The sequence below is a fragment of the Melanerpes formicivorus genome, unplaced genomic scaffold, assembly GCF_026170545.1.
Source record: "Melanerpes formicivorus ecotype bairdi unplaced genomic scaffold, bMelFor1.0.p_v2 SCAF_1, whole genome shotgun sequence".
NCBI lineage: Eukaryota > Metazoa > Chordata > Aves > Piciformes > Picidae > Melanerpes > Melanerpes formicivorus.
In genome coordinates this window covers 27,535,120-27,607,208 of record NW_027142353.1, presented here as the reverse complement: position 1 = coordinate 27,607,208, position 72,089 = coordinate 27,535,120, and the positions used below count along the sequence as shown (strand labels likewise).

The window sequence follows — 72,089 nt, the reverse complement described above, 5'->3', positions numbered from 1 at the left end:
TGTTTCTGTAATTTGCAGATTGATTCACAATATTAATAATGAAACAGTTTTGACATTTTGGCAATTGCTCAATTTAGCCATTTTTTAACCTGTTAGAGCTTCAACGCCTACCTGTTTTTCATAATGGGGTTATTAGAAAAGATTTAGACATAGTTTTAAAATTTTAATGTATTTAACCTCTTAAGGCAACCCCTGTTTAAATCTGCTTCCTATATTTAAACTGAACAAAACAACAAGAACAAAGAAAAAAAATGAAAATTATAAGAAAACAGAAACAATTTTTTTTCTTACATTGTGGAAGACATCTTTTGCCAAACTCCTCAGAGAGTGTACAGAACAATAGTCAGCATAATGCATATTTATCTTTATGTTATTATATACATACATGTGTACAATCCAAAAGATTCTTATAAATAACCAGTTCTGATCAAATTGTCAACCATTTGCTGCACATATCTCTATACCATGTATTAAAATCTTGTATCTCAAAATGTCATGCAGTATAAATAAAGTTACTGTTGCTACTGTGTATAACTGCAATGTAAAGCTCCAAATTTTAAAATGTCAATAGGGGTGATGTTTTCATTAAAGACTGCAACAGACTGCCCGTTGACTCTGTTGACAGAGCACCATCTATAAAGATGTGCATCTGTAGGATGAAATGGTGAAAAGAAGGGAGGTTTAATTGTCTTTTTTTTTCCCGTGTTGACTGTTTAGTTTCTCTTCACTGAAGTTCAAAGTAGATAGCAGTCTGTGTAAATAGGCATTTATTCTTAAGACTCATATTTAATAAAAAAAAGAAAAAAAAGCTGCTTCTACAGTATATTTAACAGAAAGTAGAATTATCAGACAGAAGTATTGGAAGTAATGATACCTGAGAATTTTCCCTGACCAATCGATTGTTAAGAAAATGAAGAAATCCAGTTATTGTGCTAGTGACAAAACAATATGCAGTTACTTGCGAAGGGACAGTCCCATTATTAGAAAGAAATACACATTAATTATAAAAAAATATGTTAATTGCAATGCTGTATTCTTCATATCTCTGCCCCAAAAAATCTTCGCACACACCTACATTCTTTTTATGGACTGTACAAAGAAGGATAATAGATGCCTATAAAAGTAACTAGTGAAATTCTGCATTAGGATAATCTGTCACCCATTTCCATTTTTTCTGAAGAAAGCAAGCATAATCAAAAGCCTAAATGACAAAGAGTTGACAGTAAGATTCTGTGGTAAATGATTCCAGAGTCGCTGGCCTGCGGAGATGCTGAAGAAGTCCCCAGCAGACCTGATTAATTCCAGTTTCTCCAGCTGCCAGGGGAGCAGAGGCTAAGCAGTTTCACAGAGAGGAGCCTATTACCACTACTAGGCTGAAATAGATCTAATCAACTCACAGCCGCTCAAAAGAAAACTTTACAGGTTTAGCTCACTAAGGCAGTGCTTTAAAATGATGACTACAAAGGATCATGGGAGTCTGAAAGCATTTAGTCTTTATTGCAGCTCAAGGAAATTTTCTGCTGTGGTTAGGCCATGCTAATTTACTGAACATGACAATGCCTCCCAGATTGTATGACATCATTTCAATAATGGCCCTGGTCCTCTTAGTTAAATATTTCTACTACTTATTTAATTTTAAATACTTCGTTTATTGAAATACTGTCTATCTTGGGATTAATTAGGTTTGCTGTTCCAAATCTATGGACTAGCCTTCTTTATCATTCGCATTCAATGAAGATGCTGCATAATTTGCTGTGGCACAGATGGAAAAATTATGTCTGTATTTATTTTATTTTTTTGTTTGTTTTCTGAGAATGAACTCTAGATGTACTCTGTACCTCAGATCTTGATTTTGTGCCAGTTGCACACTGTTTCAAAATTTTTAAAGGGCCTCACAATTATATAGATTCTAATTAAGAAAAAAATTTCCAATAGAGTGAATATTACTTATTCTGACTGACAACAATTATACATTAAAAAAAAAAAAAAAAAAAAAAAGAAAAAACTTCAAAACATTTTACTTCTTTTGTTCATTTGTTCATTCTTTTATTTGTTTGTTTGTTTTTTTTAAGTCCTCCATTCCCCAGGGAGACTGTCAAAGCCAGGAAAACACATGTAGTTTGTAAGATTAAGAAACTAATTCCATCAACCCTTTCTCAGTATTCAATGGAAAAACCTTTCTTAAGAGATAAAATCTACTCTTTTTTTTTTTTTTAACAATAAATATTTGGAAACTAGGAGCATAAGTAGTTACAGGATACGATACAATTAAAGATGTAGTGCAATACACACAGTTTGCAAGGCAGTCCTTTAATGATAACTAATACATTATTATTATTATGCCTGCCATCCAAGTGATTTAAATTAGAAGCACACAGCATAATGGTATTTGGGAAAACCAAGTTATCTGTGACCCTAGTATGCAGGAAAGGACATGAACAAGCAGAAGTGAATCAGGTTGTAGTCTGGCATCCAGGACTGGGAGCTGAGAGATTGCTGAATGCTTCCACTGGGCTAAGTACACCCCAGTCATGGGGTTACCAGATGCTCTGTGCGTGGTTGCTTTTGTGAAATAAACTTGGCATTTTCAATTCCTGGCACAGGGGGGAAATGCTGTATGCTGGAAGTAGCAGCATTCACATGTATTTTAACAAGGGTTTAAAAGGCAATGGAGACTGAACTCTCTCTACCCCAGGAACACAATGGGTGAGATTTAAGATCTCACAATGGCAAGTCTCCCGGGGCGGGGGAAGGGGGTGGGGAAGAAGGGGAGGAAGAAAAAAAGAAAAAGTGAAAATAGACTGAAACTTTTTGGTCTTAACAACACTTATTCCATACAAGAAACCATATCCAATCTATCATTTAATGGGTATGAAAATCGGACATATCTTTTTCATTCCAAGCATGGAACTTCAGGGAGTTAACAGAGGAGCAAAAGGAACAGATTACAACCACCCAGTGATCTACTGCACAATAGACACATGAAGAGTTGTGTAAAAATAAAGAGAGAGAAGGATTTAATGCATGCAGAGTTTCTTACTTATCTTTTAAAACTGGTTTAATAGACTGTAAGAGATGTGCTATAAATTAGGGTAGGACACTGGTTAGCAAAAACAGTGTAAGTAATTTCTGGAATAGGGAGGAGAAAAAAGTCCCCCCCCCAAAAAAAAAAAACCCTTTATTACTCTTTCTTCTTCCCATGATGTTTCTATGAGAAGGTAAAGTATGTTCTACCACACACTTTGGATACTGAATTGTGGCAGAAATTCAAGACAAGACAATGACCTGTTTTGTCAGAGTCCAGGAAAGCTGAAGTGAGAAATAGTGGAGTACTGAAAATACCAAAAGGAGAGCAGCATATCTGTAATTTGGAGATAGGAAAATAATTTTGTTACGTAGGAGTGAGAACTGAAAGACTTTTAATGTCTTCAACCAGGTCGATCAACCTATGTGGGTTTCTGGAATTAACCTAAACCAACAACAGGGGAGGCAAGGCAAGAAGAGACTTGGCATTTACACCAAACAAGAACTTCCATCATTCAACAACATCCCTGATGAAGGCAAAGACAGTGAGATGAAAATATTACCCAACTAGGGCAGCCCACTGATCCTTGGAGTTACTGAAGTTGCAAGAATATTAAAGCAGTGGGCATAAGAGTTGGTATGAACAGTGAAGCTTCTCTATTCTCTCTGTTCTACTTGTATCAAGAAATAACTGACAGTGGAAACACTACTAGCTATCATTTCTGCACTGTGTGAATCCTTGCCTGTGGTTGATTCCTTTTTTTAAATTTCCTATTTTACTAATTTGAACTACTCTTGTATTTTGTGCAATGCTTCTCTGAGCTCTCTGAGAAATATTTCTGTTGATGCTACTGTTTTAAGAGATTATTTTGAGAAGTCGTATTTTTGCTTGTCTTAGTGGCCTCTCAAAAACACACATTGCTGAATTAGGCTGCTGACATAATATTTCTCCTGGCTGGGAGTCCTGGTGCTTCTCTGCTCACTCAAGAATTGTACTCCTCGTGCTGCTCTTACTTGCATAGTCTCAGTTAAAGATGACTGTGTTTTGGACCTCAGCAGTCCAAAGATTTCCGTTTATTTCTAGCAATGCAGCTGTCATGCCTCTGCTTCCTGAGTTTTAAGGTCTGAGTCAAAGTTCATTAATGTCAACAAAAAGTTTCCTTGTTTCCTATTCCTTTTAATGACCTTTGGATCAGGCCCCAGAAAGAGTGATCACCAAAGAAGTTGTTGATGATGTGAAGGAATTAAGTCTGGCCAAGGGAAGCCACCGCAGAGAATTATTTGCTTGAGAGCAATTCCTGTTGTCTCCTTTTTTACTAAAGCATGTGAACTGAAAGGAAGAGTAAAAAAAAAATTCAATATGCTACAGCTTTGGCTGATAACTAGTCAAGGTGCTGGAAAGGCTAGTGGGTCCTCAGGGTTGATGGGTCACCAAGAGGGCCATCAGGACAGGACATTCCAGCCAGGAACAGACACACCCTTGGCTGTGCCAAGTCTGAGCAGGCCCTGACTTTGGAGGACAAACCCCAGCAGAAGGGCCCCGTGGAGCCCCAGTGTGGAAGTTTGCATTTGGCTACACAGCTTTTTGTCCATTTCTGGTATATGCTGCAGAGCAACACCTAGTTTATTATGCGTGTTGTGATGTTGCTAATGTGTATCCAGTGTCTCAAATCAATGTCATACATAGCACAATAGCTTGTGAAGCAATAGAGCTGTCAATGAAGGAAGTGGTAATGGACCACAATGGGAATTTTAACGCACAACAGGATCCATTACTGGAATGGTAATGGCCAGGATGAAGGTGGAACAACAAATATCAAATACAAATAGATGTCTGTGCGTTTGTTTGTATAGACGTATTACGTATATAATACTTAAAATACTTTTGTCCATATGTTTAGATACACACAAACAAAATCATAATATATTGTGTGTGTTGGTTTGAAAGGTACATGCTAATTTACCTTAGTCAGTGAATTCTTGGAGTTGGGTGTTTTTTTTCCTGACAATGTTATGATATCATCTGTGAATATGTAAATGAGCTGTGAAGATTTTGATGGGCTTCTGTGATATTGATCTGGAGGTATGAGAACAGGGAAAATGCTAAAGGAGGGCAATGTAGAACAACAGTATTGTGAAAATAAAAACATGGCAAAGAAAATATCAAGAAGAACGTACTCTATATAAAACATGGATGGCTGATTCAAAGGTTCTGTTTCCTAATGCATATAGTATATATTAGCAAATGCCTTGCTTCTATTTTCTTTTAATGCCCCTTATGGAGGCATCCTATTGCGTATAATACAACAATATCTCTATCCCTCTGTCTTTCAATGTTCTTACACTGATGCCTGTGACTGTAGAATCAGAATACTCATATTTAATAGAAAATTGCACTTTTCCCACAGAATCACTCTTAACACCACAGAAAATAAAGGTTTCTATCATACTCACAAATTCTTTTTTATTTTATCCTTGTTTACTTCTTTTCTGTATGGTAGATTTTTATATACTGATTTCACACTATTTACTACATATGTTAAACATGTTTTCAAGCTGATGTTATGAGCACATTCTTTTGATACTAATTGCACATAATAAACACATTAGATCAAGCAACACTATATAGCCTTATTACCTTTCGTTTGATTTTGACACAACTCATTACCTAAGAACAGCATAACAAATAAAGAGTTCAATGCTTAAGACATCATTCAAAAAATCCAGGTGCTGTGTAAAGTGTTACCAGATAATGTAAAGATTCTCCTTTCCTATGTAAAGCCCCAGAGATGGAAGTGATAACGTGTGAAGGGATTCTGCACAAGCACTGAATCTCCATACAAGTTTTGCAGTCTTTCTAGAAGTTGCAGGGAAAAGGCCAAAACAGATACTAGAATTAAATCTCAGGTCTATTTTAAGAGGCACCCTCCACTAGTTAATGCTGTCTCACCAATGAAGCTTGAGCTAATATGCCAATTTGTGTCATTAGAGATCATAAGCAATTTTCACAGGACTGTGGGTGTTAATTTCTTTCTCCTGGTTAAGTCCCTCCTTGGGTAATTGTAGTCTGCCTGCTTAAGTTCCCCTGCAGCTTCACCTCTTTAATGTGCTCTTCTCTTTTTCTTATCCTCCAGCATGTTCTTCTGAAAGCTGCCAACTACCATGTGGCCTCAAAATTTATCACATTCTACCACCACCATGCACCAATAGTTTAAACACAAGAATTGTGCATTACTGTAAATAGTGTCCCTTTTCTGATTCTCCTCATTCACCAGGAAAACACTATTAGACCATGCAAATGTTATAAGGAAGGGAGTGGTAAAATTCAGAACTTTACATGGAACAATAAATTACATTATGAACCGTATAAACATATCCTTAAAAACATTAATTGTTCTGGGGTTAAGCTGAGGAATATTGTCAGGTTTTGAAAGACAAAGGGAAGTTAATGAAGATCTGAGTAAAATATCTTTTGAATTGATGGTATGGCTGCATTTCTAGTTTACTCTGGTTTTAGTTTCTGTTCACAGATTTTCACATTTCCCTGACTGAAATGGCATATTGCTACAAATGCTAGTTAGGTATCTTTTTCTGTTGTTGTTGTTTTCCATTTGTGAAACTTGAGAGCAAGAAAAGTCAATTAAGAAGAAAAAAAAATCTTGGAAAGGCTACTTAATGTTGCAAAATCCATCAGAAAAAGATTGTCTAGGTAAAATACAGTTCTGGCCCCAAAGAAAACTCAGAAATCCATTCATTAACCAGTTGAATATGCCTATAATAAAGCCCAAAATTACCAAAGTCAGGAAAAAACTTCCAATATCAAAAGCCAGACAGCAGCACAGAGGTCTTCAAAGTAGCCTTTGTAGCTTTTGTAACCTTTTGAGTGTGTGTGTGATAGAGAAAGAGCTGACTTATGGCTCTGCCAAATTGCAAATCTGCTAATCACAATTCTCACACCCTCAGAAATTCATGGCACAAGGGGATAACAACTTTGGTTGTTACAGGTAATCATATCAACATAGGAAGTACATACAGGTTAGACTTATCACTCAGTCTTGCACAGAATAGATTTACTGAAGTACAGCAACATAAAGTGTATATGACATACCTTGAAGAGATTCAAAGTGGTTAACTGATCGCACAAATATTGCTGCAAATGGTGTACTTCTATCAAGGTCTCACAAAGATAAGCTGTGACCCTTTACTATTTAACATCTTATCAACTACCAGGGAGAAATCATGGACTAGTTATTGACAAAGTTTGCAGATGACATAAAGATTGGAGTAGAGGTAAATGATTATAAAAGTACGGTATTATTCCTTGGAGAGATTAGAAACCCTTTTGTTCAAACGAAATACATTTCACTGTTGTATAATTCTGTAAAGGAAGGAGATTGAGTGTGCTTTTAGGACAGGGAATTCTGTTCTGAGAATCAATGATGCTGAAAAAGACTTTGGGCTACAGTGGAGAATCACCCGACTGTAACTCTCCTAAGCAGCACTGTGGTTGGAAGGGCTAAGATATGAAATCTGAATAAATAAGTAAGGAATTTAGTGAAGCAGTGGTAACACCACTATTTGTCATTAAAGACAAAATGGTCATAAAAAAATGTATGAGGAGCTTAAGTATTCCTGAGCCAACATCTGAGCTTTCTTTAGCAGACACAGTGATGACATGTTTCTATTCACCTGAGTATCATCTGAATTTTCCTATGAGACTTCTCAGGACTAGGAGCTCTGTGAGAATTTAGGGGCCTCTATTGCCAAAAAAAGGGAGGTAACCCAGGAAATGTTTAAGGATGTAGTTAGGTCATGTAAAAAAAAAAAAAAATAGAGAGGCAAAAGCCCATTTAGAACTTAGACTGGCCACTTCTGTGAAGGACAAAAGGAGGGGCAAGGACAACCTCCATTGCTTATTGGACATGGAGGGGAATATAGTGACATAAAAAAATGAGGAAAAGGCAGAGGTACTTAATGCCTTCTTTGCCTCAATTTTCAATAGCAGGATAGGTTGCTTTCAAGAAAACTGGCCTTCTGAGCTGGCAGATGGTGTCAGGGAGCAGTATAGTTCCTCTGTGATCCAGGAGGAAGCAGTTAGAGACATGCTGAGTGATTTGGATCCCCACAAGTCCATGGGACTGGATGGGATCCATCCTAGGGTGCTGAGAGAGCTGGCAGATGAGCTGGCCAATCTGCTCTCTGTCATTTTTCAACAGTCCTGGCTCACGGGTGAGGTCCCAGATGACTATTGAAGCTGGCCAACATGATGCCCATCCACAAGAAGGGCTGGAAGGAGGAGCCAGGGAATTACAGACCTGTCAGCCTGACCACAGTGAAAGGCAAGATTATGGAACAGGTCATCCTGAGTGCAATCACCCAGCACTTACAGGATGGCCAAGGGATCAGGCTCAGCCAGCATGGAGTCAGGAAGGGCAGGTCCTGCCTCACCAACCTGATCTCCTTCTATGATCAGGTTCCCCACCTGGTGGGTGTGGGGAAGGCTGTGGATGTAGTCTACCTGGACTTCAGCAAGGCCTTTGGCACCGTCCCCCACAGCAAACTCCAGGCCAAGCTGTTAGCCCGTGGCCTGGACAGCAGCACTCTGTGCTGGGTTAGGAACTGGCTGGAGGACTGTGCCCAGAGAGTGGTGGTGAATGGTGCCACATCCAGCTGGCGGCCAGTCACTAGTGGAGTCCCCCAGGGATCAGTCCTGGGCACCATGCTCTTTAATATCTTTATTGATGATCTGGATGAGGAGATTGAGTCCATCATCAGTAAATTTGCTGATGAAACCAAGCTCTTTAATATCTTTATTGATGATCTGGATGAGGAGATTGAGTCCATCATCAGTAAATTTGCTGATGACACCAAGCTGGGGGCAGGTGTTGATCTGCTAGGGGGTAGAAGAGCTCTGCAGAAGGATCTTGACATGCTGGACAGATGGGCAGAGTCCAGCGGCATGAGATTTAACACATCCAAGTGCTGGGCTCTACACATTGACCACAAGAACCCCATGCAGTGCTACAGGCTGGGGTCAGAGTGGCTGGAGAGAGGCCAGGCAGAAAGGGACCTGGGGGTTCTGGTTAATAGTAGGCTTATCAGGAGTCAGCAGTGTGCCCAGGTGGCCAAGAAGGCCAATGGCATCCTGGCCTGGATCAGGAATAATGTAGCCAGCAGGAGCAGGGAAGTCATTCTGCCCCTGTACACAGTATCACAGTATCACAGTATCACAGTATCACCCAGGTTGGAAAGGACCTCGAGGATCATCGAGTCCAACCTGACACCGCAGACCCCATGACTAGACCATGGCACCAAGTGCCACGTCCAATCTCCCCTTGAACGCCTCCAGGGTCGATGACTCAACCACCTCCCTGGGCAACCCATTCCAATGCCGAATGACTCGCTCGGTGAAGAACTTTCTCCTCACCTCGAGTCTGAACCTCCCCTGGCGCAGCTTGAGACTGTGTCCCCTTGTTCTGGTGCTGGTTGCCTGGGAGAAGAGGCCAACTCCCTCCTGGCTACAACCACCCTTCAGGTAGTTGTAGAGGGCAATAAGGTCACCCCTGAGCCTCCTCTTCTCCAGGCTAAACAATCCCAGCTCCCTCAGCCTCTCCTCATAGGGCTTGTGTTCAAGGCCTCTCCCCAGCCTTGTTGCCCTTCTCTGGACACGCTCAAGTGTCTCAATGTCCTTCTTAAACTGAGGAGCCCAGAACTGGACACAGTACTCAAGGTGCGGCCTAACCAGAGCAGAGTACAGGGGCACTATGACCTCCCTGCTCCTGCTGGCCACACTATTCCTAATGCAGGCCAGAATGCTATTGGCCCTCCTGGCCACCTGAGCACACTGCTGGCTCATATTCAGGTGGCTGTCGATCAGCACACCCAGGTCCCTCTCTGTCTGGGAGCTCTCCAGCCACTCCGACCCCAGCCTATAGCTCTGCATGGGATTGCCATAGCCAAAGTGCAGCACTCGGCACTTGGACTTGTTGAAAGCCATCCCATTGGACTCTGCCCATCTTTCCAGTCGGTCGAGGTCCCTCTGCAGAGCCTTTCTACCCTCTAATTGACTAACATCTGCCCCTAACTTTGTGTCATCTGCAAACTTGCTGATGACTGACTCTACCCCTTCATCCAGATCATCAACGAATATGTTGAAGAGGACAGGGCCCAGCACTGATCCCTGGGGGACACCACTGGTGACTGGCCTCCAGCTGGATGCGGCACCGTTCACGACCACTCTCTGGGCCCGGCCCTCCAGCCAGTTCCTAACCCAGCACAGAGTGTAGTGGTCCAATCCACAGGCTGACAGCTTAGTCAGCAGTTTGCTGTGGGGGACGGTGTCAAAGGCCTTGCTGAAGTCTAGGTAGACCACATCCACAGGCCTCCCCACATCCACCAGGCGGGTCACCTGATCATAGAAAGAGATCAGGTTGGAGAGGCAGGATCTGCCCTTCCTGAATCCATGTTGGCTGGACCTGAGCCCTTGGCCATCCTTCAGGTGCGCAGTTATTGCTGCCAGGATAATCTGCTCCATCACTTTCCCTGGCACTGAGGTCAGGCTGACTGGCCTGTAGTTTCCAGGTTCCTCCATCCGACCCTTCTTGTGGATGGGGACCACGCTGGCCAGTTTCCAGTCATCTGGGACCTCACCAGTGAGCCAGGACTGGAGGAAAATGATGGAGAGTGGCCTAGCTAGCACATCCGCCAGCTCTCTCAGCACCCTAGGATGGATCCCATCTGGTCCCATGGACTTGTGGATATCCAAGTGGCTCAGCAGGTCCCGAACTAACTCCTCATGGATTTCCAGGGTATTACTCTGCTCCCCGACCCCAACGCCCAGCTCCGGAGACCACTCGTCCTGAACTCCTGCCTTGCTGTTAAACATTGAGGTAAAGAAGGTGTTCAGGACCTCAGCTTTATCCTCATCCTCAGTAACTGTGTTCCCCTCCAGGTCCACTAGGGAGTTCAGGTTCTTCCTGCCCTTCTTATTGTTAATATATTTATAAAAATGCTTTTTATTATCTTTGACTGAGGTGGCCAGCTTCAGTTCCAGCTGGGCCTTAGCCTCCCTAATTTTATTCCTACATAATCTAACAGCTTCCTTGAACATACCTCGAGAAGCCTTCCCCTCCTTCCAAAGGTGATACAGCCTCCTCTTCCCCCTTAAATCCTCCAGGAGCTGCTTGCTCATCCAGGCTGGTCGCCTTCCCCGCCGGCTTGCCTTCCGGCACATGGGAACCGCCAATTCCTGTGCCTTCAAGAGCTCCTGTTTGAAGTAGGTCCAACCCTCCTGAACCCCTTGGTTCATGAGGGCTGGTACCCAGGGGACTTTGCAGACAAGTTTTTTAAATAGGCTGAAGTTCGCCCTTCGGAAGTCCAAGGTGGAGGTTCTGTTGGTGCTCCTCCCAATCTCCCTGCATATTGAAAACTTCACTATCTCGTGGTCACTGCACCCTAGGCAGCCTCCCACGATCACATCTCCCACCAGCCCTTCCCTATTGCAGAACAGCAGGTCAAGCAGAGCCTGGCCCCTGGTAGGCTCGCTTAACAGCTGTGTCAGGAAGCAGTCCTCCATTTGCTCCAGGAATCTTCTGGACTGCCTCCTCCCTGCTGAATTAAGTTCCCAGCAGATATCTGGGAGGTTGAAGTCACCAACAAGGACAAGATCAGATGATCTTCAGACAGCCTCCAGTTGCTTGTAGAACAACTCATCAGCCGCCTCATCCTGGTTGGGTGGTCTGTAACAGATTCCAATCAGGATGTCAGACTTGTTAGGTTGTCCTCTGAAACACTGCACTGCACTGGTTAGGCCACACCTTGAGTACTGTGTTCAGTTCTGGGTTCCTCAGTTTAGGAAAGATATTGACTTGCTGGAACGTGTCCAGAGAAGGGCGAAGAAGCTGGTGAGGGTTTTGGAGCACAAGGCCTATGAGGAGAGGCTGAGGGAGCTGGGGTTGCTTAGCCTGGAGAAGAGGAGGCTCAGGGGAGACCTTCTTGCTGTCTAGAACTACCTGAAGGGAGGTTGTAGCCAGGTGGGGCATGATCTTTTCTCCCAGGCAACCAGCACCAGAACAAGAGGACACAGTCTCAAGCTGTGCCAGGGGAGTTTTAGGCTGGATGTTAGGAAAAAATTCTTCACAAAAAGAGTGATTGGCCATTGGAATGTACTTGCCAGGGAGGTGGTGGAGTCACTGTCCCTGAAAGTGTTTAAAAAGTGACTGGATAAGGCACTTAGTGCCATCGTTTAGTTGCTTAGATGGTGTTGGGTGATAGGTTGGACTCGATGATCTTGAAGGTCTTTTCCAACCTGGTTAATTCTGTAATTCAGTGTTACAGGTTTAAATGTGCTGTTCTGGCAAAAACTCATGTCATTCTTCTCATCCAGAACTTGTTCTCCCAGGATATTTCTTGATAATCAGTGCACAGGAAGGCAAAAGTAGAAGTGGCTTCTTGTTTTTTAAAGTACAAAGTTATCATAGTCACAAAAGTCTTGCACTATTTCCCCCTGTTTATTAAAAAGTCAGCAAACAACATTTCATCTCCCCTACTATAGCTAGATGCTTAAGTCACTTTGCAACGCTTCAGCAAGAATGATTCTATTTATTTCAGGTATTAAGTGTCTATCACTTTGATATCTAAGCACCTACCTGAATATTACACTTCAAAATATTGAAAGAACATAGAAATGTTGCGGCACAATCTGTCTGTATTTACTCTATGGCAGCTTAATCACTGATTAAATACTAGTAACGATATGAAGATTGACATATGAGCCACAGGAGAAAGAAAAGTTAGCTGCACAAAGGTGAATTGCTGTAACTAAGACTTCTGTCCCATTCAAAGCATGGTCTTCATCAAGGGAACCAACTTTTTTTCTAAGTTGCCCTCTTGAACACCACACAAATAATCATGCAAGGAGGGAGAAGTAGGGGTTTTTTTAGGAATATGTCTCCTGATAGCCAGGAAATCAGATATTCAAAATACTATTTGTGCCTAAAAATCAGACTTCTGAGTGAAAAAGGAAATGGTACTTACCCACAGTATGAAGGTCTAATTTTGACAGTCTCTTGTCTTTATATAATTGTAATGAAATGGAGTTTTGATGCACCCTTGCAAATTCTCTCAAATAATGCATATTTGTGCACTTGGACTGCATGTCTACAGAGCTGCAAATCATAAACAAAGAAAGATGTTTTCTCAAAAAAATCCACTATTTAATTCCAATCAATGGATCTGATAGAGATTTAAGTAATTCAAATGTAGAGTTAGCATCCACTGTGGAAAAGAGAAAAAGACAATATTAGCATTTGGGTTTACACTTTCTATGGATCAGAAGCTAACAAAAGTTGTTCTCACCATCATGGAATTGCTATTGCTAGGAATTTCTGGCAGGCAGAAAGGAGAGATAAGGACACAAATGAATGTGGAATTTCAGAGAAATAATGGAACAGAATTAAGTTGTTCTGAAAATTAACCAATAATTTTCAACAGATCAAGTTCTTCTGTGATATACATTTAAGAATTAAACTTAAATTAGGTCTTTAAAGTGGCCGTGTGACTTTAATTATTCAAAATGTACACAAATTTAATGAGTTTTTAAATATTAAAACTATTCTCTATTGTCACTACTGTGAGCTCTTAATTTACAGAGCAATTAAGTCAGGACCCTCATTTATCAGTACATGTGCGTTTGTTGAAAACATAGTCAGTTTTTATTAATTGATGCTATAGAAATACTGAGGTAAAATTAATGTGTGTGCTTCAGAGGTCATGCTGGCGATAGTAGGTAGCTAGCAAGGAGCAAGACGTGAGATAAATAAGTAACTGCTGCTCCCTGATTACACTAGAGATAGCTGAAATATTAAGTGGCACAATGGGCACTACGCTTAGCCAAAATGCTTGCAAACAAATGCCCCCTGAGTTTTCCCTGGCAAGCATCTGTCATGGCAGTAGCTGTGAAATAGGGAAACTTCAAAGCTTTAGTTTCTGATTATTAGCAGTGTGTGTAGTGTAATGTTCTTACATTTTATGTAAACTCAGCGTTGATGAGCTGAGAGGGTAGAATTAAAAAATACTTCAGCTTGCCTTTGTTCTTTGGGACGCGACTGACAGGAACGTTAGCAGCTAGGAGTCTCCCGAGTGTCTATCAGCTTGTGAATTACAGGAGTACGGGGCCAAATTTGCAAAAGAATCAGGTGAATAGCTACAGAATTGGAGCATTATTTTTTCTACATTTTCCCTGCCCCCAGTGGTGCATTTACAAAAGCTCTGTGACGGCACAAAAAGTCACTGGAAAGTAGGTTAGGAATAAATATGAGCACAGCCTGGGTGCATAGAGATTTTGGGAGACTGTTGGTGGGCTGCAGAGCATTAGTCCGTTTGCTGCTTGCACTGTCGGAACGTCCTGAGGCCATCCTTCTCATCTCTTCTACCATCCCAGTACTATTTCACCAGTAAATAAAAATTTAGTGGAGACATAAAAAAACCCAAACAAACAAAAAAAGCAAGATTTTTTTTTTAAAAGGAAGGAATAAATGGCCAGCCTATCCTGCTTTGGGTGGTTGCGTTTAGAGGGGAAAAAAAAATAAAAATAGGTATTTAAAACATTAACTATTAAACGATGCTGTTACTGGGAGTCTCTTCTATGGACCCAAAAGGCAGCGCAGGGTAGAATATTTGGTTTCCTTTGGAATCTCTCAGCCAAAAGCACAGACTTCAGCTGGATAATTATTTCCTCCAGGAGTGCAGCAGACCTTGCTGGTTAGTCTGTGTGAAAAGGTGGGAGAGGTGTTCCTGAAACCCTCTAGTTAGGGAACGTTTTTGTGCAAATCCTGGTAACTTATTGAAAAAAGATCTGATATTCACTTTGGCTACCAAACAATTTCAATAAATTAGAGAGATACAATTTACCTTTTAAGAGACCAGGCAGTTTGTTTTTCTTATGTCATGGTCTGTTATAAAACTTTGGGTTTAGTTACTTTTTCAGATTCTTTGTCTCACAGTGGAGTAAGGAAAATCGATTTGTTAGTCTTCAGATTTTCTGTATGCTTTTTTGAAAAACTTGTGAGACACTATGGTCATTTTTATGGAAAAGTGTACTTCTCTAAACTGACCATTTAATGTTTATTTGAGACTTTTACAATGGATGATCCTAGTGATATTTTTGCTCTTCGTTGGTTTCTTTAAGATTCTCTTCTTTTGACAACTTGATCTCTGATACTGCCTTGTATTTATTATCTGAAAATAATTGGCTTAGAGAAAAGCATCTCCATAGTGAATGCAGATGCAAAGAAATGGCTTCATTTTTATGCAACATTCTTAATTGTTCTCTTTATCTTTAGTGGTCCAGTGTCTGACCAAACCATTTGCAAGCATTATGAAATTGTGCATATAACACTACATGTGTGTGGGGGTGGGATAAAGAGGATGTACTTAGAATTCAGAGCTGGGAGAGTAGTGTGGAATTCCTCTTTCAGATTATTTAGCAACCAGCTTCTTCCAACTCCTTTCTCTTCTGTTTATTCACTCCCCAACCTGTGCACTTTTGATTTAAAACGTGGGGCCAATGGGCTGCTGTTGATATAGAGTGGTGTATGACTCTACAATCTCCACACTTAATTTGGAAGCCATGTTGCCTACTGTGACTGTTTGAGGCTACGCCTTTAAGAAAGAGACACTGTGACTGAATGTTTTATAAACGAAGGACAGGTCTAAACTAATTTCATTGGTGGATTGGTAGAGTACTGCCTGAAGTTTTGATTCCCACAGAGACTTGTCTCAGTTTTGCACTTTTTCCTCCTTCTGCAGCTTGCGGCTTCTAGGCTTTCTGCCAGACTGACCTTGGACTGATAACTGTGAGGCCTGCAAAAAACCTACTAACATTTTTGCTCTAATGTATAACTGCTTTTAATTAACAATTGTTCCTTTTCTCTCTTTCTAACCCTCTCTAGGGGAAAAAGGGGAGAGAAGGGAGTACAGGGGGTGAAACCAATTAGGGGGAGGGGAGTTTCATTCCTGTGTTACTTTGCTGTATATTTCTGTTTATATATTGTAAATACTGTAAATTGTGTATATAACCTGCATTTCCTAAACTGCTTGTGAATATAGCACATTCCTTTGCTTATCTGGCTGTGGTTTTCTTTTATTTATTTTTTTTTCCCTTCACTTACGGGTGGGGGGAGAAGGCTGAGGCCTTCCCCTCAACCCTCGACACCTACTAACAATTGTCAATACATTTGTTTTCATTGCTCCTGCAGTACTCCATAGCATTGAAACCAGTGATACAAAATTTCTGATCTGAGAATGCATTAGTCTTAGTGTTACTCTGTACCTTACTGCACCCTCTCATTTGTATATCTCACAGCTTCTCTAGCTTGATCTGTCTTGCATATATATTTTCATGCCAGGACAATAAACTCTTAGCTGTACAGCTCCTAAGTGAGGGGCGGCCAGAACTTGGACAGTCCTTACAGATGTTGTCTTCCAGTCAGATGATGGAGATCTTAATCTTTTTAAGCATACAAATGCTTAAATTATTATTTTAAATTATTCTTTAATTATTTGCTAATGTGTTGTTACAAGCCCCATTTTGCTAAGGTTTTTACAAACTGAAAGGTGGAGGAAATAAAGAAAAAAAAAATTTAAAAAACCAAACATCCTTAGACTAAATATTGTGATGTTTTCCCTGTCCTAGGAATTTTGTACTTGCTTTAAAGCATCTTTAGCCTTTTTTCCTCACCATTGGCCTCTCTGTTTTGAGATGGACATAACCACAATAAAGAGCGATGGAGGCTGATCGCCTAAAGCTCTCTGAAAATTACTCAGCTTGGATTTAGGAGAATAGACAGAACTGATGTTCTTTTAAAGCCATTTTCTCATTCAAAAACATAGATGTCTCCTTCAATACATGTGTTGCATGAACACTTGACCTTAGTTAAAGCTACATTTCCCCTTTTAACTATGTTTCAATGTCTTGGGGAATTTTGGTATCTTAATCATAACATATGAGCAAAAGTGTTCTCTTATCCTTGGCCATAAGGGTGTACATATATGTCAGGCTACTTTTAAACAGCAAGTGACATGCCTCTTCCCAGTAATTTAAAATATGGTTCTCTGCACAGATCACTTCATGCATCAGTACACAGTGCACCATGATGGCTTAATAAAACTCACACTGGGAACGAGCATCTGAACTGGGTGTGGAGCCAAATCATTCTCTGCTGTGTTTGATCCTAGTGATTCCTGCAGTCTGCCGAGACTGGAGGCAAAACAGGGCATGTGGCAAATATCACAGAAAGAGACATTGCTGTTTCAAGGATCTTACAGATGTAGAAGCACTGTTAAAGAAGTAAGACATACTCAGAATTCACCTGATGTGCTCAAGGCCATGCAATAACCTGTAGCAGATTCAGGAAGGCAGGAAAGATATGAGCCAGTTCACAGCAACCTGTGCCTTACACACTGTCTTTCCAGGTAAAGAAATCTCTCTGCCATTAAAAATAAAGTTCAGTGCACATGTCATTAGCATGTTCTATTTACTGAAGATTTTCCTCTGTGAAAATAATGTTGGTTCAAATAGAAGGAAAGATTAAATGGCTTTGGATGGATTTGGCACCTGCTTTTCACCATTAGTCTCTATTACTTTGGTCTGTGGAGTATTAACAAAGATGCACAAACACATATGCCAGACATCCAGCCTCTAGGTCTGATGGTAAATGTGGAGCTAAGGCACAGCAAAGATGTTTCTAAGGTTATCTAGATGACCCCTAAGGAATATTGCAACTTGCTGCATTCTACACTTTCCCATCTGCTCCAGGCTGGATGGTACCCTCCTCCTTGTGACATCTTTCACTGCAACCAAGTTCCTGACTAAAGAAATAAAGTGACTCCATCCATTCCCAGCAGTTAAGGTTAAAGAGATGCACTCGATTCTAAATCTCTGCTGCTAACGCTCTCTTGACCTTTGACTTGCCTTAGCACGGCGAAGTTTGATGGGCCCATGCCAAGCCGTCTTCTGTAACCCATGAGTTGGTTAATATACTCCCATTTCTCATTCAGACAGCCAACAGAGGCAAAAAAGGCAGCAGGGCAACAAATGCTGTCTCCTGCAAATGCTTGGTAATAAATTGCTCTTTCAGTAGCGCAGAAGACAGATTTTTCTTTCCTTTGCTTCTTTCCTGCTTTTGCACAGAAGTCACCAATGGGAGGCTCACTTTCCCACCTGGCCCCAGCTGACTGTGGCCATAAATTTGCCTATGCAATGCCTGTTTACGGGTCGCTGCCAGAACATGGAGACGGGTACATTTTCTAAGCACCGGGTAGATAATCATGGTAATTGATGTTTAGAGCCGCTCACTCCTAGGAGCATAGGGTCTCTTTCTCCCAGTGAGGCCCTGCTCCATGTTATCAGTCCAGCCCATAATTAAATATCACTCTTTTACAATATGTTTCAGGCTCCTTAATGAGTCTAAAGCAGAAATACTCACCTCTTTCCCCTTTGAGCTTTATTTGCTTGTTATTAAACAATGTTATTGAGCTGCCTTCTTTCTCTGTGTTGCAAACCTGCATCATTTCCGTTTTATAATTGCACAATTAGAGACAGTGCTTTGCTTTCATACATCAGCAGGACCAGAGAGAGAGAGAGAGAGAAAGGGGGGGGGGGGGGGGTGGAAATCAGGTGTTCACAGACAACTCAAATGCATCTTATTTTCATTAACTACCAGATTTTGCAAAATGGGAAGCTATTTATCATGATCTGTTTTCTACCACCAGACACCCCCACCACCCCACTCTGGTGACTTTCGCTATGACCTTGCGCTGTATTGTTAAGGGTCCAATTTGCTCATTGTTACTTGCCTGCATAATTCTATGCACCTCCCCCACCATCTTTTTTTTCCCAAGCAAAATCCAGTCATTTATATTCTGAGACTAAATGGTATTCCTCCTCCTCTACAGCCTCCCCAAAAAAACAGGGGGGGAGGGGAAAAAAAAAAAAAACCAGCAAGCCCTAGCAATCCATATAACACTCGTAATTCCTTCTAACAAATTTCCACGGATTTCCCCCCCTCTTTACACACATGCACATACTCTCCTTCACACACACACATACTCTCACACACACACCCTTAAGCTGCTCTAAGCAGTGTATTAAGTAGCTGAAGAAAATCCATTCACATTCTGCTGTGTCGCTTTCTTCTCAAGTCATGAACCCATCACAGACTTTTTCTAGCTGTAGGTTGCCACGGTGAAGATTTACAATGCCAGTTATTCATACATCTGCCTTCTCTTTTTTCCCCCCTTATTCTTAAATCCCTTGGGCGAGGGCAACCTTGATACTGAGACTCGTAAAATTCATGCAGGCTTATCATCCTTGGTGAAGGCTTCAGGCATGCATTACTGTATCCAACTGCCTGCTCACCGCCATGACAGAACTGGGCCTATAGCTTTTATTTCTAATGGGAAAAATGTATTAATGTGCAAAATAGAAAAGAAAGCTTAAATGTTTTGAGGGAAACAAAAAATTCTAACATTGCCCATTTCTCTAAATGATTTTTAAATTTGTTTTAATTACTCTACTCCCCAGAGAGGAGCATAAATTTGAAACCTCTTTCTTTTTTTTTTAAGCATGCTTTAATTTGTGTGGAACAGTGTTCTGAAAGTCCAATCACATTGCAGTGAGGAAGTACAGTACTAACACAGCCTCTGAACTCCACATCAAAGTAATGAATACAACAAATATGGAATGAATTTTAAATGTAAATTTTTAAATCTTTTCCTTATTTATTTTCTGATTTACTTCTGTGTTTCTAAACAGTTGCCACAAAATAAATATTTTCTTAGAGGGAGGTAGAGGGGAAATAAATGTATTGATTTTTCAAAATAGTTTTAAAAAAATTAATAAAAGCAGAAGAATCCTAAACAAATTAAGTGTTCAATTACAAAGCTGCAGGTTAAAGAAGAGTCTGTAAAAATTCAGATCACTTTGATTAGAATTTGGATATGATCATTATTTGCCAGAACATTAGTCACAGTTTTATATTTATCTATTCTTTGCTAAGGGTTACTCATAGTATGAGTATTGAGGACTCCTCTGTAGGGAACTCAGGTGACAAACCCAGCGGGTCAGCGGGTTTTCTATCAGAGTTTGGATTATAAATACGACAATATTATGTTAAAAAACTCTCAGGGTTTGAGGGACAAAGATTACCAGATGCATCTAAAGACCTGCACACCTCTTCTGTTTTCTGTGAATGAATGTGTGTTCTAAGTCTATTCTTTTCACTTTACTGTGAGTAAACTGGCCACAATCTTAGGAAGCTGAACTATGAGCATACTAGGAAAATTTTTCATTATGCTTTATGCCTGTACAGCTGAAGCCAACAGAGTTAGAATGGGTGAGAGTTACAGTGGAAAAAGGTATAAAGCTGGATTTCTGCCTTCAGAAGATGCCTAGGTGCCTGACTGACTTTTTCTGGAAAATTGTGACTTGTGGTTTCAGAAAGTAGTAGTTCTGGAGACACAAAATTATTCAGAGAGAAATGAAACCTCGTGTCCTTTGAGAAGTCACACCCCATTATCCTCATCCTTTTTCCCCCTTTTGCGTTTTATTGTTGCTTTAAATGTTTCAAAACTCTTTCAGCCATTATGCTGTCAAAAGTGTCTTTTCAATCTCAGATCCATATCTTCTGACATCCTAAGACAGCTACAACAGAAAAGAAGACTTGTGTTGATGTTACTCAGTCAGCATTAAGTTGTCACAAGTGCTGTCTCATTTCATCTCAGTAGTGATGCTTAGAGCCCACTCATACCACCATCTGCCTGCACAGAGGTGACATCCCCGTTTGCATGATGAAGCACTATTTACAGGGCTCCACTCTCAGGTCCACACCGCTCTGATAGCAAGGCATCCTACTCAGTGTGCCACCTATAGTCACCTGAAAGCAGCATTTCTCAGCAAAATAGGCTTGCAGATCTTCCAATGCTATAAATCAGATGCAAAGAAAAATTTCTATGTCATTGTCACCAGTGGATTGGTCTCACAAGGGGAGTGTAAAAAGTTGTGGTTGCCAAACACACTCTAAAATTGCCTCATGGTCATTGATCTTCACAGGCACAGGGACGTGCTTTTTCACTGCTTCTTTCCAATGGAAGGGAGCATTCCATGATGCACCCCAAGAGGGAGTTCACATGCCTTTCATGGCACAAACACAGATATTTGCACAAAGACATGTCCCTGGGTCCTACAGCAGACATGTTCCTGTTGGGAATCTTGGTACTTCCAGGAATGCAGTGTGAGCTCAGACTGTTAGAAGGGACGGATGCACCTGCAAGATCTGCAGCAGAGAACAGTGCTGCTTTTTCCTAGAGAGGTGACTGTTAGTTCTGGGATTCCACCATGTTTCTTGCTGATGTCCTTTCCTAGGCCAAGGGCCTCAGAGGATTATCAGGTCCAATTCTTTCAAGCACAGGCCACTGTGCAATCAATGTGTCTAGCAAAGCAAACACCTCATTTATCACTGATCATAAAATGCCTCCCAATATCCTGCACTGAGTTTTAGTCTGTAAGTAAAGAGACCCAAAATTGCAATTACTACAGAAAGACAGGAAGGAAGGGAGGAAGAAAGGAAGGGAGGAAGGAAGGAAGGAAGGAAGGAAGGAAGGAAGGAAGGAAGGAAGGAAGGAAGGAAGGAAGGAAGGAAGGAAGGAAGGAAGGAAGGAAGGAAGGAAGGAAGGAAGGAAGGAAGGAAGGAAGGAAGGAAGGAAGGAAGGAAGGAAGGAAGGAAGGAAGGAAGGAAGGAAGGAAGGAAGGGAGGAAGGAAGGGAGGAAGGGAGGGAGGAAGGGAGGGAGGAAGGGAGGGAGGAAGGGAGGGAGGAAGGGAGGGAGGAAGGGAGGGAGGAAGGGAGGGAGGAAGGGAGGGAGGAAGGGAGGAAGGAAGGGAGGAAGGAAGGGAGGAAGGAAGGGAGGAAGGAAGGGAGGAAGGAAGGAAGGAAGGAAGGAAGGAAGGAAGGAAGGAAGGAAGGAAGGAAGGAAGGAAGGAAGGAAGGAAGGAAGGAAGGAAGGAAGGAAGGAAGGAAGGAAGGAAGGAAGGAAGGAAGGAAGGAAGGAAGGAAGGAAGGAAGGAAGGAAGGAAGGAAGGAAGGAAGGAAGGAAGGAAGGAAGGAAGGAAGGAAGGAAGGAAGGAAGGAAGGAAGGGAGGGAGGGAAGGAGGGGAAGGAAGGGAAGGAAGAGAAGGAGGGAAAGAAAAAGATTTTAAGGGCATCACAAAGTCCTTAAGTTCCTGCAGTAGCATAACTGGCTGGAAGCCTGAGTTCTCAAAAGTGTAGGAGTTACCAACACTACTTGCTGCCAATTAGTCTTTGTATGTGTTGAGTTTCCACCCCCAAACCGACTTACAAAGGACTCACCTCCCAGATATTTCAACTAGAATCCAGGCTGTTTAGTTCAAGCATCAAAGAAACATGCTTTTTCTCCTTGAAAGGCTGCAGTTCAGCTGAGATGGTAAGCAGTGAGAATCACAAGTGTATCAGTGATACTTCCCACCAACACACTCATTTGCTGGTGCGTTTTACTCCAAACACCATCCAAACAGAAGCTGGTGCAGATGCTCAGTGAATTTGGCTCTTAATTATGTTTCCATAAGTACTTGCACTAAGCGTAGCACTTTTTTTCACCCAGCCAGTGGGCCTGATAGTTCCCCAGTGTTATTCCCTCTTGCAGTTGTCCAAGTCCTCTGATTGATCCATTAGACAAGATTTTTCTAATCCATTAGACACGACTGTCTAAACCACAGAAGACTTGTCAGAACGGCTTTCCATTTAGGGAGACAATTGGAGGTATTTCCCAGTACTATTCCATTCTAGTACTTCATGTGAACACTTTGTTCTGGGTTGTGGTATGCAGGTTAGATAGTCAAGCACTTTCAGTGCAGAGATTACATATATTATTGAATATTAGATTAAATTGAATGCCTTCAGAATATGGGAATTACAGGCTGCCAGGAAGAAAGAAGTGGATGCAGCCAAAAATTAGAGATCTGAGTAATTTCTTCTGAATCAATTTACACTCTCAGACATATCTCTTATTAGTCATAAACAATGTGAACTGGTGTCAATTTAATTATTTATTTAAGAAAAAAAATCCCATTTTCATCCTGCTGCGTTCCTCATGTGGTGGTACTTGTCAGCTTTTCAAGGTAAGGTTATAAAGGAGTTCTGTGAAGCGTATCACTTCCGTGGTTTTGTCACACGAGAGGTATACTAAATGGTGGAGACATGCTGATGAAGGAGGGAAAAATAGTATCTCAAGTCTGAATCACTATTGTCATGGCAAAATTTTAAGTGCCTGGTGAACCAATGAAGATACAATGCTGTTCAAGGTATCTGACTAGGAATTATTGCATCTTATTATATTAGGCAAAAGCAGAGGTGATTATGTAGAAGCTATCACTTCTCCACATTGTTTAACATTGTGCAAACATGATAAACCCCTGGTTCTAGTGAGGTGAGGTGCAGAACAAGATGTATCTTCAGCAGGTAATCTAGAAAGTTGTTCTGTGTGATGGCCAGACTAGTTTTGAAGGTACCATTGCCTGCACAGGATATACTGGGTGAGGGAGGAGTTTCTGGCCATGGGAGCTCTGCAAAGCTTGTGATTACCGATGCTTATGATGTTCAACAGCTGTTGATGTCTTTCTTTTACAAAATGGATAACAGCCAGCATTGAAAAACAAATCTAATGACTAGCTAATAGGTTTCTGTAATGTCATGTATAGAAAGGCAGATATAATTTCATCTGGCCAAAAAGGAGATCTTTTTTTTTGCAAATACTTTGTTTATTATAGAATTCTAACTTTTGGAGTGGAGTATTGTTTATAATACCAGAGTCCTTACTAGCAGTTGCAGAATTATAAACACCAAGTACCCATGAGTTTAGTCCAGATAGTAAATATCTATGAATGAATGGAGTAATGAAGAGTTGGTGAAGTCCCTTGCACACTGCAGAATCACTAGTTTGGCAGTATTTTGTTCATGTTATATCCAGAAAACTGGAGCAGCTTTATGAAAGATTGCCAGTCCCAGAAGGTTTCATACCACTTCAGCAGCAACTATCCAATTAAATAAAACTTCTAATAAAACTTCTTGTGAACCTTAAAAGAGTTTGTCAGCTTGAAGTTTAAAAAAAAAAAAAAAAAGTGAACAGTTAAGAGTTTTGAAAGTTTTTCACTTGGATTTTCACTAGATTTTTGTCAGAAAGCCCAGAGCCTTGGTCATTTGCCATATGTCAGCAACAATCAGATTTTATGGGGTCTTTATCTGCTTTTTACTTTCAGGTTTCTTTTCCTTTTTTTTTTTTTTTTTTTTTTTTTTTATCCCTTTGTTCAAATTGATTTGGTTTTGGTCCCATATTTCCTGTTTCTTTATTTCAACATCACAAATTTAATTAAAAGAACTTAAAGTACTGGTCATGATAATAAAACCAACAAAGGAGAAAGAGAGAGAGTGAGAGAAGACAGCTGATCATGGACTTGAGGTTGGATTCCATAAAGAAAATAAACCAGTATTTTTCATGGCCTTACTTCTGTAAAGAAAGTTTAGTACAGCACTAATGAGAGCTTGTAACTGCATGGGTCTTCTTCGGACAATTTAAGTGTGTTTCTGAGGTGTAAGACACTGAAGCATCAGGTCTTCAGGGAACATTTCCCCTTAGGTAGTTTTAAAAAGCAGCAGACAGCCTATGGTCATGTCACAGGTGAGCTAGATGGGAAGGACCCACCCCTGTTTTCTCTTGCAATGGTTTTCATAAGGGTTCTTAGAAAGTCAGGGTGTAAATTCAAAACAAGGGTGTAAATGTATGGCTGCTCTCATTTAGATTGCATGTTAAATCCAGATTGCAGAGAGGACAAATGTGGCTTCTGGCTATCTTTGCTCTAACTTCTGTGCCCTTAACAGATATTAATGCCTCTTTGCCTGAAAGTGTTTGCACATAGGAGTAAATTTTGTTGAGCAGATAGTATTTGATGGATAGGGGTTTGGGATGAAAAGGTGCTGTTTAGGACAGAGACTATGTACTTACCCTGTCTTTTGTAGCAGCTTTGCACATCAAATGCCTCTGAGTAGAAAATAAAGAGAATATATATCATATGCTGTTCACATACTTATTTTTACACATGCATACACCACCTGCAAAGGTATGCAGATATGAGAGAGGAATAAATACAGATGAAGATAAAAAATAAAATATATGAACATCTAGATATTTTGAATTGGTGGGTGTGCCATAGAATTAGGCACTTGGTATTTAATTTATTAAACTTTGGGTGACACTGTCTTGGAAAGCAATCATTTCAGATTGTATTTCTTTATTTGCATTACACAGCACACCTGGTAGTAAGGATATTTAAGTATTGAAGGACTTGCAGCATTAGTAATTAATAGGTCCCATTATGCTAACTCTCATGCAAGTTTAGGACATCTTAGATGCTAGATAAGAGATGAATAATTTGAAGTAATTTTCCTGTAATCATGCCAATCACTTCAGCAAAGTAGCTATTAAATGAAACAGTATTATGATGAATTATAGGACATCTAGTGAATATCTTTTCTTATCATCTACTTATAGTGCCTGATGCTGAAAAGAGGCAAACATGTGAATGCTCTTTCTCAGTAAAATATGCACACTTTTCACTGTAAATAATAGTTTGTTTAGCAAACCTTGTTTTTTTAATGAGGCCTAGAGACAGATATGTATTAGTCTCATACTCTTTGCTGCTCCAGAAGACCATCTAGCTTTACCTTTTCTTTAAAGGTAGATATTAGCAAGAATGAGTCACCACTGATGACAAGGAATTTTTCTAGTTCAAATTTGCTGAAGTGATTAAATATTATTTATCTAATTAAATGTTCAAAACAGATAATTATTGAAAGGAATAAATTTAGTAGATTTGTTGAGCAGTGTTAGCTGAAATGTAACTGCACATCATTAGACTTTTTAACATTTTATTATATCTAATAAGTCTTTCTGTGCTTAATTAAATCAACTTATTTTTTACAGCTAATTTAACATGATTTCATTTTAGTTACAGCTTTTGCATCAGATATGTAGAAAGCCAACTATATACCCAAATTAAGCTTGTTCTGCTCAGGTGCTCTGTTTTCTAGCTCCTACTTATGCCCAGAATATTTTGAGTGCTTCCTTATTCTCTACTGGAGAAAGGTTACTCATTTGTTAATTATAATCTATTTCAAATACTACAGTAAAAAAAAAAAATATATACCATATGGTCACAAAACATTTAATAATTCTGTCACATGTAACAAGCTCTGAAAATCGACTTTTTTTTTTTTTTCTTGGCATAGGACTTCGTCTGGTGTCAAAAAATGCCAAACAGGAATGCAAGATTAATTCTACCCATGGCTGTCCCAGAAATTTAATGTGATACATATCTGAGAGAAGGTAGAAGCAGACCTGGAAGGGCACATAAAGCTTCAATTATTCCCAGGGTACAGCATATCTTCATAGGTTTTGTGTGTTGCTGCAAGACTTTTGAACCTGTTTTTGTTGTTGTATTAAAAACAATTCATTGGTTTCATCCTTTTAAAACTTCTAAGAATTTTTGCTTCTTTGGTGAAACAGTATCTGCTGTTGGGGGTAGGGTATGGTGGGAGGTGAGGAATTCAATCATCCTGATTGCAGTTGTCTTGAACCAATGCTGCTCCTTTGACTTCACCTGGACCACAGTAGTATGCATGAGATCAGAGCTAAAATGAGGGTAGATCTGTATAGGCTAAAAGAAGGGTATTTTATGGATTTTGGTCAGCCTAGTTGCTAGCTTAGTAGTTCCCTATGAGCTGTTTTATTAGACACTGTCCCTCCAGAATCTATGTGATGAAAGTTCACTGACTGAGTAGATTGGAGTTTTTTGATAGATCATTGTCTATTTCAAACATCTATTTTTCCTTTCCAAATGCCTGAACATTTTTCAGAAAACCTTGGGAATGCTTTTTGAGGTAGCCTGCCCTGGAGCAAAATGAGCTTTGTAATACATAGTACCAGTTTTTAGCAATTATCAGTTTTTAACCCAAATGAAAATAAAACTGCCCACAGTTTTAAGCTCCTGTGTAACGGACTGCACAAAGATACATTTTGCCGACATGCGTGTAACACATTATTATTCCTGTGGTGGCTACCAATAACCATTTCTGCATATAGAGAAAACTGTCTAACACTTGGGTTTAAATTCCCCGGAGTAACTGTTCATGATCACAAATTTGGCTAAAGGATTTTTTTCATTACCCTCAAACATTTCCTTTCACCTCCAACCTCTAGGCAGAGCCATTGCTTTCCCCTTAGAGCGGCGAACATAAAGCCATGGGGCCATCGGGGCTGGCTGTGCCTGACCCCGAGGGCCCTTCTGTCAATCACTGCCTCTCCATCCCTTGCTCTCTTTCACACCAGGCAGCTGTACCCATCGCTGTCAACCAGGTAACAACCAGCAAACAATAGAGGCCTGAATGCCTGGTCTAGACACTCTTTTAGCCACTTATTTGCTGCTCTTGGCAGCTGTTGAAGCATAAATAAGCAGTTTGTAATCAGAAAGCTGACATCATTGCAGCTCAGCTGAGAGGAGGAATTGTTGCTGTGCACTGAGCTGCTTTCCCCCTTCTCACACCCCCCACACGCCCCTCCCGCCCAGGCCCCCTCCCTCCTTCATTTTGTGACAACAGATTCTGGGGTGGGGATGTAGATTTCTGCGGGGTTAAGCTGGCTTTTCTTTTTATTTCTAGAGTACAATGATGCAGGTCACGGAAAATGGCACACATGTGGCAGTGTAGTTTGCAGCTACCAAAACTGAAAGGAAAAAAATAAAATAAAATAAATCAAAAGGGGAAAAAATGCAGGAAAAGATTGACCAGACACTGGACAGGTGGGAAGAGAATGTTTCCTGCCCTGACCATTATTTTCACCCTTTAATTTTCTTTTTCATCCCCCTGGAAGGACAGAAAAGGTAAAACCAGTCATACCAAAGCTGAGAGAACACTTTCTAACAAACTCTGTTTTGTGCCAAGGTGCCTCTGTTTCTGCGTTTGAAATGCCCAGCTACACATCTCCTATCACTGCAAACATTTGTTGTTCAAGTACATTTCATACAGTTCTAACACTTTCCCCTGCCCCGCTACTTTGGGGCTTGATCATAAACAAGTTCGCTGGGCAAATTTGACACAATATTTGAAACTCAAGCTGGGTTCCTCAGGCAGGGTTGGTGGGGCAAGGCACGTGGCATCTCTGCTTCTCCCTGACTGGGGGAAGACAGCAGCATACCCAGTGCAAATATTTGCACATGCAAATTTAGAATTCGTTTTCCACAAACACAGGCATGTATGACTTTCAAATTAGCTTTCTGCAAGCATTCATGCTGCTAAGAAACTCCAGTTCAAATACTCAGAGAAAGTGAGCATAAAAGGGCCACAGGTTTAGGTGATTTCATTTTTGTTTAAAGACAACATCCACTGAGTGAGTACTCACACCAAAGTCCTCACAGTGTTTGTCCAGTTCTATTGTTTTCTGGATATCCTCCTTTAACACTGAGACCTGATATGTATTTGTGTGTTGCTAACAAGAAACAGCAAATTATGCTGCCTCAAATGTATAATTAAAACATCAACTTTATCATCTACAGTGCATTTGCTGCTCTTTATTGATTGGAAAGTAAAACACAGCATGTAAACTTTAAAATACCTATTCCACACAGGGTCCCGAATCTTTCCCCCATCTTTCATTCAGTCTGTTCTGGTGATGATTATGGCAATAATGGGCAAGATCAAAGGCCTTTTTTAAGAGCCTTTCCCCCCAGTTTGATTATTTATTTATATGCGCACTTTCTACATGCAAGTAGTAAGAGAGTTGAGCTTTCTTCTTCTTAAGGACCAGAGCGCATGTTCCACCAGCAATGTGTAGAAGCCTGAGCCAACTGTCTGTTCGTCTGTGGAGGCAGGATGAATGCCAGAGTTTGCTATCTGAAATATCTTCAGGTTTCTCTGTCTATCTCCAATTTCAGCAAGAAAGAAGGCCAGTTCAACAAAAATATTGACTCTATATCTCCCAAAGGTTTTCTAGTATTAGTTTGCTCTAAGTAGCTCATGATTTAGAGTACAAAGGCATTTCCAGAATGCATGTTTAACAAAATGACATAGCAGATAATTGAAATTTATTTGCAATTTTCAAACTACAATAAACACAATTCTCCTTTTCTTTCATTAATAATCGCACGGCTAATGCATAACAATCCCTCTGCAGCTTTTACAAGCAAACTTGAGCTGCTGTGTTGTAATAGCTGGAAAAGTTAATGTAGCTTGAACAAGGTTCCTAATTGTCCCTGTCTCTGTCATATTTGTCTACTTGAATGGTCCTAAATACCACAGCGATTAATTACTACAGAGCAGGTATTACAAGATGTTATCATCCTTCCCCAACTGTCTGGGTGAATGGAGAGAGGCAGTAGATTGTTGCAGTGTTTCATCTTTGCACTTCCTGTAAGGCACTTTAACCAGAAGATTTAATGTGTCAAAGTTAACTGCGTTCTCGTGCAGATATTCACATTCTAATTAAAGATTAAGAACGTAGTACATTACACTGTGATTTGTCATACATGGCTTGTTAAATAGGAAACCTACCGGGATTCCCTAACATTTTATAAACATTATTCAGGGCTTTTAATGTGGGCAAAGGAAAAGATTATTCAGCTGCTCTGCAGAGTAGGAGGCAGGTCATTTCTCCCCCCTCATCCTGCCCAAGATCCCCCCTCTCCAAATAAATAAAGAAGAAAACTCAGGTAGTTCTCAAACTAGAATTCTGTTGAGGTCTCTTTAAACTATTTATCTTCCCAGCATGTATGTGCTCATGTGGAGATACACATATATAAAATATACATGTGTCTTAATTATATTTTGTCATTTTTCAACTTTTGCTGTCAGCTATGTAAACTGAGGTATGAAGTCTTTGTTTGAATTACAGTGGCAAAAGAAAGAAGAAAGATGAAACAGTTTTTCAATATGCAGAATGTGCTTTCAGATTATTCTAGCAATGCTGAGCAGCGTACCACTTCCAGTATTAGTAGCAGAGGACTGGTTCACATTCTTTGATTGCCTGAGGAATAAATTAATGAGGTTACTGGAGACATTGAACATTTGCATATTCACGGATGCTTATTAGGTATAAAGTGAATGCCAGGTGCATTGAATTTTGGGAATACTAGCTTTGGTTTTGGTCTTCTATTTTTAAAGCAATCACATCTTTCCTTTTCCCTAAAGTGGGAAGTTCTGTGAGGGGGAAAAAAAAGAAAAAAGCAACAATCATAAAAATAATAATGCCCCCAAAAGCCAAATTAATTCAGTATAGACAAAGCTTCACTATAAGATATACATCAGAATAAACAGGATATGACACAAGGCTAGGGACTATCTGAATATCATGTTAGGATGACTGCAAATATAAAAACAGTTGTTCCAAGACATAAGGAGAACAAATGTTTTATTTTTCACTGTGTTTCTTATGGAGTTCGCTTTAAATAGCGATAGGAGAACTTATTATGAAGTTACCTTCCATAATGCCCAGTGCTTAATTTTACAGCACCGATATTCTAGCACATTTTGTTATGGCAAGTCTCAAACTTAGCCTGCAAAACATAGAAGACAGAATTACAAAATTGCTTGACTGTTTCTCCAAGGAGTATCTGCACATGGTTGCATTGTTGTCAGCAACTTCCGTCATTGCTACGTGAAAGCACATTGTGTGAATGATTTGCACTGTATCTCATTATGCCTGGAAGTTTTTATCTGTACTGTTTATTAAGGATTATTGTCCCCTTTTCATTCTTAAAGATTTTATGGTAGTTTTTTTTGTTTCTTCCTTCCCATTCTTTGGCTGTCCATGTGCTACAGAGCACAGTATTAACATAGCTTGTTTTAGCAGAGAAATATCTGTCAATCGAAAACATGTGTACTGTTTGTTCTGCCTTTTGCTTGTCCTTTACAGTGTGAGCATCAAGCATGTACATGTGCACATGGTCCTAACTACAAGCTTACATGCCCTGCACACAGATAAATACAAACACACGTGCTCACACAGATATGCACCTACAAAATTATTGGTATCACCTAGTTCCAAGTAGCTGGTGTAGCAAATTCAAGCAGTGATAAGTGTTTTCTTTGGATAATAATACGGATTTACAAATAGACTCCCTTCTGCCCCCTTGTTTCACAGAATGCTGTGCTTAACTTCCCTTCTCTGGATGTTGCACTGTGTTGATCACTGCCCTGCCTCTGCAAATCCTATTTGAAAATCTCATTTGCAGCATAACTGACAACAAAGGCATTACATGGTGTATGCCCTGCATATTCAGCAGACTATTCCTTGCCTTTGTAAGTTGTTTCTAACTTCTAATCTAAAATACTAGGCAAACAGTTGATGATCTTTTTTATTTATTAATAATCTGTAAAATTAAGTGTGTCAAATCAAAGAATGGATCCTTTCTTAAAAGTGCAAGGTTGAATGCATTAGATCAGTGGTACAAAAAGCAGATGTTCTTTAATGCAGTAGGCCTTTTTTGGGGTCCACTAGGAAACAGGGACTTAAACAAAACACTAAACTGAAGAGGATTCTGAGGTGCAATCACCACCAGATACTGCAAGACACAGAAATCCTCTTTAGATTTTCTTTGTATTTGTTTCCAAACTGTAATTTTACTTCATGATTTTAAAAAAAATAATAAATAAGGAAAATTATTTGGTATTTCATCCTCTCGTGGTAGCTTCTGAATAATCACATGCAAAATGATTTATTATATACTTATTAAAAATAGTATTGTGGCACACAAATGTGCATTTTGTTGAGAAAGGTCATTTTTAAAAACATCTATTGTAGCTGCTTCAGTAACGTCCAGGGGTTTTTGCCATATACACGGCACAGATTTTTTTGATTATGTAGATTTTTTCTCTCCCCGCTATTGCAGTTTCATATGCAAAGCATGCATCAGCCACATCCATGCTATCTCCTAAAGCAGTCATTCTGAAAACCAATCTGGGGACAGTGCAGACTAAATAAAATTTCATTTTGATTTGGCCTCCCGCTGAGAATGGGACTGCTTTGTTTCAGCCGACAGAACCAGCAAGCCAGAAAGGTATGTCCTGTTTTGCATGGCTGATGGTGTGACTTGAGGATCACAATCAGGCCGTTCATGCTCTCAGGGCTCGGCATCTCATCCACATCCTGTACCGTCTTTCTCTTTTCCTTGCCATTTGCTTTCCTTCTGTGCCGCCTGCCGTCTACCTGCAGGGCAAAGCTATGGCAGACCCTCACACTATTGTTTACTTTGGCATATGTTTAATAGCTGCATGGCTGTTTCAGGGTAGGGTTTTTCTTTTTTTTCTATCTTTCTTTTTTCCTTCTCCCTCCCCCCCTCCCTCCCTCCGCACCCCTCCCCCCCCTCCCCCAGACACCCCTCCCCTCCCCCAATCCCCTTCCCCGCCTTTGTTTGGTTGTTTTGGGGTTTTTGTTTTGTTTTGTTTCCTTATCCACGCTCACTTTCTTGATTTTCTAGGTGTTGGTAACACAAATACTGTCTTAACGGAAAATTATGTAAGTACTGCTTGCAATGCTTCAGAGATTTTACTAGGAGATTTATAAAGCAGAATTTTATTGTAAACGTGAGGAAATATTTAACAGCTTTAGAGGACTTCAGTTTTCATAGCTCTTTAGAGCTGTTTAGGCAGAAAAGCAGTCACCCATTATAGTTAGAAGAGAAAAAAAAAAAAATAAAAACACTCTTAGGAAAGGATCTGGCTGCTTTGCCATCTTTACATGCTTTATAGTTATAGCTGCAGTGTTTAGCTAAGGGAATATCAGTAAATATTCCTCTCTCTAAATATTAGTATTTGTCTTAAAACCAGTTTGCATTCCAGGAGAGACTGTACAGCAGACTCCTTGCTGCTGCTACTTCTGCCCCATCTTTTGGAGATGTTGGCATTCAAGGGATTGACCACTGGTTTAGCCTCTGGAGCAGCTTTTTGACAGGGCAGAAGTATCCCCAAAAGACTCCTTATGATTCAAACTTACTCCTCAAAAATATTTCTCAGTCAAAGCTAAACTATCTCTTGTCCGTGAATATTTTGGGTACGGCTTGTCTGTGAATACCAGGGTTGGGGAAGTTTTTTATGTGAAATAAAATTAGCATAAAATTTACTTCAAACAAAGGGCAAATATTAATTTTGGTTACTATATATTTAATACAGATAGCCTCCTGCTTTTTTAGTGAGGTAGGATACCATTATAATTCCAAAGAAAACTTCAATCCTCAGAAAAATAAAAAACCACCAAAAAAATTATATTGTCTAGAGCACTGACATTATATGGGAATTTATGCCTTCAAAGTGTTTTACAAACATTGCAACATTCCCTTGTGGTAGGTGATATTAGTAACAGCAAGTTGTTCAGCAAAGTCTCATGGAATGTACATGGTCAGTTATAAGACTCTGATCAATTTAGCAAGTTTTCTTCCCAGCTTTTATGTTATCCCAATTCCAGAACTTTCATCTTGTAACAAAAATTCATATTTCAGTTTCTTGCTTTCTGACATGGCCAGGGATTCAGGCCTTTAGCATAACTATGTGGATCCTCGTGCAGCAGAGTTTTGTGACTTGAAAATTCATTTCTGTCTTCCTTCCTTAATTAATTAATTAATTAAAAGTCACGGTTTGGGGCATTAAGACTCATCCAACAAAAATTTGGTTAAAAAGAGACCTCAAAATAAGGTGGCTCACTGGCCTCCCTATAAAGAAGGTAGACCAAAATCTGCTTTCAGCTTCATGTATTAACCTTGGAGAATCTCAACAGGATTTTCTGTACATGGTGGAGGGCCGAATCTAGCCCTGCATGTTTTGTTATTCAGAGATGTTTACAAAGTGAAATGCACCTTGAGAAGACTTTAAAGGGGCTCTCTATCTGTAGTGATGTCACATTTTCTTTAACAAATCTGAGGCTATAAGGAAACTACAAAGAGACTATATTTATAAGAAACAAGAACTACAGCTTTTTAGATGGATACAGTGGGAAAATGATCAGTTCTCTGTTTTTTTTTTTTTCTTCAGTATCTCTAATCCTCCTGCTTCACTCCTCAGGTATCATTGGGATGTTTTCCAAGTTACCAACTCTGTATTTTAATCAGTTTATAAAAATAAGGTTCAACTTTACATTTATCATCATTTCATTTTAACAGTCAAATACAAGTCTCAAGAGAAACTAAACTCTAGGTATTATGTGACAGTGCATCCTAGTTCCTTTATGGCAGAACTCACAGTCCTAGGAGGCATTTTATTGCATGCACAATATTTTATATTACATCAAGAGCTGTGTTGAAAACCAAAAAGTACACATGGATCATTTGGAATTGGAAAACATTTTGTTGTAAAATATTCAAGATAATTAATATTCACATTGTCTCTTTTTTTTTTTTTTTTTTTTTTCCAAGGATGAATTATTTTTCTTAAGAGAGCAATGTATGTTGTGGTAAAGGAAAATAACCCTAGCTCCAGAATGCACTTACTCATACTCCTGAGTATGTTATTTTATTAATCAAGTAACTGTTGTATTTAACCATGAATTCATGCAAACTTTATTTCAGTGTTCTTAGGAGATTAGAGTTCTTTTTATAGATTATTTTACTAACACTGTACCTTGCAGTCATATTCTGGATCAGTAAAAGTGAGTGGGTTTTGGAAGTTAGTTTTTCATTTATTGCTCCCACAGAAAGAAAACTGTAAAATATTAGCCCAAAGTACAGAAACAAAGACCTTATTCTTCTACGGACTTATAGGGCTGCCTTCAGTGGACTTGGAAGTTTTTCAGCTAACTCTAGTATACTATCACTGTTTAAAAAAAAAAAAAAAAAAAGAAAAAGAGATACCTGGGCATGCATCTACTTACTCACATACTTATATGTCTACTTTTTAATGCAAAAAAACTTTGTAATTCAAAGTTCTCTGACTTTTCTCTCACTGTTTGTGCTTTACCTGAATGGGATAACATGATTGAGATATGTCATATCCATGCCAAGAATCCTATAGAGAAAACAAATTAACTCAACTAGAGAATATATGGCAAATTGCAAACTAGATTAATGCACTGCAGGAGATAATTAGCTACATGATGCTAGTATATACATGTGTGCATGCACGAGTGTGTATATACAGATACAGAAAGAGAGAGATGTATGTAGATCTGTCACCAGGGTCCCTGAGGCCCACCAATGGTTCCTCAGCAGACTGTTATGGTGGCCATGTAGAAGATGAGATGCATGATCAGTGCATCTGCTGATCTCCAGCCAATCAGAAACTCTCAACAACTCTGCAACTGATTGTCATAGGAAATTCTCCTGGAACAAATTCATGGCTGTTTGACTTAAGTATTTGCCTAAAAACTTGCTGAAGTCACTGGGATCTCAGATATGATGATTTGACTGTGGGACTAGAGATAAAAGGTTTGGCACTGCCTCCCCAAGGAAGTCAAGACAGACTACTCATTAAACCTCCAGAAAAAAAGTAAGAGAAATCTTTCATAATATTGGATTTGGGATCTACCAGTAGAATCAATGAACAGCATATTCTCATTCAACCCAAACTCCTCATACTGTTCTTACTTTTTACACCTGATTTGACCAACACAAATAAAAAAGGTCTGAGAAACTGGGAGAAAATGCTATAAAATTACATATCAAAGGACAACTAACTAGAAACAGATACTATAAAATTATATATTACAATAATATCCTGTCAGCAAGTATGAGCATAGGAACTCATTGTGTTCACTATCTGAAAGGGGTGAGGAGGAGAATTGTTTTAGTTTGGGATACTTTTACCAAATATCCATAGAAATAAAAAAAAAAAAAAAAAACAAAAAACAAAAATCAAAGTCAGACTTTTATTTAAAGGAAAAAATAAAAGTAAAGCTGGGGATTTCTCAGATTTAAGGAGATCTTCTCCACTATAAGGAGCTGCTCTTCCTATAATTCTTGTTTTAAATTAAAATCTAGGAAAATAATCTATGTCAGTGATCAGATGTCTGAGTGTAAGTGGAAAACCAGCTTTAGACCAAAGCTAAAGAAAGAGAGCTAACAAGCAGGCATTAACTTTGTTTAGGAGCAGAGGCAGAACCAAAGAGCTTAACCTAGAAGCTATTTGGAAATCTAATATTTCCTGAGTGAGGGAAGAAGGAATTTCCATGACTGTACAAAAAAAAGCAACCAGAAAATCATGTTACTTGTAACACACACACCAGTGGAATGGTCATTTTTGGTTTTATGAGAGCAAAGCTACACCCAGAGCGACTGCTTCTAAGAGATACAGTTTAAGAACTGTTCAAAGAGCAGAAAAAGTTTGGAATCTTGGTGATCCAAGTCTTGAAAGACTTTCTTAAAACCCTATTCATGCTGACCTCCATGTATCAGGGCATATGTTAAGATTTTTACTGATTATTAAAAAAATAGGCAAGATGTATTAGTTAGCTACTTATCAGGCTTATCAAAGATTGGGAAAATGATTTTTGTCTGCAAAATATGGGGTGGATGGAAGAAATTACTAGTGAATGTCTAATGATTTCTATATAGCACAGAAATGGGCTAGAGATTAATAAAAACATCCTCTCCTTCATTAAGTGTTCTTTACTCTATGGGGGTGGAGAAGGTTAGGTTATAGCAGTATTATGTCCTCACAATAAATGTACATTTAATCTCCCAACATCTTGCAATTGGTCATTCATTATATATAATTTTCTTTATTTTTGAAACCCTTTCCCTCTACCAGCTGTCTGACAAAGGCGGGCATGAGACATTCTGAAAATAAACTTTTTCAATAATTTGCATTCAATGGGAAAATTCCACTAGTAAAATACTATTCATTAGGGGTTTTTTTCTAGCGATGGACAGATCTCAGAAAATCTCAGAAAACTCAGAAGTATAACAATATCAGTGTTTGTCTACAGTGTTTCAAACAAATGTCTCTGCTGTCAACTTACCCAGGAACCTCCAAATAATCACAATTTTTGTTGTACTTTAATGATGTGTAGCTTTACTTCTGTCCTTTCCTGAGATTCCTTTACCAAGCACAGCAATGTCTCCTCTTGGGTAACAGGCTACAGTTCAGAAGAAACTAATTCATTCTCCAATCCGTGCTTCTTTCAGGAGTAACCCACAAAATCTTGGTGCAGAGAGCAGCCACAGGAGGTACCAGGAAACATTGGTTGGTTGGTTTTGTTTGGTTTTCTCTATCTCCTCTGAACTGAAATTTTCCTACATACTATGTTGCTCTTTGATGAGGAGGCAGTAAAAGGAGATTGTTGCAATTTAAAATCTCAATCTCTTCATATTTACATATGGAAAATCCAAAGTAAATAGAAATAAGTAACATTAAAATATTAAGAAAAACCCCAAACAAGCTAACCCCAAAATAAAAAGAAACACAAACCAAACAACAAACCAAACCGAAACAAACTACAAAATTAATGTCTAAATAAGGTCCACCAGCACCTCAATTGTGTTAGCCATACTATAAATAATGTTCATCTAATGTAACTGAAAACCTGGAGCTACTATTTATTAGGTTGGTGGGGAGAAGGGAGAAGAGGATCTAATTTTTGTGATTCTTCTTTCTCTCCCTCCTTTTTTTTTTTTTTTTTTTTTTCTTTTTAAGACATTCACTGAAGATCCAAATTTGTGCTTTAGGGAGGTAAGATGAAAAGATTAAAAGCTGCCTCAGTGGGATCAGCTAAAAGAGCAAAATAGATCCAGGTGTTATCAGGTTAACAATCATAACTCACCTTAAGGTCCCTAAAAATAGAAGGGAAAGAAGAACATCAGTGCTGAAGAGCAAGGGGGGCAGAACAAAATTCTGAAGATTCCCATAATTAACTGGCCAAGGGTCAGATGAACACTTATTAAAATGCAACAAAGCACAATGGGGTGTCTCAAAGATGGAGTTTCAATCTTAACCCTGAATTTCTTGATTTTGTCAGTTCCAGCCAGGCCTGCCATGTTATTTTAATAATTACTTTTCTCTGAATATTTCTTCTAAGAATTTTGGGGGAATATTTATGAAGAGATTTAAAAGGGCAGTTAACAGGCAGTCGAGAGGACAGGTTTCCTTTGAAAGGGTAGGAAAAACAGCATTATGGTGATATTTTAACATGTATTTGTATGTGATATTTGAATGCTGTGAGATAAATACAACAATTTAACCTTTCAAAAGCAATGCTAAGTCTTCTTCAAGAAATAGTGTTTTCCCAGTGCAAAATCTCTCCCTTACTGTATTGCTGTTAAATACTATATATTGTCATACTCTCTTTTTACAGCACCAATGTGAAACTCATAAGTTGCCTTTTCAGACAGTTTTGATGAGGATCAATATTTCACTTTACAATTTATTCACACCAACTCTCACCCCACCTTAATCTAAAACCAGATGTCCAGGCAGTAAATGTTGATATGCTATCTTGAGATAATTATTTAAAAGCTTTGTTGGCCATAAATGCTTTTTTAGTACAAAGAGAAAATTGTGTTTAAGGCCATAGACTCTATCTAATTCCACCTGAATTTAACATCATGTTAATTTGACTGATGTATTTTAATTTAGGGATAAAATATGTTGTCAGAATTGTGTGATTGAAAAGTAAAGAGATCTGTGGGGACTTTTGAGATATAGATGATCTGGAGGAGTCAGGACAAAAATAGGGCAAGAGGAGGATGAATATTTCTTCAGCTTCAACATTCAGGTATGTGGTGTGCGATATATTTAATATATTGTTTATTGAAAGTTTTTCTAATGGAATATAGCTCAGAGTACATTGTTACATCAGGGCTTGCAGATGATTTCTCATATCATAACATGTAGGCCAAAGAGGAGAAAGTTTTGAGAAGCTAATCTGGCTGAAGCCTTCAAGTACGTTGTTTTGTGACAGCATAAGTATTTAACTCCAGCAATATATTTTTTTCCCCAGGTGTATTTTGAAGTGCAGCAATGTATAGCTGTTCATATGTGGGAGGAGTTTTTAAATTTCTTTTCTTTCTTTAGTAAGCAAGATTATGACATCTTGGATTTTGCAATTCCTTCATAAATTATTTTAAGTTTTCTTTGCATATGTGCATACCCACACACACATATTTACCACTTGGAGGACAAGTTTGATAAAGCAGAAGTGTAATATCACACCTTCCCTCTTCTGAATGGAGGACTGGCCGTCAGTGGGTACCCAAAGTGCTATATACTCCCTGGAACACAAAGAACAAAATGCTCTATAGGCAACTGTCAATAATCTGGCCTCAAATCATCATTGCTGGGTGATTCAGTTCTCTTGCAGTTACATTTCTAGTCAGCAGCAGAGTTGTGGTGTATTGACAAGCAGGACCCCAGTCTTCAAAAATCCTGCCTTCCCATTTTGTCATGCAGAAAGGAGTTCAAGCCAATCCTGCCCCCAGATGTCTAACCAAAATTCATGATGAATGTAGTGTGGGGTTTTCTAGTGGGAAGAGCAGGGGCTGTAGGTTGTTTAAAGATGACTAGTTTTGCTTCAGTGAAGGAGGAAGCAAACTAGGAGAATAGGATGAAATGAGAAAACAGTCATAAGACATATCCCAAGACAAAGCAGAGACAGAAGTCCTTGGGACACAGAACTGATTGTGTGGGTGAAAAAAAGAAAGCTGGTGAAAGGAAACTTTTTGCTTTAGTTTCTCATATGATCAAGCGTTCCGAATTTTATGCAGTTTTCCCAACAGGGATGCACCAAAGGTTATACTGCATTCATACAGGAGCGTCAAAAGGTTGAATTTCTACATGACCACAAATGAATATCTGAGGATCCACTTGAAACAGAGACATAAAAAATGCAAACACATTTGTCTGAATTTCACTTCTCTGTATTGTTTCTGCCTTTTTTTGTTCAAAATAGAAATCTTCTTCTCCTCCTCCTTCTGTCTGTAAGTCCTCATCTTCATCTGAAGTCATCTAAGAAGGGTGCAATAAAGCAGCAAGATGAAGGAGGCAAGTGCTTGTTCTGCTAAGAGCACAGGTGCAGTTACAGCAACAGTTATTACTTCATGTGGAAGGACTGACTCTCACATCTGTTTGCACTGAGTTTCCAAAAGCATGTCAGAAAGAAAGATGCTCCTAACATGGAGTGGTTCATTGATTTAGTATTTCAAAAAATGCACCTTCCAGAGTCAAGACCTGTCAGTTTTGTGTGCAACACTATTGCAAGCTTATCGCTGAGTAGGGATGCAGGTTTCCTCCATTATTTGCATAGTCACTTCTGATACATTTGTATTCAACTTTCAAGTGGGACAACAGAAACAACTCATTCCTTACATATCCTCTACAGGTCCTCACCAGACTTGCAAATATATATTTATGCATGTTGATTTTCACTGATCCTACCCTATTCTTGTTTTTCTTTGTCTGTTTGTTTGTTTAATGATGCACAAGGCTGTCTTTCATAGCCGTGCTCTGTGGAAATCCATTATACGTTTAAAAATTTGAAATCCAGTGTTACCATAGGCTGGTAAAAGGACCAATAAGTCTTGGGTTTATATTCTAAGCAAAGCTCATGCATGTTAATCATTTGCTCAGTCTTTCCAGGCATTCAAAATTTGGTTAGAACAATGAGCTACCATCAAGAAATCCTGGGAAAACAGCTAGCATACACTCCAGGAGCTATAGATCCAGTGGTACCAAACCTGCTGGTTACACTATATGTGTATGTCATGCATTCAAAGCCATGGTAGCTTGACTTCACTGATCTCCCAGGCAAACTCCAATTTTCCTGTGAGCAGAAGTTGAATTGTAGTTGAAACTGCTCCTCTGAGCCAAGACAGGATCAAAAAGACACAAGCCATGCCATATGGGTGGTGCAAGGTCTTGAAGCTAAGTGGGAGTCCTGACTATGTCTCCCATAAGCCACAATTCCCCTGAAAAGTCCTTTTCTCTTGGTCCTTTTCCAGCCTTGTAGTCTCCACTTCACTATGCATAGGAACTCAAAGCACTATTTGCCTTTCAAGACAAAGTAGCTGTCAGTATGGTTCCTCCATAAATGGTCTGTCATAGCACTTTAACATCATTTTTATGGTTTCAGTGTTGCCATGCTATTACTGACATCCAGTGTTCTTTCAGCCCCTGAAAAACACCTGCTTCTCCAGCTTTTCTCTATAGAAAAATATGGCAGAGACACCTCCTCTGAGGTTTCGTGCTCCTTCCAGTTCTCCTAAAGAACAAGTTCACCCATATCCTGACCCCTCTTCCATCTGTTCAGTCTGCAGAAAGCTACTTCCCAGCAGCTGCCTGTAAGTAGAAAGAGGACAATCCTGGGAAATTTATTTTGCAGGCTTGGTTGCCATGCAGAAGAAAATTTCCAAGGAGAATTAATTTCCTGGCGCTCTTCCTGTCAGTAGGGCAGGATTCCTTCAGCAATAGCTTATCACCTTCTCACATTGAAATAGAGGTGAATATTTTTGGAAGATCCATTAAGCTTGCCTTTCATTGATGGTTTCCACACATTAAGTGGCTGATCTTGTAGCTCTCACATAAATGAAGATCTCACCGTTTGTACAGACTAGACAGTAAAACTTAGAATCACAGGAAACAGGACTCTCTTAATTGGTTAGTCCTTGAGCATTCCTGAAAGGTATCTCCTGGCTTGGTTTTGAAATCTCCAAGTGACAGAGATCCCACAGTCTCTCCAGGTGAGGTAAGTGTTCTTCTCTAGTGCTTAACTTTTCCTACAACTGGATTTTTTTCTTAATTTCTAAACCAAATCCCTCTTGCTGTGATTCAAGGCTATTACTTCTTGTCCTATCCACATTGGGCTTGTCATACACATTATCCTCTTCCCCTTACATCTCTCTAATCTGCAATTATTTCTCTCTCAGCCTTTTTTGCTTTTATACAGAATAAATACAATCCCTTTACCCTTCATCCATAGGTCTTATTTACTGATCATTCTCATTATCTTCTGACCACTGCTTTTCAAATCACCCACATCTGGTTTTGAGGACAGTGGTAAAAAGGTGGACACAGTACATGACTGGAAGCATCACTGGCACCAAGCAGTATTCAGATTGTGTGTTCGTTCTTTCTTCCCTAAGAAAAGAGATTTTTATTGGGTTAAATCCACAGTGCATCTGCTTGTCTGGCTGTAAAGTGTTGCTCCATAAGAGCAGTGAGAATTTTCAATGCACTGTTTAGGCAATTAAGGAGTGGCTTTTTGGTATTTCTAGTATTTGTAATGTTCTCCAAGCATTTCTTGCAGAATTCTGTCATCATTAGCATTTTCAATACAGTAGTAAGGCAGAAACCAATGGTGAGGCTGCAAGACTGCAAAATGTGCATATTTTATCTTGTGCTTTGTGAGGAGAAAAAGTACTGCGAGATTCTTCTCTACAGGATTCTGCAGTGTATTTTAAATCTCCTTCCACAATGCATGATTATTCAATGAGTGTGTTCATAGTGTAGGTTTTCAAGCCAAGTCTCTCTTCTTAAGGGCTCTCAAAGGTGCTTAACTGTAAGCTCATATGATTAATATTTTGTTTATTTCTGCATTTTCCATTTAAGTACCTAAGTTTTGGTCTTTCGTGTGCTCCAGAGCAGTTTGGCAAATTATTTTATCCCTCTTGGGGCAGTTGGTCAAGCAGAAAGGCAGGAGAAGCAGCTGGACAAGACAGGACCAGAAAAGAACCTGAAAGAGATACTTCAAGTGACAGGAAACACTGTTTTTCTGGGTAGAGATGAGGCTGAAGCAGTCCCATCTACCTCTATCCAGACCAAGGAATGTTTCCAAGGTCTCTTAATTTACAGTGCTCCTCTACTGTCAAGAAACATCTAAAACCCACTTTAAAGTGTGTCTTACTTACTCCTTGTGGCTGATACACAAAAAAAAAGATGTCAATCTCCTCTTGCCAAGGTTTCCCTTGTACAGCAATGACACATGTATAAATCAGTATGGTATTGCCTAAGGTCATTCGTGCCATATTTATTTTCTTTTTCCTTTGTTTCTTTCTCTCTCTCTTTTTTTTCTTTTTTTTTTTTTTTTTTAATCTTAATTTAGTCCTCTTCTTTCTATGTATTATATGCATGGATGCTGTTGGGTGATGGGTTGGACATGATGATCTTGAAGATCTCTTCCAACCTGGTCTAGTCTAGTCTAGTCTAGTCTAGTCTAGTCTATTCATGGATATGCATTATAAAATGTGATGAGACATCAGTTTCCAGCCATGCTAGGGTTTTTGCACATGCTGCAAGTATGGTTCTTCAGTGAAATATTCTTTTGTGACATCATTTGGAATCAATGGGTCATAATACAGCACAACAGGTGGACCAGAAGTTTTTAATTGGTTTCTCTTTTTTCTTTTTTATTAGTTTGGTTGGGTTTTTTCTTTGATTTTTTTTGTTGTTGTTTGTATTCTTGTTTGGTTTTTGTTTGTTTGTTTGTTTTCTTACATGTCAGAATCACAAACAACAGCATCCGTTAAATTACTTCGGAAAATTCTTGCATGCAGGGCATCTGGGAAAAGTGAATCAGGGAGGGGCTTTTGCTGTTTTCAAGGGGGATGCAAATGCCATTGTACAGTGTAAACCACGTATTATATTATTTCATCTTTCATGTCTGTTTTCTTACCAATACAGCATGTTTCATTAATACAGTGTTTAAATAATTAAATACAGCCACTCTGGCAGCAATGGCCAAGATAAAAGTTTGTAGGCAATCTATTATTGTGATCAGACAGTGCTTCTTAAAACCCATGGTGATGTAATTTAGTAATTTAACTTCTGAAGTGGGTTGTTTAATAAACTATTACATTCTAATATAGTTTTACTTTTGTCAAAGGGAATGATTCATTTCCCCTCTGTCAGTTTTTCCAGCTGAAGTTATTAGTGGTTCTAGCGTGAAGGGGTGCTGGGTTCCCACTTGAATGTTGTTACCATGCTCTTCCCACTCTCTAGATATTGCCACTTTAAAATTGCATGTGTGATCTTTACTGCTTATATTTATTTGTAGGGATAGTAACTGCCATAATCTGAGTCTTCAATATTGAATTATTTCATTTGGTTTAATTCTGTCGGTAATATACTGGTTAAAGAGGATAAAGAATTAGTTGTAGTAGGATTCAATGAATATTAGCATACTTCAATAATAGATGTCCCATAAAGAAATTTGGTAAAATCATTAAATAAAAGGAATATAACAGCAGACAAACTAAACATTACCTCTGACATTGAGTTTTTCATAGTTTTAAACAGGTTTGCTTGCTGAAGTTTCAATATGATCTTCTTGTCCATTTTTCTTTACTAAAAAGCTTCTGGAAGAAGTGTATTCTAAAAAAAAAAATAAAATAAAAATAATAAGGAGACTGTTTCTCTCTGTCTGTTCAGCTCCTCTTTTGCAAATTATTGCCAACCATTAAAGGCAGGTTTGGCATTGGTTAAATCTTTCTACATATGTCCATCCATTACTGCTAGTGGTCAAGGATGGTGGACATTTCCTTGTTACTTCTGCACAAAAATGCCAAGAAGCAAAGAACAGGATGGCAGTACCCACTGTGCCTTGAGCTGACCACAGCAACTCACCTCTTGCGGAGACCATCTCAGTGCGGTGTGACAGGTTTGTGAAGGTTAGGAAGGGAGGACCTTTCTGCAGGTATTTGCTTATCACTATCCTTGGAGACACGTGAGATTATTTATGGATGAGTCCTTTACCACAGCACTTACAGTTCTGAGATAGCATAACATGCACCAGAGTCCCCACAGCCACTCCAGCTGCAGAGATGGAAATTGTCATTATTTGAAATTCAAGGAGTTTTTACTGCACACAGGAATAATCCAAATGTGGAACAGGATTTGTTATTAACTGTAAATCCCCTTTCTCCTAAGAAAACTAGAGTAAACTCAGGAAATAAGCTCCCATTTATATGCCACAGAGACAATGCCTCATTGTCACTTATATTTTAGAGTCACAAGTGAAAAGTAAATGGAAAGTGGGAGCAAATATCAAGGTGTTAGTGGCATTGATCCTTCTATGATGCAGTCAATAGAAATTTTTTTTAACTTACTTGCAATGAATGAGAGAAGTTTTACATATAAGAATATTTGACAGTTTATTCTTTATGGCATTTTTTATTCTGCACTCAAATTAAGAATAGTAGGAATATCTTCACTTTTTATTATTTTTTACTACACATTTTGATATTTACTTACACTTTATATTGCAGTATTTTAAGAAAAATGTACATATTTATTTAAACACACACACAAATAAAAAAGAACCAATATTAAAATAATTCCAAGTATGCATGCTTATTGTTCCTAGGTACTTGTGGGACATATAAGATTTAATTTAAAAAGAGTGGCAAATAGAATTTCCTCAAACGTGTTACAGAAATTTTACTCAGGCCAACTTAATTCCATCATTGTCAAGTCTTTCCTCACAGAGAAGCATTCCAAAAAAGGACTATTATTCTCTCATGGTTGTGTGCAAACCCTAAGGAAGATTCTAGCTTTCCTTCCTTGCATTTATTTATTCTCTTTAAATTATGTTTAGGGCACCCTGTGCCATCACCTACCAGAGGTCTCGTGTACCTAAAGACAGCCTGCCTATCTGCATCCCAATGCAGAATCCATTGCAGATATATTGTATATTATCAAACCTGCACTGGCAGTTCAGTTCCTCTTAATTGTGGTCCTCAGTATTGGCCATTCCACTCTTCTTCCAATTCTGTTAAAATTATTTTCCATTTTCATTGCCAGTGTCTGAGTTTCAGCCTTACAGGAGGCAGTAGGCAGAATGCATGTGATGTACAATTTTGGCTTCAGGCAAGGTGGCATCTTTTCTTTAAGATTCTCTACTAGTTACTGAACATCACCCATCCCACACTGATATCATTTTTTCTCTCTCTCTTTCTTGCTCACCATCTTTCAAGCTATTTGACCCAGACAGGCATTTCCTTCCATCCTCTAAGGTGCATACACTGGAATCATACTGAATAAATTACACTAAGCATTTGTGCCCTACCAACATTTATCATTATCTTTTTCTTTTTTTCTTGTTTTGCATAGGTTTGGGGGGGGTAGGGAGGTGGCGGGGGGGTGGTGTTTTGTTTTGCCTTTTTGTTCTTGCGGTTGTTGTTGTTATTCCTATGGCTCTGCAGAAGAGAATTGCATGCAACTTGTTGCATGTTTCAAAGTGTACAAACCTAAAGTGATTTAAATGTTCTGTATTAGCATTCTGATGATTATTATGTCTTGTTGAGTTCTACAAAGACAGTTTCCATGTATGAGAACATAGGTACAGGGAAACTGAAATTACTGTTGATATGCTATTCTTATTGTAAATATCTGCCAAACTAGACTTTTCTTCTTCCAAATTCACTTTGGAGATATATAAATCTTTGCAAACTACTACATCTTACATCTGTATTGCTGGAGGTAGTGAGTCTCTCTACAAAAACAATATCTTCCTTGTTTTTCACAAAATGGAGACAAGAAACAATGGTTTTCTTGATACCTATGCATCACTTTTAGTATTGTGGTAGCCTAGGCACTAGCATAATGGAGGCATCAAATAAAATAATAATACTCAAATGATGTTTGCAAAGTTGAGCTCGTAAATGTCAAAGGTGATTTGAAATGGACAAGAGTGAGTCTTAACAAATCAACTAGGGGTTACTGGCAATTGTTTCTGTTCTCAGTTCTGATTGAAACTAATATTGGACAAATTGAAAGAGTGATTGCCTTAGAGCCTTCACCATGTCTTCACCCATCTGTTGTCCATTTCCATAAAAAATGGGACTGAAAATGGCAGCTGACTTCTTTTGACCTATCTCAATTTCACTATGGCTTCTGTCGAAAAAGCAGTTTTTCAGGCAGACCATTATCTGCCGTAGCAAGTTAGTTGGCAGAGAAATTGAAAAATATCAGTCAAATAATCTGTGTAAACCTGGTCACTCTATGTGTTATGATTTGAATGATAGCAAGCCAGAAACAAATAAAACCCTCAACTTGAATGTGGATGAGCAAGTGGAGTTAGTTCCTTTACCAGATGTTTTCTTTTGCGTAATGGTTTTAGTGTAAGAGCAAAAGAAACAAAAACCTCCCCCACTTTCTCCATTCTCCCTCCTGCCTCTTGCCTCCCTTCTTACCAAGAGATATGAAAAGGAATTAAAAAAGACAGAAGGAGAGTTCTCTTAGTTGATTTACACAGAATATTTTACTCCTCCACTACAAAAGTATCAGATTGCGTCTCTCTCTGTATATATAACAGAAAGAAAGGGAAAGGAAAAGTACCATCCAGATCCTGAAACAAGCAAGACCCAGAAAAGTGAGAGACAGACTGAAAATCTCCTGTCCAGGACGGTAATGCCCTACAGTCACAAAATATTGTAAATTCATTATTCTGATAGTGAGGAATATTATGTGGCTCAAATCACTATATTCTGTTATGTCAAATTCTTTTTCTGTCCCTCTGTCCTCATGATTTGATGGTCAGTATTACAGTAAGGCAAGAAGCTCCCTGGAGTGCCTGAATCCTGGGCCTTCTTATCTTGTTGACTGAACTCATTTCTACCCTTCTGGAATCATGGATGAAGAGCTGTTTTACTCAAACTGCCTTGCTATCTTATTCCCATTCCAGCTAGTATCTTTTGATTTACCAAAGTGTCACCACTGTGATTCCACAGACTAGCTGCAGAAACCCATCCTCCTTCTACAATTTAGTTTCATGACATTTTTCTACTTGGAAACTTGCAAGCTGGCTAGATTCTCTTCTCTGCAAAGGCCAAGACCTGCCTCCCATGCACATCAGAGATGTGCTGACACTTAGTTTCCCTCAACTTCCTCTTTAACCAACATCAGAGATCTTAATTTCACTTGAAAGGATGTCAAGCTATATAGTATGGGATTTACTCTTAGGAAATTGTGTTTCTCTTCTAGAGGAACTTTCAAAGAACTACTCTCCTAATCTTCACCCATCTTTCAAGTACTCAAAATCAGATGGAAAACTGAAGGCTCTATGACTTTTGGAAAACCTTAAAATTAGTGCCTCAGGACCCTAGTCTGTGCTGCACATTGCTCAGCCTAAGAGTGCTGGGACTACTCAGCAAACACCCGACTCCATTGAGTGAACAGATTGAACCCTACTTCCACCTCAACTGTCTCACTTCAAGCTGATTCTTTCTGTCTCAATCTCATGTTGCTAGAAGGAGTCAAGACTATTACAGTCCTCTTTTCCCTCCCACATCTTCCAGTATGTGTGTCCTTTATCCTCTTTCCAAATTAGCTGTGGATGTCAGAGACTGTCTCACAATGCTTCTAGCTATTACTCTGCTTGGGTTTCCAGTCTTAGTTTCCCCGTGCTACTTCTCAGTCATTAGCCTCTTTTCACCTTGGGGAAGTAGATATTTTTCACTCTTCTCTTTCACAGAAGCTAGGCACTTTTTAGAGATATTCATAATTTCATCTGGGAAGGAATTAAACATTTTTTGTCTAGCTGTGGCAGTCACAGAGGACTCCTCTTGCCTTCGTTATACGGCTAGAAGTGCCTGGGTGCCCTTAAAATTTCATTTGCTTCTGAACATAACCTTTCCTGCTGTGAGACTTAAAAAGAGAGAGAGAGAGAGATTATTTTTGTTTGGAATATCCTAAGTAAAGAATTTGGCTGAAATGTCAATGTTAGTCTGCTGCTAACTGAAAATAAGATTTCTCTTGTAGTGAGTTTTGGGTTGTTTAACATAACATGATTGCTGTATCTAAAGCAGATTCTTAAAAACAAAACAAAACCAAAAAAAAAACACCAAAAAACAAACAACCCACAACATAGCTTTTCAGCAACTAGAAAAAAAAATCTTGTTACCTTTTGTATGAGCAGAAAGGAACAATTTAGACTGCAGAGAATTCATCTCACTTTTTGCCTACTTCCATTGTGAAGAACCACTGTATTTAATTAAGGACAGAATTACTAGACCGATTTGGTTTCTGTCAACAGTTGTAAGATAGCCCTAGAAAAGAAACTGTGCGAACAATAAAGACACTTAAGTAGCAAAACTGGAGACAGTTACAACTGCCATTCTGAGACCCACTGGAGATAAATTATTGACTGACCATGTTATAAAGTTATAATGCCGCAGAAGAAGCTCAAGCTTTCTGAAGAAGTATCCTAGTTTCCAATGGAGTTAAAACATAGTTCTCATGCACTGCAAAATGCCGTCTTGTAACAGGCATCTCATTAGGTGATGTGCTTCATCTAGGCTGGACTATTCCTCTGACTCCTGATTTCAGGAAAGTTGATTTTTATGCAGGTGTAAAGTTTAAAGTTACAAATTTGTGGCTGCTAGGATCAAAATTTGACCTCTTCTCCTTTTTTTCACTATTATGTGAATTTGATTGGTTTAATTTATTTGTATTTTATTTTGTATGACTTTAGAGCTCCAGGGCTGTACAACTACTAAGGAATTATATAACCAGATTAAAGTTAGGTTCCAACTAAATATTGTTCCTTTCAATTCTTTGGCGTTGTGGATCTACAGAGCTAGCAGACTGAATACCATTATTTCACTCACAGACACCCTTATACTCCCATGAGGCTTCTGTATTAACCTCCTGCTTTTCTGCCTGTCCTTTGTGAAACTCAGATATGTATTTTCTTTACAGTCCCTATACTGACCTAGTTCTGATCAGAGGTTACCAGTAGTCAGAATCTAACTGTGGCACTAGTCTCATAAAGATATGTCTGAACCTAAACTTGACCATATTTTTCATACTATTATTATTACTCCACTGCATGATATATTGTATACATATTTCATATTCCTTTTCTCCAGAGGAATGAGAAAAACAAAACATACCTGTTTCTGGATTTGTCAATCCTTCGTCTTGTGAAGAATTTAGATGTCAGACTATCAGTGATGCGCAAGTCCCCTGTAAAAACCTTCCTTATTATTTAGGGCAAGAATTGGGATACAGCCTGGTACCTTTACTTTCATTTGGGCCAAGTTTTTGATCTTCTTGTTTTGTTTTTCCCTCCAGAGATTTTTGTGCATTCACAGAGGAAGATGCAAGATTTTTGTGTCAGAGCATAGCAGTGAGGATAAAACAAGACTTTGTTAATTACCTCAGGCAGCTGGACTGACCAAATTGCTTGCTCGCCAGTACAGTTGCATTCTGTGCCTTTGCAGGTGCTGGGGAGTTAAAAGCAGGATGGTTCACCCCTTGGACAAACATGGCATTAGATTTCAAAATCCCCATCCCTAGCAAGAAATCAGAATAAAAGGGCATTGTGGCAGACATCAACATGGGAGGTAGGGCTCAGAGTGGTTGGAAAGTGAGCTATTTCTGCAAATGTTTTAAGCATGACCTACTGTCCTCTTCCTTCATCTGCCATGCTCTGGTCCAGCAGGTTTGTAGTCTCTAGGATCATAAGTCCACATGCATAGACACTTTTCCTCTGTCCTGGTAGTTCCTTTTCTATAAACGTACAATTTTTGCACTGTTCCTTCACTGATCCAAGAGAAGTGGCTGACGATGAGTGGTAACAAATCGTGATGGTGCTCTGGCCAAGACACGAGTCACACAGAAGCTTTTGAAAGAATGAGCAGACAATATCCTGCCCACCCCACGAGTATCGACTACATAGACCATTTGAGGGCACCACATAAACCTCTCCTCATGCCTGTTTGCAGGACTCATGAACTGCTTCAGATACAGCTGTGATTATTTTGTAGTACTTTATGGGTAGCAGGGTCTTTTCCAAAATGCCTTTCTCAAGCAGACATCTTGCCTTTCTGGGCATATTCTCATAATATTCTGGGCATATTCTCATAATGTTCTTTTTTTTTTCAGGAATGTAGTAACCCCCTGAATGTAACTTTTATAAAAGAATGGGAAAAGGTAAAAATTGCTCGTTTTTATTCTGTGCATTACAGTGACCTTGTGATTTATAAATAAACAACAGGCATTCTGTTTTCTTACTTTTATCTTTATTTTATTTTTAACTTTAACAATATCAAACCTTGATATCCTTCCCCATTTTTCATGAAAACTTTCTAGGAAACTTTGCAATTGGCAGTATTCAGAACTCTTTCTCAAAAGGCTGGTTGAGCCTTTTTCTCATGTGTTTGTCAGGAATTTAAGTCCTGTAAGTGCTCATGGGAAAATCTCCCACTTTTAAAGAAGGTGATTTAAATGTTCCACCCTCCTGTCATTAAACAGCTTCCAATCCTTTGTTTCTTTTCATGTCATAATCCTACTAGTTCTCTAGACTCCTGTGAACTTACAGGGAAAATGTGGAAATCAGTACTTGAAAAGTAAATGTCTTTGGGTGACAGAAAAGATTTTTTATGGTTTATTTATACGTTTAAAGAAGAGATATCAAATAAGTACATTTTACATATATATAATATATGTATATAAATTTTGCTTTTCATTTATTCTATACTCTATTGTTTGTGAATGGGAACAAAAAGGCAGTTTTAGTATTCTAATTAATAGTGTAGACTGATTATCAGAACTGAAAGTTTGTTTTCTATGTCCTATTCTGTTGTGGGGTTTTGGTTATTGTTTTTTTCCCTATACTTCTGTATGTATATCTGGCATAATATCAGATGCAATGTTAATTCCCATAGATCAGAAATTCACTCTCAACTTTCCAGTTGTGTCAACATCACATATGATTTTTTTCCCCTACAAAGCCTTACTTTTCAGATATGGCTATAAAATAGCAATTAGACTACTGCAGCAATCAGTGTCCACTATTTCATCCTGCTACTTTCACTCAGAGCAGCTTATACATTATAATCTATTCATGCTGTAGAACTACCATGCCCTAGAATGAATACAAACTAGAGATAAAAAGCTTTTTGTTTCAAGGCTCCACAAATGTGGAATCAGTTACCAGTTGATTTAAGAACAACTGGGAGTTTTTCCTGTTTTAAGATGGAACTGGAACAATGCTTCATGATGAGTAGAAGTCATTGCAATGGTTTTAATTGGCGTTATTTTAGTGTTATCTTGGTTTATTGTTTATTTATATACATTTGTTTATCACAGGTCATGCTTGAAAATGGTCTCTCATCTCAATTTACATAGTCAGCCAACAAATATATGTATGTATATCAGCTACCCTTGTTTATATCTGACAGCAAAACCATATGTATTCTACATGTATTTCTTGTCTTAATGTTTGTGCTATCGATTAAGACATCTGAGGCTGATTTCAGCTTGACTTTTAAGTGTGCAGGACAAATCATGCATGTATGTATCTAATAATATCAGTCAAATTATTGTTTGGCTCCCAAAGCACAAATCAAGTTAAAGCATTAACTAAGCACATGGTACTGTGGCTTATAAAGCAATTCTGTCTTTAATTGCAGGGTTTTACTCCTGATCTATGTTGGCTTTAAGCAGCATTACATTCAGAAATTATTTTGCATTACTAAAGGAAAATGACGTATTAAAAACAATAATAACATCATTTGTAGGGGAATACATTCTGACATCAGGTATCAGCTTTACCATAGTTAAAAAAGAAATTGCATGTTTAATTTATACTCTGTGAATTATAAGTATCTGCATAAGCATTCCTACCTGTCTTTACATATCCAGCAAGGAAACTAATCAATGTATAAGAGGAATGGAGAGGAAGAGCAAGTCATTTTTTCATCTGTTCTATTTACAAACTCAGAAGTCACAAACGTGTGGCTGGGAAATGTGTTTGTCTCAAAGCTTCAAATCTGTGACATGTTAATTCATAAATAATTGCAGTCACATGGTCCTCCTCTAGGGCATTAGCTGAATATTCCCAGTAGAGTACACTTACTTGTAATAGAAAAGAGTGGACAGAAGTGGTTTTCATAAATCAGATAAAATTGCTTAATAAATCCAAAACATCTTTCATTATTTCTAACAGAAAATTATCTTAGTTATGTAAGCAACGTTTTTTTAAATTTGAATGATCTTTGGAAATTGGCAGGTGAGGAAATAAAGAGCAGGACTGGATTATTTTTGGTTATGGAACCTGTCAGCTAAAGGTTTCACAAATAGTGACCTGAACCAAATAGTTCTCTGACTTGCACCTCATGTTAACGTATGGACGACCTTATATCCAGATACAAAAATGCTGCCGTTAAACAAAAGCACTTTTCTTTTGGGACAGCCATATGATAACATCGCCTGTGTCATTGTCTAAATGCAGCTGTTTGCAAAAAAAATACAGGCCTTTCCCCAAAAGTGTTGTCTTTGGTACTCTGCAGTGTGAATAATACAGTATGAAAGGAACCTGAAGGCGCCGTTAGGGTCCATTGTGTCAGTCCAGCTGCTACACATGCGTATTAAGTCCACATTTAAAAATGCTAGTGAAGATTTTTGTGTTTGTTTTGTTTTGCAGTCCATTTTCTACTTCTTCCTTTTTCATTGACAGAATACCTAAATCACTCCATAATAGCCTTTGTGCAAATTCCAATTTAAACTGAAAAACTTTTTAGCTATACAACAGTAAGATTTATTTATTTATTTTAAATCAGGCAAAAAATAAATCAGGAAAAAAGAATAATAAAGCTTTAGCACAAAAAGTTGTATTTCTGCTGATTACTAAAAAAATCATCTTGTCTCATCTGAGAGATGGTTGTCAGACTCCAGTCAGCATTGGATTTAGATTCTCAAAAGTAGGAATTAGAGTGGGAACCTGACTGACCCTGACTGTAGCTATTATTGTTCAAATCACCACAAGTTTATCTTGATAAAAATAGAGGGTTTTTTAAAAACATTGTATTAACTTGTTGTAGACACAAGCTTATCATCCAAATTTTCATATTTCTAACAATTCGTTTGATAGAATACTTTGAATTCAGAGATCATTCTTGTGAGTGTAGCTTGAGTACAGCATCACAAATGAGAATGCCAAATTTGAACTGTTTAGTCTGGGAATTTATTGCTGGCACTGGAATGGTTGTTGGCAGTACATGTCCATATAGGAGGTTCGTTCAGTTACTTCATTTCCAGTCTGTGTCATTAAGCAATGGTTTGGAGACACTTAGTATTTCAATGCAGAGACAACAAAAAGAAAAACATCCCCCCTCCCTTTCTGTTTCATTGTGTATTGGTACCTTGGCATTTTGGTTTGAATATTAATCTGATTCACATTTACCCATTGGAAATCGCTTAGAGTAATTGAAAACGTTTGTTGTTAATATAAGCTGTCAGTGCCCTCAATTTTGATCCTGTTCCTAATGTTCCTTTTGCAGATGCTGAGGCACAGTGTTTTTATCTTGAGTTTTAACAACCTGAGCTACATAAAGGATATTGAGGAAGCAGGTAGTGTAGAGCTAGGGGCACTTTCTTCACGAAAGAGATTTACTTTAGCATTTGTCATGCTGCAAGCAGAGAAAGTGTAGGTTTAGGGTATAAACTGTGCTTTTACTAGTTAATGGGAGCTATGGGGGTGAAGGTTTGTAAAGTCTTCAAAGACAAACCTTGCCCTTATACAGGGTACACTGCAAAAAGGTGTCAGACACAACCAGCCACTACATAGACCCAAGAGTCACCCTGCAGCTAGAAGGTATGAAAGCTTCTGCTCCCAGTTGACAGTCTAAATATACAAGTCACAAGCCAGTCTGAGAATAAGAAATGTGGTCACATCTCTAAATGCATAGCGTTGATACATATCAGTATTAATTTAATCCTGGAAAACATGTTTTTCTCTTTCAGATGAAGAAAGGGATTCCGGACAATAGCAAATAAACTTCTTATTGTATTGCACATGGTCAGAAGATCACGAAGCTATTTACCAGCAAATACATCCCATGTAAGTCATTCAGCTCAGTCTCTTTTTCTCCTTCCCTTATGCATTGATGATTCTGTGATTCTGTGATTGTGTCACGATTGATTTCATTAAACTTAAACCATTGTTGATAAATCGACTGATATTAAGTCTGGGCTTAAAATCCTGCAGTAGAGGTGATTCCGGATAACCTCTTGACAGTTTATTCTATGACCTAGCTGCTCCCACAGATGTAAAATTTTTCTAATATTTAACCCTATTAACTATGTTGCAGCTAAAGTCCATTACTTCTTGTTTTGTCCTCATTTACTAATGAGAACAATTGGTCCCTGTCCTCTTGGTAACACCCTTTATGTAATTATCATGAGTTATTGTATCTCTCTTTTGACTTCTTTTCTCTAGCCTGAACATATCCTAGTCTCTTAAGGTTTCCTCCTGGGCCTTATTTTCAACACCTTTTATCATTTTTGATGTCCTACACTTAAGTTCTTCTAATTTGTCTGTACCCTTTGAAAAATGTAGTAGCACAAACTAAATGTGGCTCTCTGGATGAAGCTCAGTCGAGTCAAACAGAGCGGAAAAACTGCCTTCCTTGTATTATATACAATGCTCCAATTAACACAACCCAGTGTAGCGTTTGTCTTTTCTGTGACAGCATTGTCTTTTTTGCTTGCCCAATATATTATCTATTATCACTATTGCTCCCTTTGCTGGAGTTTTCTGATCTAACTTGTTGTATCTGTAACTTTGATCATTCTACTCTTAAGCTGTTCCATCATCTGCTTTGAGTTTCCATATGGCCACATATGCTTCCCATTTTCATACTTATTCATATGTAGCTTTGCCTTATCTGAATCTTTGTCCCAGTACCACTAATGTATTCTTAGCCATTGGAGTAATGTTGCTGTGTCATCTGTAGTATGGACTTTTTACAGCAGCTGAATACTCTCATCAGCTATACCAAAGCCCCATCAGAAGCTTATCTCCATACCATTTCAACTATTGCTACTGTGAACATAAGGATTAAAAAAAATTATTTTTATATACATATTATTTCCTTGGAACAAGAGTACTTCTTTGAACACAGTTAATCAGTGATCTGTGAAAGCAGCAAGAAGGCTAGACTGGAATTATCCAAAACACAAATTTTCTTATTTGCATGGACTTAACAGTATTTTGATGTGGTATTTCCTTCCACCTTAATTATGAAATCAAATGTTCGGCAATTTCCCACAAGCTAGAATTTCAAAACTTCATTTCAGAAACCTGGACACATGATGTTTCAGAACTGGGATATGTATCCTTCCTCAATTCACCTGGGAGGCAGGCAGGAGGGAATGCAGCCACTACTGAACCTAAATCCAGTGATGCTGCCTTTGCAGGACTTGCCTGGGGCTACGCAAAGTCAAGCTAATTCTAGACATTCTGGCATAAAAGCCTTGAGAGACTGTTTTGTGTTGGAGCTGCTACAGAATTACTGTACTGAAACCCACATTTATGGAGCTGCATCTCAAGTGTTTAAGGTTTCTCTTTCTTAATCAGTAAATGTGGAATACTTCAGATCCCCAAGGTGGACCAAGGAAATCATCTTCAGACCAAATCTTTAATAGAAAAAATATCTGTCAAAAACAGGGACATTCAGGTTCATCAATCTTACCTTTTTCATACAATATGTTGTTTTGTTAGGACCTCTGCACATGTGCTAACAAAGACTCCTGAAGTACCTTGGTTTTCATAAGATTCTTGCTCCAGAGAGCTCAAAAATTCCTTTAACTCTTACTTACCTTTTACTTTTGTTGCATTTTACTATACATGAAAGAACTCTCTTCACTCTTGCTGGGCTAACAAAGGTTTATAATGTTTACTTGTTTCCTTTTCCCTCTTAACATGAACCGGAACCATTTGCCTTACTCAGATTTCCAGAGGTATGTCTACCTCACTTGCTCAAAATGCATTCCCAGGAGCAGACAAGAGTGCATTGTGCCTACATGCAATCCACACCAGGGGCTTGGGCAGCCTGCCCAAACATGCCTGGCAGGATCCTAACCACCTACTTACATATTAATACCACCTAAGAATGCCCCATGTGTTCAGGCCTACAGGATGCTGTATGTGCTAAAGACACGTTTTCTGCTCAAGCATCTGCTGGGCGCACAGGCAAGGCCAGTCGGGGAGGCAATGATACAACACCTCTCAGAGGTGAAATGACATTATCAGCACAGTTTCAGGCATTTGAAAATGAGGAGACTATCCAAAATATGAATTTTTACTGTATATTAACAAATGTATATACTTATACACCTTGATATTTCTCCCCTCTAAGGGGAGAGGATTACTAGGGAGAGAGTGAAACCTTTTCCTTTATATATTTATTCATTTATTTATTTAAAGGGGCATGGGAGAAAACACTCTCACTCTGGAAGTACAAAGCAACACCAAGTTTTTTGCAATAAAAGGCTCTCTGATGATGTGTTATTCAGCAATTTAAAAAGCAGAATATTTTTTATCAAGAGCAGTACTTTTACATTAGTATATTTAAAGCTTCTGCAGCATAGCTTTTAACAGCATGGTCATAATTAAAACCATGAGTAAACATGCTAACTCAGATTGACATTATTTCACAAGACATTCTTAATAAGGATCTGGCCCTTATCTTACAACCACCTATGCCAATAACATTGCCTGTATGAATAAAATATTTGCTTGTACAGTTGGTCTGTATTTCAGACATGAATCTCCCAGACAAGAGTGGGAGTGAAGCCCAATGTACTGAGTCATGGTAAAGTTCTCTTCAAGGCCTAGGAAAATGTAACTCCTAGAATAAATTACTGTACACAACATTTTGTTTTGGACCAGTTACCACTTTGTAAGGATCATTCAAGGGCTCTTATCTCATGTTCTAAAAAGCTTGCTTTGACATGTTCAAACATTAGCTGCTTGTTACAGGAAGACTTACTTTCCAGGAATACAAAGATTCAGTCTTTCATCAAACCATTTGTAGTGGTACATTTACTCTTTCTACAAAAAAAAAAAAAATAAAAATGTTTCTGTTGATATAGTTCAACTACACTGAAGAATAAGTTCAGTTCTGAGCAGATGGTTAGGATGACTGACTGTAAGCCAGAGCTAAGAAATTACTAAATACTGATTGTGTTAAGAGCAGTGTATTTTCTCTACATATCTTGTTTCTAATTAGTTAGGGAGTTAGGGACAATGTCAAGATGTTCTCTTTTTTCCTTTGTAATCATGTTCCTGCAATCTTCTATGTATTACAGGATTTTTCAGCAACAGGGGAACCATGAGAAGTTATTTTTCTATGATATGGAAAGTAGAGCTCCAGAAGCAGAACCAAGATGTTAATTTTATGAGCACACAAGTAAAAGGCTCTCAAGACATAAACAAGTCTCTTCATTCTCAAATATTTCCTCTGACTGATTTTAAAGAGCTAAAACTATAAGCCTTCAATGGTGTAACTTCTTGGAATTTCTTAATGTTTTAGCACCAATAAATAAGACATGGGACTTTCCATAATATCCCATCTGGAGGATATGCAGCTGGTCAAAAATATCCCTGTTTTTTAAATGACAATATATCTTTTGATAAACCTTCTTGGTACAATTGAATAGTAGAGGCATTATAGGACATAGAGACATAATAGAACAAAAATAATTCCATGAAAATAATGATGTTTTAATTTTGAACAAATGTGACTTTAACAAGAATGCTTGTGAGATATCTTGAGGCTACTGCAATATGGGAATAGAAAGAGATTTTTTGATTCTGAGGTATGCTGGTTAACAATAGAAAACCTGACTCTGAGTTACTTCCACTCAGAGAGATGCAACGTGGTGTGTTCTGCTCCGACTAACCAACATAACAATATTGAATGTCAAATTCTGAATATCAAGTACTTGCAGTGAAGTGCTCATAAATGATACACCTTCATTCAGGGAATAATTCTGAATAATAAATCTAAGAAAATCATAAATTGCTCTTGTACAATTCACAAATAGAAAAAGGAGGTAAGGTTTGTCTAACAAATTATTCTGAGTGAATTATGCATCTGGCAGGTACCTTGAGTCCCTGATCTGTATTTTCTAAAATTTGTATGGGATGACTTCTCTAAAGATTTTGCAATATAATTACCTAGATCAGTCATTCCTCAGCTGGATGCTCTACAGTAACATCAGTGTGCTTATATATTCCAGGATGAGGCTGGTTATATAATATTTCCTCATGCCACTTCCACAACACATTTCTAAGCAGATTTAGCACCTGTTCTGGGATAAACTGTGGCCTCCATCTCCTTCAGTGACCTAAAATAATTAAGAGCTAAATCTCCTGTCTTCGAGTACTTTTGCATATGCTTAAATTTATGTGTGAGTAGAACAGAATAGAATTAACCACGTTGGAAATGATCTTCATGATCATCAAGTCCAACCTATCACCCAACACCATCTAAGCAACTAAACCATGGCACCAAGCGCCTCATCCAGTCTCCTCTTAAACATTTCCAGAGACAGTGACTACACCACCTCCCCAGGCAGCCCATTCCAATGGCCAATAACTCTTTCTGTGAAGAACTTCTTCCTAACATCCATCCTAAAACTCCACTGACACAGCTTGAGACTGTGTCCTCTTGTTCTGGTGCTGGCTGCCTGGGAGAAGAGACCAACTCCCACCTGCCTCTCTACAACCTCCCTTCAGGTAGTTGTAGACAGCAAGAAGGTCTCCCTCGAGCCTCCTCTTCTCCAGGCTAAGCAACCCCAGCTCCCTCAGCATCTTCTCATAGGCCTTGTGCTCCAAACTCCTCACCAGCCTCGCTGCCCTTCTCTGGACACATTCCAGCAACTCAACATCTTTCCTAAACTGAGGGGCCCAGAACTGGACACAAGACTCAAGGTGTGGCCTAACCAGTGCTGAGTCCAGGGGCAGAATGACTTCCCTGCTCCTGCTTGCCACACTATTCCTGATCCAGGCCAGGATGCCATTGGCCTTCTTGGCCACCTGGGCACACTGCTGGCTCATGTTCAGACTACTATCAACCTGTATCCCCAGGTCCCTTTCTGCCTGGCCTCTCTCCAGCCACTCTGACCCTAGCCTGTAGCACTGCATGGGGTTGTTGTGGCCAATGTGTAGAACCTGGCACTTGGATATGTTGAATCTCATGCCATTGGACTCTGCCCATCTGTCCAGCCTTTCAAGGTCCCCCTGCAGAGTTCTTCTACCCTCTAGCAGATCAACACCTGCCCCTGGCTTGGTGTCATCAGCAAATTTACTGATGATCTACTCAATTCAGATCATCAAAAAAGATATTGAACAGGATGGTGCCCAGGACTGATCCCTGGGGGACACCACTAGTGACTGGCTGCCAGCTGGATGTGGCACCATTCACCACCACTCTCTGGGCTCAGCCCTCCAGCCAGTTCCTAACCCAGCACAGAGTGCTGCTGACCAAGCCATGGGCTGACAGCTTGGCCAGGAGTTTGCTATGCGGAACAGTTTCATAGGCCTTGCTGAAGTCCAGGTAGACTACATCCACAGCCTTCCCCACATCCACCAGGCAGGTCACCTGATCATACAAGGACATCAGGTTGGTGAGGCAGGACCTGCCCTTCCTAAATCCATGCTGGCTGAGCCTGATCCCTTGGCCATCCTGTAAGTGCTGTGTGATTGCACTCAGGATGACCTGTTCCATAATCTTGCTTTTCACTGTGGTCAGGCTGACAGGTCTGGAATTCCCTGGCTCCTCCTTCTGGCCCGTCTTGTGGATGAGCACCCCTTTGGCCAGCTTCCAGTCATCTGGGATGTCTCCAGTGAGCCAGGACTGCTGAAAAATGTTGGAGAGCGGCTTGGCCAGCTCATCTGCCAGCTCTCTCAGCACCCTAGGATGGATCCCATCCAGTCCCATGGACTTGTGGGGATCCAAGTGGCTGAGCAGATCTCTGCTTCCTCCTGGAGCACAGGGAAACTACACTGCTCCCTGACTCCATTTGCCAGCTCAGGAGTCCAGTTTTCTTGAAAGCAACCTATCTTGCTATTGAAAATTGAGGCAAAGAAGGTGTTAAGTACCTCTGTCTTTTCCTCATCTTTACTTACTTTATTCCCCTCCATGTCCACTAAGGAGTGGAGGTTGTCTTTGCCCCTCCTCTTGCCATTAATATATTTGTAGAAGGATTTTTTATTGTTCTTCACAGCAGTGGCCAGTCTAAGATCTAAATGGGCTTTTTCCTCTCTATTTTTTTCCCTGCATGACCTAGCAACATCCTTAAACATTCCATGGGTAACCTCTCCTTCCTTCCAGAGATTATACCCCCTGTTTTTTTTCCCTTAATTCACCCAGAAGTTCATTGCCCATCCAGGCTGGCCGTCTGCCCTGGCAGCTGATCTTCTGGCACATTGGCACAGCCTGTTCTTGTGCCTTCAAGGATTCTTTCTTGAAGTAGGTCCAGCCCTCCTGGACTGCTTTGTTTTTATGGGCTGTTTCCCAAGGTACCTTCTGAGTTAGTTCCTTAAGTAAACTGAAGTTCACCCTCTGGAAGTCCAGAGTGGAGGTTTTGTTGCTGCCCCTCTTAGCTTGACTGAGTATTGAAAACTCAATTATCTCATGGTCACTGGACCCCAGACAACCTCTGATCACCACATCTCCCACCAGCCCTTCTGTATTGGTAAAAAGAAGGTCAAGCAAAGCCTTAACCCTGGTAGGCTCACACAGCAGCTGGGACAAGAAGCTATCCTCCATACACTCTAAAAATCTTGTGGACTGCCTCCTCTCTGCTGTGTTGAGTTCCCAGCAGATATCTAGCAGGTTAAAGTCACCCATAAGAACAAGGTCTGGCAATCCTGAGACAGCCTCTAGCTGCCTATAAAATAATTCATCAACCTCTACATCCTGGTTAGATGGTCTGTAACAGACTCCAACCAGGATGTCAGCCTTGTTGGCCTTCCCTCTAATTCTCACCCACAGGTGCTCAATTTGATCATCCTTAATCTCTAGTTCCATGGCATCTAGAGCCTCCCTGATGTATAAGGCCACCCCTCCACCCCTTCTCCCTCACCTGTCTCTCCTGAAGAGCCTGTAGCCATCAATTACAGTGCTCCAGTCATGTGAGTCATCCCACCACGTTTCTGTGATGGCAACTACATCATAACTTTCCTGCTGTAACAAGGCTTCCAGCTCCTCTTGTTTGTTACCCATAGCGCGTGCATTAGTGTACATGCACTTCAGCTCGGCTGCTGGGTTCACCCTTGAATGCAGTTTATCACACCCATACCCTTGTCTGGGGGGACTGGTTTCAGCCCCTTCCCCCTTCAAATCTAGTTTAAAGCCCTGTCAATGACTCCTGCTAACTCCATTCCTAGAACCCTTTTTCCTCTGTGGGATAGGCTGTCCTCACATGCTAGGATTTTTCTCCCCCTCCAGGATGGATGGATTCCATCTGTTGCTACCAGACCTGGTGCCATAGCAAGTTCCCCAAGATTGAAAAAGCGGAAATTCTTTTGGTAGCACCAACCTCTCAGCCACTTGTTAATTACACCTGCTGTCCTGTTCCTTTCAGTATTCCTTCCTGCAACTAAGGGTACCAATGAAAAAATTACCTGTGCCCCTGAACCCTCAACCAGTTTTCCCCGAGCCTTGAAGTCCTTTTTGATTGCCTTTGGACCTCTGGTTTCAACATCATCACTCCCTACCTGCATAACTATCAAGGGATAGTAATCAGAGCACAGTAATCAGAGGACAGAGGCAGCCTTCTGATAACATCTCTGACCCAGGCTCCTGGGAGGCAGCAGACTTCCCTGTGGGATGGATCTGTTAGACATATGGGGCCTTCTGTTCCCCTCAGAAGGGAATCACCAGTAACAATTACCCTCCACTTTCCTTTTAAGAGAAGTCCTAATATGGGAGGCCGGCTGTTTTGCTTTAGGCAACACCTCAGATGGTGTCTCTTCTGTCATCCCATTCACCACACCCTCAACTTCCAGTGCCCCATATTTGTTTTGCAAGGGCAACTGGGAAGGTGAGTGGAACCATGAGGCTTTTACTTTGTATCTCCTAAGAGGGACCTGTATCCATTTCCTGCTGTATCGCGTCCCTCTGCTAGGGGAGCCTGCAGAGCCTGGTTGCTCAACTCCAACTCCTTTCCACATTCCCTAACAGTCCTAAGTCTAGCAACTTCTTCCTTCAGTTCAGCCACTAGATTAAGCAGAAAATTGAGCTGCTCACACCTAATGCAGGTGTTATCTCCATTGCCCTCCATTTCAGGTGCCAGGCTCCAGCACTCTCTGCAGCCAGTTGCCTGGACACCTGCCTGCTTAAGTTCAACCTCAGTCTGGGTTGACACAGATCTTTTGAAAACAGCTTGGCGGCAAGTTGCAACCATCCCTACCCTTGGCCACATGACATAACTGGAGAACTGGGAAAGAAAAGAAAAAGAAGAAAGTGCCGTGTCATGCACCACTAGCTGCAATTGAGCGAGAAGACAAGCAGCTCTCTTGCAACATGGCAATCGCATGGCTCACTTCTCCCGCATTTAAATTTCCTGTGGCTGATGTCATGATCTCGAGCAGGCATGCAAGAAGACAATCCTGACAGTCCTTGCTGTCTGCCGAGGTTGTCCTGCCACTAAAAGCCCCAAAAAGAAACCAAAATGGAGTGCCTCTCAGCTCAGCACACTGGTCCCGGTCCCGGTCCCAAGCAGCTTTCTTGCAAAATGGCAATCACGCAGCTCACTCCTCCCACATAGTTCCATTTATTTTTGTCAATCTATTCATTGGAGTACATTTAAGCAAACCTGTTTGGAGGTTTTGTCTCTTAAGAGATTTGCCCAGCCGCTCTCCATCATTTTTCAGCAGTCCTGGCTCATTGGAGATGTCCCAGAGGACTGGAAGCTGGCCAACGTGGTGCCCATCCACAAGAAGGGCCAGTTGGATGAGCCAGGGAATTATAGGCCTGTCAGCCTGACCTCAGTGCCAGGCAAGATTATGGAACAGGTCATCCTGAGTGCAATCACACAGCACTTACAGGATGGGCAAGGGATCAGGCTCAGCCAGCATGGATTTAGGAAGGGCAGGTCCTGCCTCACCAACCTGATCTCCTTCTATGATCAGGTGACCCGCCTGGTGGATGTGGGGAAGGCTGTGGATGTAGTCTACCTGGACTTCAGCAAGGCCTTTGACACCGTCCCCCACAGCAGACTCCTGGCCAAGCTGTCAGCCCATGGCTTGGACAGCAGCACTCTGAGCTGGGTTAGGAACTGGCTGGATGACCGAACCCAGAGAGTGGTGGTGAATGGTGTCACATCCAGCTGGTGGCCAGTCAGTAGTGGAGTCCCCCAGGGATCAGTGCTGGGCCCCATGCTCTTTAACATCTTTATTGATGATCTGGATGAGGGCATTGAGTCAATCATCAGTAAATTTGCTGATGACACCAAGCTGGGGGTAGGAGTTGATCTGCTGGAGGGTTGAGAGGCTCTGCAGAGGGACCTCGACAGGCTGGACAGATGGGCAGAGTCCAACGGCATGAGATTTAACACATCCAAGTGCCGTGTTCTGCACATTGGCCACAACAACCCCATGCAGAGCTACAGGCTGGGGTCAGAGTCGCTGGAGAGAGGCCAGGCAGAGAGGGACCCTGGGGGTGCTGGTTGATGGTAGGCTGAACATGAGCCTGCAGTGTGCCCAGGCAGCCAGGAGGGCCAATGACATCCTGGCCTGCATCAAGAACAGTGTGGCCAGCAGGAGCAGGGAGGTCATTCTGCCCCTGTGCACTGCACTGGTTAGGCCACACCTCGAGTCCTGTGTCCAGTTCTGGGCCCCTCAGTTTAGGAAGGATGTTGACTTGTTGGAATGAGTCCAGAGAAGGGCAACGAAGTTGGTGAGGGGTTTGGAACACAAGGCCTATGAGGAGAGGCTGAGGGAGCTGGGGTTGCTTAGCCTGGAGAGGAGGAGACTCAGGGGTGACCTTATTGCTCTCTACAACTACCTGAAGGGGGGTTGTAAACAGGCAGAGGTTGGTCTCTTCTCCCAGGCAGCCAGCACCAGAACAAGAGGACACAGTCTCAGGCTGCGCCAGGGGAAGTTCAGGCTGGAGGTCAGGAGGAAGTTTTACACGGAGAGAGTGATTGCCCATTGGAATGTACTGCCCAGGGAGGTGGTGGAATCGCCATCACTGGAGGTGTTCAGGAGGAGACTTGACAGGGTGCTTGGTTACATGGGTTAGTTGATTAGGTGGTGTTGGATGATAGGTTGGATGTGATGATCTTGAAGGTCTCTTACAACCTAGTTTATTCTATTCTATTCTATTCTATTCTATTCTATTCTATTCTATTCTATTCTATTCTATTCTATTCTATTCTATTCTATTCTATTCTATTCTATTCTGTTATGTGCTTCTTAGTTCAAGGGCAAATAGATCATTATCAATCAGCAGTATCCAAACCATGCACTACCAACCAAAGGAGACACAAATTACCTATAATAAAAATCTGTAATAAAATTATCTGATTCTGCTTGCATTGCTATAATTATTTTCAGTTAGATATTAGTGATATATATGGAAATATATAAAGTGAGAAAAAAGAATAGAATAAACCTTTATTAGAATAAACCTTTATTAGAATAAACCAAACCAGGTTGGAAGAGGTTCAAGATCATCGTGTCCAACCCATCAACCAATCCAACCCACCCAAACAGCTAACCCATGGCACCAAGCACCCCATCAAGTCTCCTTCTGAACACCTTCAATGACGGCGACTCCACCACCTCCCCGGGCAACCCATTCCATAGCACAATCACTCTTTCTGTATAGAACTTCTTCCTAACATCCAACCTGAACCTCCCCTGGCACAGCCTGAGACTGTGTCCTCTTGTTCTGGTACTGGGTGCCTGGGAGAAGAGACCATCATCCGCCTGTCTACAACCTCCCTTCAGGTAGTTGTAGAGCGTGATAAGGTCTCCCCTGAGTCTCCTCTTCTCCAGGCTGAGCAACCCCAGCTCCCTCAGCCTCTCCTCATAGGGCTTGTGTTCCAAACCCCTCACCAACTTTGTTGCTCTTCCCTGGACTCGTTCCAGCAAGTCAACATCCTTCCTAAACTGAGGGGCCCAGAACTGGACACAGTACTCGAGGTGTGGCCTAACCAGTGCAGTGTACAGGGGCAGAATGACCCATGTGTTTGGAATCTTCTTTTGCTTTTGAAAGATACTTTGACTCAGATACCCAAAGGAAACTGGGCCCTTAATTTCTGTTTCCAGAGGTGTGTGGTAGTAGAAGCGGCTCTGAGCATTACCCAAAAAAAAAACCAAAACAACACCACCACCACAAACAAACAACAAACAAACAAACAAAACAAAGTATCTTTTCAGCCATTTATGGAAGTAATGAGCAATGTTGACACTAAGATGAGTACAAATGTAGATATCTGTACCTACTTGTAACCTATACAAACAAACTGGAGTGCAGCAGTCAGCAGAAGTGTGACCTTTTTAGGCTGTGCCTTTAAGAAAGGGACAGTTGCTGGAACACTCTGGCTGAATGTTTTGAAAGCATTCAGATATTCTAAACGAATTTCATTGGTAGATCGGTAAAATGCAACTTTTAGTTCAGTTTGAGTCTCTGCTCAGTTCCAGTCTGTTCTGTCTTTTCAGCCTGTCTGCTTCTGAGCAACAGCTGCAGGACCTGTTAACCTTGAGATAAGAAAACTAATCCTTGCATGCGCTTTAAGCTAACAGAATTGTCCTCCTTAATAATTACCTTTTCTCTTTCTCTAACCCTTTTGGGAAAAAAGGGAGGTGGGGGGTACAAGGGGGGAACCCTCTTCTGGCTGGAGGAGGGAGTTTTGTTCTGTATTACTTTCTTTGCTGTGTATTTCTGTATATATTGTTAATATTGTATACTGTGTATATATTCATTGCATTTCATCCTGCTTGTAAATATAGCTTTGATTCATCTTTGCTCCTCCAACTGAGTTAGCTGTGGTTTCTTTGTGGGGGAGGGAGAACTGAACTTTCTCTCACCACCACAAGAAGGAACTAACTTTTGGAAGAGAAAGAGAGAAGGAATATCTAAATGGGTTAGCTGTTAAGAACAAGAAGCTTTTGATTTAAGAAATATTAAAAGTGAATTTCTGGATTTTATTCCTGACATACACCCAATTAATATATATTTTCCAAAACTAAGACGTGATGTTTGCAGGATTGATTTAACATTAATGTAGGCAGCAAAGGGATAATCTGGTACCTGTAAGATTTTTATTTTTCTTTGCAGGTTTTGTTTCAAAAATATAGAAGCTGCTGCTGACCTAGTTGATCAGAAGTACTTTTATTTGGGAAACAGTGCAGTATGTCTTCTTTTCGAGGCAACTGCATTTGGGGACTGGTGAGAGAGGGAGAAAGGTAATACATGCTAGTAAACGTGCCAAGATTTCAGCCAAAAGTAAAACTTCAGAATAACATTTTGATATTGCTCGCACACCCATTCAAAAATTGTATTTCTTCACTTGGATATAAACAACTATTTAAAAAGCATTTCTTCCTGATACTTTGAAAACAATTTTGGAAAGAATATGGTTTAAAGTTATCTTGTAGTTGCTCTTTTAAAATCTCAACTCATAGGAAATTTCACATGGAAATATTCTACTTAAATAATTTCACTAATTAAAGAAGAAAATTATTTGGAACAAATTTTATATTTGTATTAGGGATTTTTTAAGACATATCTTGGTACCTTATTCCAGAGCTACTAAAAAAGTTATTTTTCTTCCATCTGCAAAATTGATCTTCTATCTTACTATGATACTTATATATATTAATCACCAGACAAATTACTAGAAAGGATTAGGCTTATTGTAAAGAGAAAAAATAATTACCTATACCTCTGTTAAAATATAGATGAAATATTTCATTAAAGTACAAAACAAGCAAACAAACAAAAACCCACAACTATTTATATATTATCTAACGGTTCTCTAGACAAAGTACTGAAAGACTAACACACCTCCCAAAATGTTTGCCTTTCCCTTGTGATCCAACCTCACATCTCATCTTTTCTCCCTTTTAATAACTCTTCAGAGGGCTGGAGCACCTCTCCAATGAGGACAGACTGAGGGAGTTGGGGCTGTTCAGTCTGGAGAAGAGAAGGCTCTTCCAGTATCTGCAAGGGACCTACAAGAAAGCTGGGGAGGGACTTTTCAGGGTGTCAGGTAGTGAGAGAACTAGGGGGAATGGAAAAAAAATAGAAATGGGTAGATTCAGATTTGATGTTAGGAAGAAGTTCTTCCCCATGGTGGTGGTGAGACACTGGAACAGGTTGCCCAGGGAGGTGATACAAGCCCCATCCCTGAAGGTTTCTAAGGTCAGGCTGGATGTGGCTCTGAGCAACCTGATGTAGTGTGAGGTGTCCTTGGCCATGGCAGGGGGGTTGGAACTAGACGATCCTTGAGGTCACTTCCAACCCTAACTATTCTATGATTCTATGACATCATTTACCTCATACAGGAGGCAAATCTTACATAAGGATATATGACCCAGGACTCACTTTAATATTCATGAATTTATTAGCTTTATTAAAGAAATTCAAGTAGTTTGTGAGCACTGGGTTGCACTTTTCTACCAGATATCTTTTATCTGGCTGTTAAACATTACTAATGCAGTTTTAACTTTTGGAATTCAGCTCCTTGGCAGATATGTAATACATGCTCTAGATTATCCAGTGTGCATACCTACAGGAGCAACCACAACTATTTAAAGTTGCTACCAGTGTCCTAAAGACATGAAAGTTCCTAGACCCAGCAGGTTAGCTTTGAAATCACTGAAAGAAACAACCAAAAACTTTAGAAACTTCTCCCCTCAAGTCAAAATCTAGAGGTTCTGCTCCCACTTCAGGTTTTTGGTTTTGGAGTTGCTTTTTCAAAACTCACCAGGGATGTCCGGATTCAGGTTTCAAAAATCTCAAGTTTAAAAGGAACCCCTTAATGTTTCTGTTTTCTTCTGCTGGACAAATCCTGACATTTTCCAAATACATCTCCATCCAAAGTAAGAGATCAGTTTAGGATTAAAAAATAAAATTTCTACATGAAAGGAAACAGCATTCAAATGTTGTTAATTAAATGAGGGAGTGGATGTCAATGTTAATGTGTAGGTACATAAAAAGAACCTTATTTTGCAGATGTATGACAGGGCTTCCTGAAGAACACAAGTTTTTCTATATTAATTCCATGGTAGTTGAAAGCTGCATAATGAAAAACACCTTCTAAGTTTGGCAGAAATATATCACTGGCTGTTTAAAATAAAAGGTCTGCGTGGGAAGTTCAGTTTTGTTTTCTTATGTTTTTTTATTTCCCTAGGGTTCTTGTGGTAGAGGAAATATTTTTATCCAGGCCTCAGGAAATGGTGAACTAGCTAGCAACTACAGTGATGTGGATGGTTGCATGAACAGTATATACTTGAGGCAAACCATGCACTTACCCCTCCTTCAAAACTCCTAGTCTACAAGAACTAATCAAAGTCAATGACCACCAGGAAATATCCAGTGAGAGAGGACTTTGCATGACACTACCCTGAAATGACCCTTCAATATGAAGTGAAGTGAGTCAGAAATGTGCAAGTAAGATACTGGTGTGAATGAGCAGAACCCTACTGAGTTATATTTTAGACAGAAATTCAATGAGAGGCACAGTTTTCAATTTCATATGGGATGAAATTACAAGGAACAGAGAGTTTTCTGATGGAGTCTTCATGCTTTGCAGGTGAATACTTTTGGCAGAGGCAATGTGACAACCTCAAGTTAGTAGAAATTCAGCAGATTTTACTGATTTTTCACTCTTCTTTTCAGGAATCTGCAACTGTTTCTCACGTGCCCCTTCTGATATAAAGAACTCCAATTCCTATTCCAGGCCTGAAAACTGGTGCCCATAAATCTGTAGATCTATCTGGGTACTTCTGCTGTAACTCTTCCTATTCCAGATGCCTTGCAAAATGATTGCCCTCTTGGCTTCTTCAGAAAATACAGAATGAAAATGTTGACATCAGCTATCAGCCCTAGAGTGCACACAGTTTCTTAATTCCAAAAGGATCTTCTGTATGTAAAGTTCATTTGTGGCATCACAAGTTTGATCAACATTCTGGTTTTGATAATTATTCATTCAGGCAAGTATCCCTCTATGTTTTCCCTTCCTCTTCAATACTGGCAGAGTTCATTTAGGAAATTACTTCTCTAGGCTATTATATTTTAGTTTTTCTTTCCTTGTTGTATTCCATTTTTGAGATACTTACCATCATATTACAGCTTAATTTTTTCTACAATTTGTTTTTCAGTAGTCGTTTAATTAGTCCGCCCCCCCCAAAAAACCCAAAACAAACAACACCAAAACCAAACAACTCAGGCTTTCAAGTTTAACTAACATTGCTATAACTTCCACTTTCTGTTAAATAAAATATGACAAAAAGCACTGTGCTACCTTTTTTGTTTGTTGGTTTTTTCCTGGTAGTGGTGGTGGTTGTCCTCTACGAATAGATGTAACATTGTTTTCATTTTCTACTAGCTTTGCTACTAGAATATGTCACCATTCATCTCTTAGCTAAGAGAGCATGTCAGAGCAAAATTTTACTGCAGGTCAGCAATAAAATTGTTTTTAAGGAAGTGCATGGGTACAGAGGAAGGAGAAAAATATAATAATGGGATTATGGATGATAAGTTCCATGTAAACATGAGGAAAAAATACTTCACTGTGAGGATGATGGAACACTAGAACAGGCTGCCCAGGGGAGTAGTGGGGTCTCCTTCCCTAGAGGTATTCAAAACCTGCCTGGATCCATTTCTGTGTGCTCTGTTCTAAGTGATCCTCCTCTGGTAGGGGGGGTTGGACTGGATGATCTTTTAAGGTGTATTCCAGCCCCTAACATTCTGCGATTCTGTGACAATTTTCACAATTGGCCAATACACTGAACCGTTAATTCCATATAAAACCACTTATAAAACAACATAGTGCATTAAGAACAGATGACAAAATAGAGTATATTCTGATTTACCTCTTGATTTGCCAAACCATGGCATTCCCACTGAAAATGAATTAGTGTTTGGCAGCTTGCCTGGTTTTGAATTTGTGATGTCTGTCTGGTTCTGTGGGGAGCTGACTTTACACAATAGTCATGATGGATTAACCACAGCTTTGGTACTACCAGTGGTAGATGAGAGAATCAGAATTTTTTTTTTACTTTTTTTTTTTTGGATGTTCACTTTGCCTCAGATATCATTTTCCTCTCTTCAAGTATTTAAGACAAAATCACTCAGTAGTAGCCAACGAGTCCAGGGAGAAAATCTTGGTTTGTACACATTGAAAAAAAAAAAATCTGGTAGTTTTCCCTTTGAAGTGCTTCAAGTCTTCTGTGGCTGAGAGCAAAGGCTTGAAATTTTAAAAGGATACATGGTGTTGATATAATAGAGAACCATACCAACATGAACAAGTAAGGAATTTGGGGGAAAATATTTTCAACAGAGGTTTCACAAAATTATGTAATCATGTAGATTGAAAAGGTCTTTACAAAGTTCCTATTCCAACCTCCTGACCAAAGGTCAGAAATTAATTCAGAATTCAGATTACTCAGAAATTTTTCCCATCAGGCCTTTAAAACCTCCAACGATGGATTCCACAGACTCTCTGTCCAACCTACACTAGTGATTCATTTTCTTCACAGTTAAAAGTCTTTTCCTTATATCTTGTCAGAACCTCCCCCATTACAGTTAATTTTATTATCTCTTGTTCTCTTGCCATACGCTTCAGTAATAAACATTGTTCTGCCATCCTAATAGCCTACTAATAAATGTTGAAAGTCACCTATGTGGTCCCCCTGCAGCCACCTCTTGAGACTGAACAAACCATCTGCCATAGATATTTCTTATAGGGCATGTGCTCTAGCATTTGGATTATACTTATTTTTATCTTTCTTACGTTGGGTCCCTAAAACTGAACACAATATCTGGATGTGGCCAAATAAAAGGAAATAATATTTTTTCTCAACATACCGTTAACATAGCTAGCATAGAATTAGAAGACTATCTGGTCTAAACTTTCATCTTGCTACTGTAGCCCAAGATGCCATTAGCTATCATGGTTACCAGGGCACACTGTTGACTCATATTCAGCCTGTTTTCTCCTAGATGTTGTTCAGAAAAGCTGCTTCCCAGATATTCCCTAACCTTCAGGGAGTTAGTCCATTCAAAGAA

General features: G+C 39.6%; 1 long non-coding RNA gene across 1 annotated transcript; it reads left to right on the top strand.

Moving 5' to 3' along the window:
• The first annotated feature begins 32,055 nt into the window (after positions 1-32,055).
• On the top strand, positions 32,056-52,199 carry LOC137440567 (uncharacterized). Its single transcript, XR_010987187.1, has 4 exons — positions 32,056-32,198; positions 32,619-32,656; positions 50,938-50,985; positions 52,144-52,199. It is a non-coding gene; the product is annotated as an uncharacterized lncRNA (long non-coding RNA).
• The last annotated feature ends 19,890 nt before the right edge of the window (positions 52,200-72,089 follow it).